The 72,089-nt window shown below is 39.3% G+C and overlaps 1 protein-coding gene and 1 pseudogene across 5 annotated transcripts; one reads left to right on the top strand and one right to left on the bottom strand.

The window, feature by feature from the left end:
- Nucleotides 1-9,132: 9,132 nt before the first annotated feature.
- On the bottom strand, nucleotides 9,133-9,775 carry LOC113621976 (DNA-directed RNA polymerases I, II, and III subunit RPABC4 pseudogene; annotated as a pseudogene). Its single transcript, XR_003433375.1, has one exon. The product of XR_003433375.1 is annotated as a DNA-directed RNA polymerases I, II, and III subunit RPABC4 pseudogene (transcript).
- Nucleotides 9,776-25,593: 15,818 nt separating this feature from the next.
- On the top strand, nucleotides 25,594-66,042 carry SENP2 (SUMO specific peptidase 2). 4 transcript variants are annotated; one of them, XM_027109689.1, is made up of 17 exons: nucleotides 25,594-25,930; nucleotides 27,897-27,952; nucleotides 31,431-31,564; nucleotides 32,219-32,285; nucleotides 34,166-34,256; nucleotides 37,501-37,669; nucleotides 39,779-39,882; nucleotides 41,568-41,662; nucleotides 42,241-42,292; nucleotides 44,788-44,851; nucleotides 46,624-46,800; nucleotides 48,566-48,697; nucleotides 50,137-50,340; nucleotides 51,336-51,415; nucleotides 53,491-53,575; nucleotides 63,153-63,248; nucleotides 64,750-66,042. In XM_027109689.1, exons 1-17 carry the CDS (start codon nucleotides 25,608-25,610, stop codon nucleotides 64,810-64,812), a joined length of 1,992 nt encoding a protein of 663 aa, XP_026965490.1. In that variant the 5' UTR covers nucleotides 25,594-25,607; the 3' UTR covers nucleotides 64,813-66,042. The 4 variants fall into 4 exon arrangements, with proteins under 4 accessions (XP_026965490.1, XP_026965499.1, XP_026965520.1 ...); XM_027109698.1 differs by having other exon boundaries at nucleotides 25,731-25,827; XM_027109709.1 differs by lacking the exon at nucleotides 25,594-25,930 and adding an exon at nucleotides 29,878-30,072.
- Nucleotides 66,043-72,089: the final 6,047 nt, after the last annotated feature.

The following is a 72,089-nucleotide window of genomic DNA, read 5'->3' as shown; positions in this document are numbered from 1 at the left end:
CATTACAATAAACTATGTGAAAAAGTACTGGATTCCTAAAAAGCTGAGAAGTGTTGAGCTTTTCTTTAAAAAAAAAAAAAAGCATTTCACTTTATTTTTATTACCTTGCTGTGTACATTACTGTTTTAATTTTTATTTCTCCATTATGATTAACAATTTTAAGTAATCAATATGCCAGGCACCATTCCAAGAGGTTTACACATATAAAATCATGTTTTTTTAAATAAAAATAATTTAAGTAAACACGATGCATGAAAGCTGTAAAAACCTGTCCTCTCTGTATTAGATATTATAGTAAAATAAAATTTAAAATTCTCAGAAAATAAATGATCTTATTTCATAGAAGTGGAAAGGCACAGAAAAATGAACTATGAAAGAAAAAATACTAGATTTTTCGGCATATTTAAGTTTTGTACATCAGAAGAACAAGCTAATTCAAAGGAATAATCGTTTCTTTTACTACTGAGGAAAAATAAAGTTTTTTCAGAATTCAAAACTTCACTTAATCCATATCTTCTTTCCTGAAAAATCACTGTGTGAAACTTAAAAAGTCCAGTGAAGGAACTGGGATGATAAAATGACAGTTATACTAAATATTTTTTAAATAATTAAGAAAACCATTCAATATATGACCAACCTGATCTCACCAAGCACATCAAACTGATGAGGAAGTATAATCTCAGCATATGGAAACTGGAGACAGTGTGTGTCGCATTCACAAGAAGAATGATTTCCTTCCCAGTCTTAGACTTTCCCCTCAGAGAGAGCTCAGATAACTAACCCAGAGGTGTGGTGACAACAGGAAGCTCCCAAGAGACTGCAGGCAGGTCCCAACCCTTTCAGGATATGTGACTCCTCCCCTTTTCAATAAAAGGTCAGGTACATTTCTGCTTACACAATTTTATGCACATCTTGATATTATGTATGTGCAGAATGATGAGTTCAAAATAGTTTCATTCTTTGTGGGCGTTTGGCTTGGTGTGTTGAAATCAAGTGTGATTTGAGACATTTTCCCCTCTTGTTTTTGTGAATGAAACAAATCCAGTTAGTCTTCTGTTGACCTGTGTATACAAAACTACTTTTTGTGTTTATTTACACACTTATTTCTCAGAGGGCAGTCTTCAGATTTTATTAAGAACATTTTAAGTCTAATCAAGTACCTATATTTGTAAAAATATGCTTTAGATTAAAGGCAACTTTTTTTTTTTTTTTTTTTTGCGGTACGCGGGCCTCTCACTGCTGTGGCCTCTCGCGCTGCGGAGCACAGGCTCCGGACGTGCAGACCCAGCGGCCATGGCTCACGGGCCCAGCCGCTCCACGGCATGTGGGATTCTCCTGGACCGGGGCACGAACCCGCATTCCCTGCATCGGCAGGCAGACTCTTAACCACTGTGCCACCAGGGAAGCCCTAAAGGCAACTTTTTTTTTTTTTTTTTTAAAAGGCAACTTTTAAAATGGTATTATATATCTTTATTTTTATTTTTTCCCATCTCTCTCTTAGTTCTTCTTCCTCCTCCCCCTCCCCTTTCTTCCCCTCCCCCTTCTCCCCTCCCCTCCCCCTCCCCCCCCCCCCCCCCCCCCTCCCCCCCCCCTCCCCTCCCCTCCCCTGCCCCTCCCCCTCCCCTCCCTTCTTCCTCCTCCCCTTCTTCTTCTCCTTCTTCTCCTTCTTCTTCAAGGAAAAATAGATGAAAAAGCTTTAAATAGAGAACTAGGCCTGAATCCATCCACCTCAAATTTGGAAGTAACTGAATTTGTGCTCCATAGCTACAAGGTAATTTAATTCTCTCTCTGGTAGAAGTACTTGCAACACTTACTCAGGCTTGTGATGGTGGTCCGAAGAACTGAAAAATAGATGAATAAACACAGAAACAACTTAAGAATACATTTTCATAGGCAAAACATAGGCAAAAAGCATAGGCAAAGCATAGGCAAAATTCACTAGTCATTTAGCATTGTTTATGAAGTGACAGCATCTCTCATATAAGTTTATCAGTTTTCTCATATAAGTTTGAGAAATTATATGAGAAATTATACTCATATAATTCTCTGCGCCTGCACCCCATTCCTTGTAGGAAGTGGATTCTAGCAATGCTCTCCAAGTAATCAGTACATCAGTATCACTGGGGGAACTTTTAAAAGTATTGTATATGGATTTCTGTGTCACACCTCAGACCTAATGAATGCCAAGACTCCCTACCAGTGGTCCACTGACCTGTGTTCAAATCCCATGTCTTCTACTCACTAGTTGAGTGGCCTTAACCAAAACATTTAAGTTCTCTAACTCTTCGTTTTCTCCACTGTAGAATGAAGATGATAAAACTACACATCTCACCACGTTGTTATATGGATTAAATGAGATATTGTAAGTCAAGTTCTTGGCACTGTGCCTACTACCAAGGGTAAGTGCACTCACCACTTGGTAACTATTGTTATTACCTAACTGGTCACACAGTCACCTTTCCCTCCCCTCAGAAGGCCACACAGTTCTAAGAAGGATTAGGTGGACAAGCTTTGTGGGAATGTAGGAAGGAAGAGGACCTTTTAGCAGTGATGTTTCAGGTGAATAATTTTAGCCACCGCTTGTCTGTTTTGGTATTTTGTCTCCTGCTTGGAGAAATAAATTAAGGATACATAAATAAGAAAACCAAATAGGTGGCCTGTTAGTTTTTCTTTTTCTCAATTTGCAGTAAGCTTTACTAATTTGAAAACAGCTGCCCTCTGGAACAAATGGAGAATTGTTTCACATTCTGTTAGGAACGTGTTATGGAATGCATTGCCCCTGTTGGCTCAGTGTACTTGCCTGATAAAATTTGTTGAATTCCTATCAGTTTTAGTACCATGCCAAATGTTTATCTAGACAGAGTCAATGTACATTTTTCTGGAAACTAGCCAATTATAGGAATAAGAATCATTTCCGTTGGGAGGCCTCTTTGTGTTACTATTAATGATTGTCCTGCTGGGGGCACAGAAAGTCCCCTAACTTCCTAGCTGTGTGCTCTCTTCTACTTCCAGCATTCAGGACAGCACAAGAATCAGTGGGAGAACTCATCCCCTCTTTTTTGGGTAGTGAAAAATATCAAATATAAAAAAACATAAAACATTCTAAAGGATTGGGGGAGGAGTGAGGAAGGGCTGAACAGAAAATGGGTGATAAAGGGTTAGCACAAGGAGTCTTTGAGAGGTGGATTACTTCCTTCTCTTGATTGTAGTGGTGATTACAGGAATCTACACATGTGATAAAGTTGCTTAGAACCCCTCCCCCCCAATACACACACACAAATGAGTGCATATAAAAGCGGTAAAATCTAAGTAAGGTCTATGAATTGTATCAAAGTCGATTTTCTGGCTTTGATAGTGCAATTTCTGATAGTTTTTTGATAGTTTGATTTTCTGGTTTTGTAACTTCTTATATAAGATGTTACAATTGTGGGAAACTGGGTGAGTGTACAAGGGACATGCCTGTACTATTTTTCAACTTCCTATGAACCGATAATTATTTCCAAATAAAAGGTTTTAAAAATTCCAAATGATCTGCCAACTCCTAACCATTTGAATGATAACATTTATTCAAAGGTATTCTAAGGAAAACCATTTCTTCATTTCTCATCAGCTAGATAAGAATGAATAATGGTCAGTTTTCTCAGTACTATGACCCTGATAAATGACAACTCAGGAACATTAGAATTTTCCTCATTTCCAGTTTAGTATTATGTACTGGCTTTTTTTTTTTAACCTAGAAATCACTTGCTACAGAGAGCACTGTAGAAAGAGGCAGGTAAGCTTCCAAACAGAGGGACAGGAAAAACAGGTATGGAAGTGTAATGGAACAGAGGGGAGGTGGTTTTATAACTCTCCTTGACTTCAACAGTCAGAAAAGTTGAACTGTGTCCCCTCCCGCCCTGGTGTAGGGCTCCAAGCTGGTATATGACTCACTATAATGGCCTTTTGTCTTTTCATCTGCATCAGTGGCCCTGCAGTTTCTCACTTGAGGTCCAGGTTTGGAAAGATAAGTCTGTTTCCTTGAGTCATATTCTATAAGGAGATCAGGGTAACTTTCTCCAAATCTATGTATTTGTTTAATTTCATTAAAAAATATACTTATTTGCTTATTTCTTTGGCTGCACTGAGTCTTAGTTACAGCATGCAGGATTTTCGTTGTGGATGTGGGATCTAGTTCCCTGACCAGGGATCAAACCTGGGCCCCCTGCATTGAGAGCATGGAGTCTTAAACGCTGGAACACCAGGGAAGTCCCTGTTTCATTTCTTCATTCCTTCATTTATTGAATATTTCTTGAGCTTCCATTAAAAATATAATAAGGAAAAAGTAGGAGATGGCTCCTTCCCTCAAGGAGACAGACACAGCACTACCACTACTACTACTTCTACTGCTATTACTACTACTGCTGCTGCTACCACTACTACAATGCAATATAATATAGAGATTTGGGTACACATTCCATAGGGGAACTGAGGAGAAAGCAGTGAGGTGCTAGGAATCCCAGGGAGGAGCCACTGGAAAAGTTTCACACAGGAAGAGTCTTTTTTTTTTTTTTTAACATCTTTATTGGGGTATAATTGCTTTACAATGGTGTGTTAGTTTCTGCTTTATAACAAAGTGAATCAGTTATACATATACATATGTTCCCATATCTCTTCCCTCTTGCATCTCCCTCCCTCCCACCCTCCCTATCCCACCCCTCCAGGCGGTCACAAAGCACCAAGCTGATCTCCCTGTGCTATGCGGCTGCTTCCCGCTAGCTATCCACCTTACGCTTGGTAGTGTATATATTGAGCTGGGTTTCAAAGACTAGGCAGCAGTTTACGAGGTGAAGAAGGAGGAAGCAAGGCATTCCAGGCAGAGGGAATGAACTTGGAGGCATAAAAGAAGTGTGGATTGAGAGTTCGGTGTGTATGAATAAGAAATGATAAAGTAATTTGAAGACAGGTTGTGAAGAACTTTATGTCATGCTTAGGATATTGGCTTTTTATCTTCAAGACAATGGGAACTAGATTTTTTTCTTGTTCACCTATTTATATGTTAATGTATTACTATTACTTAATAATACAAACAAATATAAATATATGATCATATATAATAAATGTAATAAATAATATAAATATAAAATAATATATTTATGCTAACTTACTAACATTATTATGTGAATAATTTTTTTGGTAGTTCATTACAAAAAAAGAAAGAAAATGTCTACATACTACTTTTCTGGCCTAAGAAGTATTTTTCATTGAATAGAGCTACTTTGTTTTAGAAAGCATGACTTCCTTACAAACAATGTATTGAACAAAATCAGTGCAAGTCCACTGCTCTCAGTAACCGCTTGTTTTTGGAGTGCTGCTCAGAACATTTCAAAGAGAGACTGCTCTAGCAAGGCCTTGCACAATGGCAAGACAGAGGCAAAATGCTTTTTACTTACTAAAATTTCATTAAGAAAAAAAGATCAACAAAAATTTCAGGGGAATGTTCAATACTTAAAGTCCATTGGTACCATGTTTTTTAGATTTACTTGGACCTTAAACTGTTGTTTTAAAATACTGATATTAGAGTCTGGTTTTTACTTTTTTTTTTTTTTTTTTTTGGTTTTTACTTTTATTTAGCTGGCTTCCCAAGCATTTGTCTTGAGAATTCTGCACCTTCATTGGACAGTTATTCCCTGGAGCATGCACACAAAGTTCTCTGTGCAAGACTCTATGGAAAAGTCTACTCCTGGCATTTGGAAGGTCTATCCTTGTGACTTATGGCTTGGGCATCCATTTGGAACCATTGTGAACAATTTGAGGGGCTCACGCTGTCTAAATTAAGAGAGTATTTCTTACCAGGTGGCTTCCTCCTCTTCTGCCTGCACCTCACTTTCAGCTGCTCCCAGAGATACCTGTCTCTCTTTTTGAGGTTCTCCCTAGGGCCATCCAAAGTAAATTTTAGCGTTGCCACATATTTTAAGTCAGACTTACTCCAAACAAACCTCCCAAATTTGGTGAAAGTCAACCAAACCATTTTTAGTGATTCAGTAACAGAAAACTAGAAATGTAACTTATAAATTACTTTCCTTAATAAATACGAACAACAGGGCTTCCCTGGTGGCACAGTAGTTAGGAATCCACCTGCCAATGCAGGGGACATGGGTTCGAGCCCTGGTCCGGGAAGATCCCACATGCCGCGGAGCAGCTAAGCCTGTGAGCCACAACTACTGAGCCTGCGTGCCACAACTACTGAAGCCCGCACGCCTAGAACCCATGCTCCACAACAAGAGAAGCCACTGCAGTGAGAAGCCCGCGCACCGCCAGCGAAGAGTAGCCCCTGCTCGCCAAAACTAGAGAAAGCCCGCGGGCAGCAACGAAGACCCAACGCAGCCAAAAATAAATAAATAAATAGACAAAAAAAAATTAAAAACAATAATATAAATTTACCTTCCTTAACAACAAAAACAAAAAGCAACAAAAGAACAACAATGACAACAAAAGACAGAAAAAGAGAGATCCTAAAAATACATAGAAGGACAGGGTAGGGCTTCCCTGGTGGCACAGTGGTTGAGAGTCCGCCTGCCGATGCAGGGGACACGGGTTCGTGCCCCGGTCCGGTAAGATCCCACATGCTGCGGAGCGGCTGGGCCCGTGAGCCGTGGCCGCTGAGCCTGCGCGTCCGGAGCCTGTGCTCCGCAACGGGAGAGGCCACAGCAGTGAGAGGCCTGTGTACCGCAAAAACAAAAAAAAAAGGACAGGGTAGAAGAAGAGGCAGCTATTGCAATGATGTGAGAAATGATCAGGCCCTGAAAGACAGTGATTTTGATGGGTTTGTGTTACTGAGTTGGTCTAATTGATCTCGGAGAGACAGCAGTGAGCAGTCCTGAAGAGAGATCTTAGTTCCCTGCCCAGGAATTGGACCTGGGTAGCCTGGATGAAAATCAGGAATCCTAGCCGCTAGACCACCAGGGACTAGAGGCTAGAAAGAAAGTGGCCCTGGCCCTTTCCCCCAGTTGAAAGCAAGAATGTTTCAAGGAGGCAAAAACTGTAAAAATAGGTACGAAGTTTATTATTAGAGACACAGTACAAGGTATGGGAGAGCACACAGAGCATAAAGTTTGTTTATTTAAGACAGAAACTAGGCAGAAATACATACCCAGAGAGAAAGCTTATGGCCATCCTGAACAAAGAGTGTAGTAACGAGGTGATTTAAATTAATATTTAAATAGGACAGTCCTTCCAGGTCTTTGTTTACCTTTGGCTAATTATCTTGTTTCTTTTTTCACACCTGACTGGTCCTAGGACCCTCCCCAACATGTGTGTGCAACTTTAAAAAAAAATTTTATTTATTTATTTTTTTGTATAGAAATGTTTTATTTTTTGAATTTTATTTTATTTTTATTTTTTTATACAGCAGGTTCTTATTAGTCATCCATTTTATACATATTAGTGTATACATGTCAATCCCAATCTCCCAATTCATCCCACCACCACCCCCCTGCCGTTTTCCCCCCTTGGTATCCATACATTTACATGGACACCTACATCTGTGTCTCAATTTTTGCCCTGCAAACCGGTTCATCTGTACCATTTTCTAGGTTCCACATATATGCATTAATATACGATATTTGTTTTTCTCTTTCTGACATACTTCACTCTGTAGGACAGTCTCTAGATGCATCCATGTCTCTACAAATGACCCAATTTCATTCCTTTTTATGGCTGAGTAATATTCTATTGTATATATGTACCACTTCTTCTTTATCCATTTGTCTGTCGATGGGCATTTGGGTTGCTTCCATGACCTGGCTATTGTAAATAGTGCTGCAATGAACATTGGGGTGCATGTGTCTCTCTGAATGGTGGTTTTCTCTGGGTATATGCCCAGTAGTGGGATTGCTGGGTCATATGGTAATTCTATTTTTATTTTTTAGGGAACCTCCACACTGTTCTCCATAGTGGCTGTATCAGTTTACATTCCCACCAACAGGGCAAGAGGGTTCCCTTTTCTCCACACCCTCTCCAGCATTTCTTGTTTATAGATTTTCTGATGATGCCCATTCTAACCAGTGTGAGGTGATACCTCATTGTAGTTTTGATTTGCATTTCTCTAATAATTAGTGATGTTGAGCAGCTTTTCATGTGCTTCTTGGGCATCTGTATGTCTTCTTTGGAGAAATGTCTATTTAGGTCTTCTGCCCATTTTTTGATTGGGTTGTTTGGTTTTTTTCATATTGAGCTGCATGAGCTGTTAGTATATTTTGGAGATTAATCCTTTGTCAGTTGCTTCGTTTGTAAATATTTTCTCCCCTTCTGAGGGTTGTCTTTTCGTCTTGTTTACTGTTTCCTTTGCTGTGCAAAAGCTTTTAAGTTTCATTAGGTCCCATTGGTTTATTTTTGTTTTTTATTTCCATTACTCTAGAAGATGGGTCAAAAAAGATCTTGCTGTGATTTATGTCAAAGAGTGTTCTTCCTATGTTTTCCTCTAAGAGTTTTGTTGTTGTTATGGTTGTAAAGAGATATTTACTGGGACTCTTGTATAGAAAGGACAAGCTCAAGAAGGAACATGGCAGAATTACAAGATTATGAAAGCCACGGTCCAGGAAAACCTGGACCAAGGAAGCACTCTTTAAAAATCTTGAGTATGGTAGTACTTTGTATAGCACATAATAAATTTATAGAACTTACTATTTGAGGATGGTAGTAGAAATACCTCTTTTTTTTTTAAATGGTACAGTTAATACTTTGAATGTGAGAGACACACAAAGCTATTAACAAAGTTGAAATATATCTAATCGAATCCTGGAACAGATGGAGTATCTGAGCATCCATATCCCTAAGATCAAGGCAAAAGCTTTAAACAGTCATCCAACAATTCAGTGTAAACCAACACATTTTTTTAATATCCTGAAAGCAGAGTTTTTTACCTTAATGGCTGATTACACCTGGGAAATTGTACCTGCCTTAATAGTCTGCTTCATCCACTTTACTTCGGGTTGACTTTGCCTTACAGAAAGCAACCATTAAAGTTTATTTTCCCTTGCCAAAGATTTTAAAAGTAGTCAAGCATTATATACAAATACAGAAAGGCCTATGCCAAGTTAACAAATGAAAATTTTAACTCAAAATGAGCTATGCACACTGACAGTAAGTGCATTGGTATACTCTATACAAAATGATGCTGGAGAGTTTACAAACAATTGGTGATGTAAAACAGTGGTTTCCTAGGAACTTACTTAATCAGACCTTTAGAGGGCCCTAGCAAACTTCATTTTTAACAAGGGTGCCAGATGATTCTAGAATTTGATTAAAGTGTAGTTTGGGGAAGCACTTTAACCTTCATTGTGTGTCAGATTACATATAAAATTAAATTACAAACCATGTAACAGAACAAAAAATAATATCCTTATATAAACTATTAGTAGATACCTAAATACAATATGGCTTTTAAAATGAAAACATGTGTGTATAGTTGTATTCATAAAGTACACTAATCAAAAGCTATACAATATTAACAGCAAATCCAAATGCAAATGAAGATATTCCTCTGAATTTCGTGTTTCATTGAGCATCAAAAAACATCAATCTTTTAGTCCTTTTCTTGTGCATTATTCTGTATCCACATTCTGTGCATCGGATTGGATCCCTTGATTTTATTTCATTTTCTGTGTGACATTCTCCACAGATATATATCATTGGCTGTTGATTTGGGAGTTGAACGTCCTTCTGGGTGTCCATTGTTGTACCCACATAACTTGGAGAAACTTCTCTGTGCTTGCAAACAGATTCTGACTCACCGCTGTGTCCCCTCTAAGAGTTTTATAGTGTCCGGTCTTACATTTAGGTCCTTCATCCATTTGGAGTTTATTTTTGTGTATGGTGTTAGGGAGTGTTCTAATTTCATTCTTTTACATGTAGCTGTCCAGTTTTCCCAGCACCACTTATTGAAGACTGTCTTTTCTCCATTGTATATCCTTGCCTCCTTTGTCATAGATTAGTTGACCATAGGTGTGTGGCTTTATCTCTGGGCTTTCTATCCTATTCCATTGATCTATATTTCAGTTTTTGTGCCAGTACCACATTGTCTTGATTACTGTAGCATTGTAGTATAGTCTGAAGTCAGGGAGTCTGATTCCTCCAGCTCCGTTTTTTTCCATCAAGATTGCTTTAGCGGGGCTTCCCTGGTGGCGCAGTGGTTAAGAATCTGCCTGCCTATGCAGGGGACATGGGTTCGCACCCTGGCCCAGGAAGATCACACATGCTGCGGAGCAACTAAGCCCATGCAACACAGCTACTAAGCCTGTGCTCTAGAGCTCACGTGACACAACTAGTGAGCCTAGATGCCACAACTACTGAGGCCCGTGTGCCTAGAGCCTCTGCTGTGCAACAAGAGAAGCCACTACAATGAGAAGCCCGCACACTGCAACAAAGAGTAGCCCCCACTCGCCACAACCAGAGAAAGCCCGCGCACAGCAATGAAGATCCAATGCAGCCAAAAATTTAAAAAAATAAAAAATATATTGCTTTGGCTATTCAGGGTCTTTTGTGTCTCCATACAAATTTTAAGACATTTTGTACTAGTTCTGCAGAAAATGCCATTGGTAATTTGATAAGGATTGCATTGAATCTGTAGATTGCTTTGGGTAGTGTATTCATTTTCACAATACTGATTCTTCCAATCCAAGAAAATCCTATATCTCTCCATCTGTGTCGTCTTGCATTTCTTTCATCAGTGTCTTCTACTTTTCTGAGTACAGTTCTTTTACCTCCTTAGGAAGGTTTATTCCTAGGTATTTTATTCTTTTTGTTGCAATGGTAAATGGAATTGTTTCCTTAATTTCTCTTTCAGATTTTTCATCATTAGTGTATAGGAATGCAAGAGATTTCTGTGCATTAATTTTGTATCCTTCAACTTTACCAAATTCATTGATTAGCTCTAGTAGTTTTCTGGTGGCACCTTTAGGATTATCTATGTAGAGTACCATGTCATCTGCAAACAGTGACAGTTTCACTTCTTCTTTCCAATTTGTATTCCTTTTATTTCTTTTTCTTCTCTGATTGCCATGGGGAGGAATTCCAAAACTATGTTGAATAATAGTGGTGAGAGTGAACATCATTATCTTGTTCCTGACCTTAGAGGAAATGTTTTCAGTTTTTCACCATTGAGAATGATGGTTGCTGTGGGTTTGTTTTATATGGCCTTTATTATGTTAAGGTAGGTTCTGTCTGTGCCCACTTTCTGGAAAGTTTTTTATCATATATGGGTGTTGAATTTTCTCAAAGCTTTTTCTGCATCTATTGAGATGATCATATATGGTTTTTATTCTTCAATTTGTTAATATGGTGTATCACATTGATTGATTTGCGTATATTGAAGAATCCTTGCATCCCTGGGATAAATCCCAATTGATCATGGTGTATGATCCCTTTTTATGTGTTGTTGGATTCTGTTTTCTAGTATTTTGTTGAGGATTTTTGCATCTGTATTCATCAGTGATATTGGTCTGTAATTTTCTTTTCTTGTGGTATCTTTGTCTGGTTTCGGTATCAGGGTGATGGTGGCCTCATAGAATGAGTTTGGGAGTGTTCCTTCCTCTGCAATTTTTTGGAAGAGTTTGAGAAGGATGGCTGTTAGCTCTTCTCTAAATGTCTAATAGAATTCACCTGTGAAGCCATCTGGTCCTGGACTTTTGTTTGTTGGAAGAATTTTAATCACAGTTTCAATTTCATTACTTGTGATTTCTCTGTTCATATTTTCCATTTCTTCCTGGTTCAGTATTGGAAATTTATACCTTTCTAAGAATTTGTCCATTTCTTCCAGGTAGTCCATTTTATTGGCATACAGTTGCTTGTAGTAGCCTCTTAGGATGCTTCGTATTTCTGCGGTGTCCACTGTAACTTCTCCTTTTTCATTTCTAATTTTATTGATTTGAGTCCTCTCCCTCTTTTTCTTGATGAGTCTGGCTAAAGGTTTATCAATTTTGTTTATCTTCTCAAATAACCAGCTTTCAGATTTATTGATCTTTGCTATTGTTTTTGTTGTTTCTATTTCATTTATTTCTGCTCTGATCTTTATGATTTCCTTCCTTCTACTAATTTTGGTTTTTGTTTGTTCTCCTTTCTCTAGTTCCTTTAGGTGTAAGGTTAGATTGTTTATTTGAGATTTTTCTTGTTTCGTGAGGTAAGATTATACTGCTATAAACTTCCCTCTTAGAACTGCTTTTGCTACATCCCATAGGTTTTGGATCATCATATTTTAGTTGTCATTTGTCTTTAGGTGTTTTTTGATTTCCTCTTTGATTTTTTCACTGATCTCTTGGTTATTTAGTAACATATTGTTCAGCCTCCAGGTGTTTGTGTTTTTTATGTTTTTTTCCCTGTAATTTACTTCTAATCTCACAGAGTTGTGGTCGGAAAAGATGCTTGATATGATTTCAATTTTCTTAAATTTACTGAGGCTTTATTTGTGACCCAAGATGTAATCTATCCTGGACAATGGTCCGTGTGCACTTGAGAAGAAAGTGTAATCTGCTGTTTTGCGATGTAATGTCCTATAAATATCAATTAAGTCTATCTGCTCTATTGTGTCATTTAAAGCTTGTGTTTCCTTATTAATTTTCTGACTGGATGATCTGTCCATTGGTGTAAGTGAGGTGTTAAAGTCCCCCACTATTATTGTGTTACTGTTGATTTCCTCTTTTATAGCTGTTAGCAGTTGCCTTATGTTTTGAGGTGCTCCTATGTTGGGTGCATATATATTTATAATTGTTATATCTTCTTCTTGGATTGATCCCTTGATCATTATGTAGTGTCCCTCCTTGTTTCTTGTAACATTCTTTATGTTAAAGTCTATTTTATCTGATATGAGCATTGCTACTCCAGCTTTCATTTGATTTCCATTTGCATGTAATATCTTTTGCCATCCCCTCACTTTCAGTCTGTATGTGTCCCTAAGTCTGAAGTGTGTCTCTTGTACACAGCATATATATGGTCTTGTTTTTGTATCCATTTAGCAAGCCTGTATCTTTTGGATGGAGCATTTAATCCATTCACATTAAAGGTAATTATTGATATGTATGTTCCTATTACCATTTTCTTAATTGTTTTGGGTTTGTTTTTGTAGGTCCTTTTCTTCTTTCGTGTTTCCCACTTAGAGAAGTTCCTTTAGCATTTGCTGTAGAGCTGAATTTTCTTAGCTTTTTCTTGATTTCTCCGTCGAATCTGAATGAGATCCTTGCTGGGTAGGGTAATCTTTGTTGCAGGTTCTTCACTTTCATCACTTTAAATATATCGTGCCACTCCCTTCTGGCTGGTAGAGTTTCTGCTGAGAAATCAGCTGTTAACCTTATGGGAGTTCTGTTGTATGTTATTTGTCGTTTTTCCCTTGTTGCTTTTAATAATTTTTCTTTGTCTTTAATTTTTGTCAATTTGATTACTATGTGGCTCAGTGTGTCTCTCCTTGGGTTTATCCTGCCTGGGACTGTCTGCACTTCCTGGACTTGGGTGACTATTTCCTTTCCCATGTTAGGGAAGTTTTCGACTATAATCTCTTCAAATATTTTCTTGGGTCCTTTCTCTCTCTCTTCTTCTGGGACCCCTATAATGCGAATGTTGCTGCGTTTAATGTTGTCCCAGAGGGCTCTTAGGCTCTCTTCATTTCTTTCTTTCTTTCTTTTTTTTTTTATAATTCTGTATTTTAATTTATTTTTTATTAATTTATTTTTGGCTACATTGGGTCTTCATTGCTGCATGCAAGCTTTCTCTAGTTGCGGCGAGCAGGGGCTACTCCTTGTTGCGGTGCGTGGGCTTCTCATTGCGGTGGCTTCTCTTGTTGCAGAGCACGGGCTCTAAGCACGCGGGCTTCAGTAGTTGTCACACGCGGGCTCAGTAGTTGTGGCTCACAGGCTCTAGAGCGCAGGCTCAGTAGTTGTGGTACATGGGCTTAGTTGCTCCGAGGCATGTGGGATCTTCCCAGACCAGAGCTCAAACCCATGTCCCCTGCATTGGCAGGCGGATTCTTAACCACTGAGCCACCAGGGAAGCCCTGTCTTCGTTTCTTTTCATTCTTTTTTCTTTATTCTGTTCCGTGGCAGTGAATTCCGCCATTCTGTCTTCCAGGTCACTTATCTGTTCTACTGCCTCAGTTATTCTGCTATTGATTCCTTGTAGTGTATTTTTCATTTCAGTTACTGTACTGTTCATCTCTGTGTGTTTGTTCTTTAATTCTTCTAGGTGTTTTTTATTTAATTCTTCCAGGACTTTGTTAAATATCTCTTGCATCTTCTTGATCTTTGCCTCCATTCTTTTTCCAAGGTCCTGTATCACCTTCGCTATCACTATTCTTAATTCTTTTTCTGGAAGGTTACCTATCTTCACTTCATTTAATTGTTTTTCTGAGGTTTTATCTGTTCCTTCATCTGGTACATAGCCCTCTGCCTTTTCATTTTGTCTCTCTTTCTGTGAATGTGGTTTTCCTTCCACAGGCTGCAGGATTGTCATTCTTCCTGCTTCTGCTGACTGGCCTCTGGTGGATGGGGCTATCTAAGAGGCTTGTGCAAGCTTCCTGATGGGAGGGACTGGTGGTGGGTAGAGCTGGGTATTGTTCTGGTGGGCAGAGCTCAGTAAAACTTTAATCCATTTGTCTGCTGATGGGTGGGGCTGAGTTCCCTCCCTTTGGTTGTATGGGCTGAGGCAACTCAGCACTGGAGGCTACAGGCTCTTTGGTGGGGCTATATGGCGGACTCCAGCAGGGCTCACGCCAATGAGTACTTCCCAGAATTTCTGCTGCCAGTATCCTTGTCCTCATGGTGAGAAACAGCTACCCCCCGCCTCTGCAGGAGACCCTCTAACACTAGCAGGTACATCTAGTTCAGTCTCCTGTGGGGTCATTGCTCCTTCCTCTGGGTCCTGATGTGCACATTACTTTGTGTATGCCCTCCAAGAGTGGAGACGCCAGTTTCTCCCAGTCCTGTCAGTCATGCAGTCAAATCCTGCTAGCCTTCAAAGTCTGATTCACTGGGAATTCCTCCTCCCATTGCCAGATCCCCAGGTTTGGAAGCCTAACGTGGGGCTCACAACCTTCACTCCAGTGGGTGGACTTCTGTGGTATAATTGTTATCCAGTTTGTGAGTCACCACCCAGTGGTTATGGGATTTGATTTTATTGTGATTGCACCCCTCCTCCCATCTCATTGTGGTTTCTCTTTTGTATTTGGATGTGGGGTATCTTTTTTGGTGAGTTCCAGCGTCTTCCTGCTGATGATTGTTCAGCAGTTAGTTATGATTCTGGTGCTCTCATAAGAGGGAGTGAGTGCAAGTCCTTCTACTCTGCCATCTTGAACCAATTTACACGTGTGCAATTTTTTGCTAAGATGGATCCCACTGCAGAGGTCTGTGGGTGCATGTCCACACTTATTATGGGGTGGCACCTCCTTCCTTTTTGACCCCCAAGTAGCCTTCCTGCACATGTGCAGACAGGGAAATTTTCTTTGACCTCAGCAGTGGTCATCTTATCTCTTTACTTCAGCAGAGCTCAGCTTCTGCCATTACCTTTGTCCTTGGAGTGTCTGGGTGAGAACAAAGCTTTAATTTTACTCCACTTGACAAACACAGCTGTTTGTCCCAGGGGCCCATCTATCTTCTACCTCACCCCCACTTGGGCCCTAGCCCAGACAAAGCCCCCTGCCTTAGCAGGGAGGGTTCTTTTTCCATTCAGATTTACACAGCCAATAACAAAATGGATGCTAAGACTGAAATAGCACAGGCTTTAATCAATGGCCAGAGAATGGAGAAGTAGGAACTTAGTTTGAAAATCAACTTCTCCTTGCAAGACCACCAGAATCACAACTAACTGCTGAACAACCATTGACAGGAAGACACCGGAACTAACCAAAAAAGATACCCCACATCCAAAGACAAAGGAGAGGCCAGAATGAGACGGTAGGAGTGGCACAATTACAATAAAATCAAATGCCATAACTCCTGGGTGGGTGACTCACAAACTGGAGAACATATACCACAGAAGACCACCCACTGGATTGAAGGTTCTGAGCCCACATCAGGCTTCTGAACTTGGGGGTCTGGCAATGGGAGGAGGAATTCCTAGAGAATCAGACTTTGAAGGCTAGTGGGATTTGATTGCAGGACAACGACAGGTTGGGGGAAACAGAGACTCCACTCTTGGAGGGCACACACAAAGTAATGTGTGCATTGGGACCCAGGGGAAGAAGCAGTGACCCCATAGAGACTGAACCAGACCTACCTCCTAGTGTTGGAGGGTCTCCTGAAGAGGTGGGGTGTGGCTGTGTCTCACAGAGAGGACAGGGACACTGGCAGCAGAAGTTATAGGAAGTACTCCTTGGTGTGAGCCCTCCCAGAGTCCTCAATTAGCCCCACCAAAGAGCCCGGGTAGGCTCCAGTGTTGGGTCACCTCAGGCCAAACAACCAACAGGGAGGGGACCCACCCAGCCCCACCCATCAGCAGACAAGCAGATTAAAGTTTTACTGAGCTCTGCCCACCAGAGCAACAGCCAGCTCTACCCACCACTGTTCCTCCCATCAGGACACTTTCATAAGTCTCTTAGATAGCCTCATCCACCAGAGGGCAGACAGCAGAAGCAAGAAGAACTACAATCCTGCAGCCTGTGGAACAAAAACCACATTCACAAAGAGATAGACAAGATGAAAAGGCAGAGGGCTATGTACCAGATGAAGGAACAAGATAAAACCCCAGAAAAACAACTAAATGAAGTGGAGATAGGCAAACTTCCAGAACAAGAATTCAGAATAGTGATAGTGAAGATGATCCAGGACCTCGGAAAAAGCATGGAGGCAAAGATCAAGAAGATGCAAGAAATGTTTAACAAAGATCTAGAAGAATTAAAGAACAACAAAACAGAGATGAACAATACAATAACAAATGAAAAATACACTAGAAGGAATCAATTGCAGAATAATTGTGGCAGAAGGACGGATAAGTGACCTGGAAGACAGAATGGTGGAATTCACTGCTGTGGAACAGAATAAAGAAAAAAGAATGAAAAGAACTGAAGACAGCCTAAGAGACCTCTGGGACAACATTAAATGCAACAACATTCACATAATAGGGGTCCCAGATGGAGAAGAGAGAGAGAAAGGACCTGAGAAATAATTGAAGAGATTATAGTTGAAAATTTCCCTAACATGGGAAAGGAAATAGCCACCCAATTCCAGGAAGCATAGAGAGTCCCATACAGGATAAACCCAAGAAGAAACACACCAAGACACATAGTAATCAAATTGATAAAAATTAAAGAGAAAGAAAAACTATTGAAAGCAGCAAGAGAAAAATGACAAATAACATAGAAGGGAACTCCCTTAAGGGTATCAGCTGATTTCTCAGCAGAAGCTCTACAACCCAGAAGGGAGTGGCATGATATACTTAAAGTGATGAAAGTGACGACCCTACAACCAAGATTACCCTACCCAGCAAGGATCTCATTCAGATTCGATGGAGAAAGCAAAAGCTTTACAGACAAGCAAAAGCTAAGAGAATTCAGCACCACCAAACAAGCTCTACGACAATGCTAAAGGAAATTCTCTAAGTGGGAAACACAAAAGAAGAAAAGGACCTACAAAAACAAACCCAAAACAATTAAGAAAATGGTAATAGGAACATATATATCGATAATTACCTTAAACGTGAATGGATTAAATGCTCCAACCAAAAGACACAGGCTCGCTGAATGGATACAAAAACAAGACCCATATATATGCTGTCTACAAGAGACCCACCTCAGACCTACGGACACATACAGACTGAAAGTGAGAGGATGGAAGAAGGTATTCCACACAAATGGAAATCAAAAGAAAACTGGAATAGCAGTACTCATATCCGATAAAATAGACTTTAAAATAGAGAATGTTACAAGAGACAAGGAAGGACACTACATAATGATCAAGGGATCAATCCAAGAAGAAGATATAACAATTATAAATATATATACACCCAACATAGGAGCACCTCAATACATAAGGCAACTGCTAACAACTCTAAAAGAGGAAATCGACAGTAACACAATAATAATGGGGGACATTGACACCTCACTTACACCAATGGACAGTTCATCCAAACAGAAAATTAATAAGGAAACACAAGCTTTAAATGACACAATAGAGCAGATAGACTTAATTGATATTTATAGGACATTCCATCCCAAAACAGCAGATTACACTTTCTTATCAACTACACATGGACCATTCTCCAGGATAGATCACATCTTGGGTCACAAATCTAGCCTCAGTAAATTTACGAAAATTGAAATCATATCCAGCATCTTTTCTGACCACAATGCTATGAAATTAGAAATCAATTACAGGGGAGAAAACGTAAAAAGCACAAACACATGGTGGCTAAACAATACGTTACTAAATAACCAAGAGATCAGTAAAAAAATCAAAGAGGGAATCAAAAAATACCTAGAGACAAATGACAATGAAAACATGATGATCAAAAACCTATGGGATGTAGCAAAAGCAATTCTAAGAGGGAAGGTTATCGCTATACAAGCCTACCTCAAGAAACAAGAAAAATCTCAAATAAACAATCTAACTTTACACCTAAAGGAACTAGAGAAAGGAGAACAAACAAAAACCAAAATTAGTAGAAGGAAGGAAATCATAAAGATCAGAGCAGAAATAAATGAAATAGAAACAACAAAAACAATAGCAAAGATCAATAAATCTGAAAGCTGGTTCTTTGAGAAGATAAACAAAATTGATAAACCTTTAGCCTGACTCATCAAGAAAAAGAGGGAGAGGACTCAAATCAATAAAATTAGAAATGAAAAAGGACAAGTTACAATGGACACCGCAGAAATACAAAGCATCCTAAGAGGCTACTACAAGCAACTCTATGCCAATGAAATGGACAACCTGGAAGAAATGGACAAATTCTTAGAAAGGTGTAAATTTCCAAGACTGAACCAGGAAGAAATGGAAAATATGAACAGAGAAATCACAAGTAATGAAATTGAAACTGTGATTAAAATTCTTCCAACAGGGGCTTCCCTGGTGGTGCAGTGGTTGAGAGTCCACCTGCCAATGCGGGGGACGCGGGTTCGTGCCCTAGTCCAGGAAGATCCCACATGCTGCGGAGTGGCAAGGCCCATGAGCCGTGGCCACGGGGCCTGCGCGTCCGGAGCCTGTGCTCCGCAGTGGGATAGGCCACAACAGTGAGAGACCCACGTACTGCAAAAAAAAGAAAATTCTTCCAACAAACAAAAGTCCAGGACCAGAAGGCTTCACAGGTGAATTCTATCAGACATTTAGAGATGAGCTAACACCATCCTTCTCAAACTCTTCCAAAAATTTGCAAAGAAGCAACATTCCCAATCTCATTCTATGAGGCCACCATCACCCTGATACCAAAACCAGACAAAGATACTACAAAAAAAGAAAATTACAGACCAATATCACTGATGAATATAGATTCAAAAATCCTCGACAAAATACTAGCAAACAGAATCCAACAACACATTAAAAGAGATCATACACCATCATCAAGTAGGATTTATCCCAGGGATGCAAGGATTCTTCAATATACGCAAATCAATCAATGTGATACAACATATTAACAAATTGAAGAATAAAAACCATATATGATCATCTCAGTAGATGCAGAAAAAGCTTTTGGCAAAATTCAACACCCATATATGATAAAAACTCTCCAGAAAGTGGGCATAGAAAGAACCCACCTCCACATAATAAAGGCCATATACAACAAACCCAAAGCAACCATCATTCTCAATGGTGAATAACTGAAAACATTTCCTCTAAGGTCAGGAACAAGACAAGGATGTTCACTCTCGCCACTATTATTCAACATAACTTTGGAATTCCTCCCCATGGCAATCAGGGAAGAAAAAGTAATAAAAGGAATACAAATTGGAAAAGAAGAAATGAAACTGTCACTGTTTGCACATGACATGATACTATACGTAGATAATCCTAAAGATGGCACCAGAAAACTACTAGAGCTAATCAATGAATTTGGTAAAGTTGCAGGATACAAAATTAATGCACAGAAATCTCTTGCATTCCTATACACTAATGATGAAAAATCTGAAAGAGAAATTAAGGAAACACTCCCATTTACCATTGCAACAAAATGAATAAAATACCTAGGAATAAACCTACCTAGGGAGACAAAAGACCTGTATGCAGAAAACTATAAGACACTGATGAAAGAAATTAAAGATGATACCAACAAATCAAAAGATATACCATGTTTTTGGATTGGAAGAATCAATATTATGAAAATGACTATACTATCCAAAGCAATCTACAGATTCAATGCAATCCCTATCAAATTACCAATGGCATTCTCTATGGAACTAGAACCAAAAATCTTAAAATTAGTGTGGAGACACAAAAGACCCCGAATAGCCAAAACAGTCTTGAGGAAAAAATACGGAGCTGGAGGAATCAGACTCCCTGACTTCAGACTATACTACAAAGCTACAGTAAGCAAGACAATATGGTACTGGCACAAAAACAGAAATATATATCAATGGAACAGGGTAGAAAGCCCAGAGATAAGCCCACGCACCTATGGTCAACTAATCTATGACAAAGGAGGCAAAGATATACAATGGAGAAAAGGCAGTCTCTTCAATAAGTGGTGCTGGGAAAACTGGACAGCTACATGGAAAAGAATGAAATTAGAACACTCCCTAACACCATACACAAAAATAAACTCAAAATGGATTAGACACCTAAATGTAAGACCGGACACTAAAACTCTCAGAGGAAAACATAGGAAGTACACCCTTTGACATAAATTACAGCAAGATCTTTTTTGATCTGCCTGCTAGAGTACTGGAAATAAAAACCAAAATAAACAAATAGGACCTAATGAAACTTAAAAGCTTTTGCACAGCAAAGGAAACCATAAACAAGATGAAAAGCCAACCCTCTGAATGGGAGAAAATATTTGCAAACAAATCAACAGACAAAGGATTAATCTCCAAAATATATAAACAGCTCATGCAGCTCAATATTAAAAAAACAAACAACCTAATCCAAAAATGGGCAGAAGACCTAAATAGACATTTCTCCAAAGAAGACATACAGATGCCCAAGAAGCACATGAAAAGCTGCTCACCATCATTAATTATTAGAGAAATGCAAATCAAAACTACAATGAGGTATCACCTCACACTGGTTAGAATGGGCATCATCAGAAAATCTACAAACAACAATGCTGGAGATGGTGTGGAGAAAAAGGAACCCTCTTGCACTGTTGGTGGGTATGTAAACTGATACAGCCACTATGGAGAACAGTATGGAGGTTCCTTAAAAAACTAAAAATAGAATTACCATATGACCCAGCAATCCCACTACTGGGCATATACCCAGAGAAAACCATAATTCAGAGAGACACATGCACCTCAGTGTTCATTGCAGCACTATTTACAATAGCCAGGTCATGGAAGCAACCCAAATGCCCATCGACAGACAAATGGATAAAGAAGAAGTGGTACATATATACAATAGAATATTACTCAGCCATAAAAAGGAATGAAACTGGGTTTCATTAATATATGAAACACATATATGTGGAACCTAGAAAAATGGTACAGATGAACAGGTTTGCAGGGCAGAAACTGAGACACAGATGTAGAGAACAAACGTATGGACACCAAGCGGGGAAGTCGGCGGGGGTTGGTGGTGGTGTTGTGATGAATTGGGCGATTGGGATTGACATGTGTACACCGATGTGTATAAAATGGATGACTAATGAAAACCTACTCTATAAAAAAATAAAATAAAATTCAAAAAAAAAAAGAAAAAAAAATAGTAATGTGCCAGTATTACTGTCTTACTTTGATAAATGTACCACAGTTATGTAGTAGAAGCAAATGGGTGAAGAGTATAAGGGAAGTCTGTATTCTCTGTAACTTTTCTGTAAATCTAAAATTACTCCAAAATAATATGTTTATTTAAAAAAAGAAAAGAAAAGAAAATCAAATTCTCAACCTGCTTGAGACACCATATATACAGGAGGGTCGAGGTAAAAGGAGGGAACTGAGTAAAGTGAGGGAGGAGGACTTCTCTGGAGGTCCAGTGCTTAAGACTCCATGCTTCCACTGCAGGGGGCATGGGTTCAATCCCTGTTCAGGGAAGTAAGATCTCGCATGCTGAGCAGCTCAGCAAAAAAAAAAAAAAAAAAAGGGAGAGAGGAATATTTATGACTTATCTGAGAACAGAGGTGCGGTATGCTAGGAACTGGGACAACAATAGTTTTACAACACCCGTTTTCAGTCCTTTTATGGGCTCTTCTGGCTCTTCCTGTGGCAATTGTCAACTATCAGGTGTGTTATTTACCATGCAAATGTATTACAATGAGCATATAATGAGGGTCTACTGAAGGTCAGGTTTTCTACCACCTTGGACGTAGTTGGTTCTAACTGGTTTGGTGGGCTCTTGTTTTTCTATTCTGGTGGTTTCCTGTAAGACTAGGACAACACCTCCCTGCAGCTGAAGGGGGAGGATTAAAGCTCAAGGCTAACAGTCTTGGTAACATTTGGAGAGGGGAACAGGCAGATCTGTAGAAAACATAGGATGCAGAACTAGCAAGTTAAATGACTCATTAGATATGAGAAGGAAAGAGAGGGAAGAGAAACATTAAGCACTTAGCTATGCTGGGCATTGAAGTAGACCCTTCATATACATCAACACATTTAATGTGCCCACAGATCTGAGAGACGGGTTTGGTGAATTATGTTTTGCAGATGAGGAAATAGGCTTAGGTAGGGCCAGATGCTATTATTTCTCTACATGAGGCAACTACAAGCCATTTGTAGTTGATGTGAGCAAATTTTGTAATAAAATCTAGGACATGGAAAGCTATACTTGCTTTTGGCATAATATGGCCAAAGTTATTGGACAGACTGAATAAGATCAAAGTCACATTATTAGAAGGGCTCGCTTTTCTTGAGTACCAGAGGAGTTGGTCCCCAGAAGGAAGTCAATTTTCATGGTGGTGAATTATGTTAGATTTTAGGCACATTAGGCCCAAACCAACAACACCTCATCTATGGGCTCATACCCCGCTTCAGTCGAATGGCCCAGATCTCTCTTCTGACAGGGGTCAGCAAAAACGAAATTGGTAGGAGATCTTTTAACACTTCAAGAATGCTGGCAAAGGGAAAATTTGCAAGACTAAAGAATGGATTGGAGGGCTGGGTCTTCATTGTTCTGTGTGGTAGGTTTTGAGGAAGATGGGGGAGGGGCCATGGAAAGGCTTGAAGGAGAGGATCTCTGAAGGAGGAGGAAGAAGAGGTCTTTTTAGAAAATTAGAGTAACTGGTTAGGATACCCTATGAAAACTAAAGCAATGAGGTTGTGCTCCTCTGGCGGTACATGGGTGCAAGTTATCCAAACCAAGGGCAGAAATCTCAGCATCCTTGTTACTACGTGTGATTTTGGGATTCTCCTCTGGGCCTCCAGTGAAGAGTTCCTGAGTCTGGGAATGGCTCCGTCAGTAGTGGATTTGGGGTTAAGGATAATCCCACTCCTTGGTCGGTGGATGGGCAGTGGTCCACGCCTCTACTGTGGACGACAGGACATCGAAGGCACCAACTGGCAGACAAGACGCAGGCAGAAGCGACTGTAAGGCTGAATCCCCTTTCTTTCTCCATTTCAGAGCGTGACTAGAGAACTAGGAGAACACAGAGGTGGTGTATGTGCGCAGAGGGGCTGGCAGAGTTAGTTTGCTGATGAGGTCCAGAGATTCGGACTGAGGTTTGTAATCCCAAAGCCCTCCCACTTTTCATGGTGGGTGACCTGTTTCAGTATTGGGTATGTGAGGGTGCTCTTAATGAGTCCGGAAAAGAAAAAAAAATTGTGTTGTGGTGTCGTAGTAGTCTGCTCTGAGACTTGATGCCAAAGTTTCTTAAATCTTGGTGGCCAGAACCTGGGAGAAGCTGCTCTTCTAACTAAAGCAGCTTGCAGTTTTCTGATTTATGTTTTAATGAAGACCACTCTTTTGTTTTGGAGAATTCCTTCCCAATACTTGAGTGGTCTTCTTGGTTTGGCAAAAGCAAAGACTTACTTCTATAGTGGAATGGGCAGTTGGGACACAGCTGAACTGCCCTGCATAATATCTTTTAAGTTAACTTGTGAGTCCAGCCTGAAACGGGTAGATGCAAATGTGGAAGGGAAATTATCTTCTGTTGGTGACATGTAGAAGTTGTTGAGAAGAGTGGAGAGATGACCTTGAGGGGCCCAGAATCCTTTTGGGAGGCAATGGGCTATAGATGCTGTACTTGTAATAGCCACTTCTGAATCTTCTCAGCTTTATATTAATAATTCTCCTATTATTCCCAAACTATCTGTAACAGCCAGGTGTTAGCTAAATTTTAGGGAATTGAGGGAGGAGCCCATGTTCACACTTAGGATTTGCTTCTACCCTCTAGGACCTGCCCGCATCCCCCCAGGCCAGTGCGGTGGTAGCCACAGGTGGGTAGCTGTTTCTTCTGGGGCTCTAGTGGGTGGCTTGCTGCAGAAAGAATCTAGGAAGAATGTCTATTGAGCAAATGATGAGGCTTACTGGGGAGTGCCTGTGTTGAAGTTCAAGCAAATCTAGAAGTCTGACCTTAATTGAATCACAGATTAAGGATCAAGTGCATTCAGGGATGGATTCGTGGGGCATAAAAACATTTCAGGATTCCCAGGAGTGTTGGGCCAGGGGAGTGGATTTTCCTTTAGTAAGAGGGAGGGTCCTTTTCTGTTGTTGATAATTAACCTGAAGTAGGACCTCTAGATAAGAGAGGGAGAATAATTAGCAGCACTCCCTGCCGGCTCGGGGTGGGGGTGGGGGGACTAGTAGCTACTAGTAGGCCACAGGTAGCTTTTCATCCTTAAGTTTCTGTGAAGCCTTCCTTTAGTTGTGCCCTTTCCTTAACTTCCCTAGCCGACGGTTTTCCTTTCTCTGGCTCCTACTGCACTTTCTACCCACCTTTATCACAGCAGCCAATTATCTTTTAAAAAATTTAATTGAAGTATAGTTTACTTACAGCCAATTATCTTGTAATTTGTAATCATGTTTCTGCCGACGGACTTCAAGGGCGAGGGACTGTGGCGCTGTTACAGGCTGTGGTTCAAATTCCAGCTGTGCCACTAGCTAGCTTTTTGACAATTACTTAACCGCTCTATGCCTGGATTTCCTTATTAAAAATGGGCACAAGGCTCCGCATCGCCTGCGGTTGCTGGGAGAAATGAAGGTGACTGCGTGTAAAATACCAGACATAAAGTATGTGAAAAGTAAAGGGCGCCTAGCAGGGTAAACGTTTGTTAATTAACCTGACTAACCTTTATTTGGTGCACTCAAACATTTACTGATCACCTACTGTGTTTCAGCGCTGGGAGGAGAACCGGGTGGAGAACCCTCTCCCGGGTGGAGAACCCTCACGTGCGGCCCGAGAGCCTTGTCCCGCGGGCAGTCTCAGGACTGGCTCCGCCGAAGAGAAAACCCCGCCCACAGCCCTTGCGATCTCGTTAGAGATTGGGCCGGGACCATCCCGCGGGCATTCTGGTTGCTAGGCTCGGGAGGTGGGGACCTAGGTTGCGCCTGCGCAGGTTGAGGGCGAAGATGCTTTCCGGTCGGGCGGGAGGAGCTGACGTGAGAAGCGGTGGCAAGCGGAGGCGTCCAGTAGCTCAGGTGACGTTGTATCTGTGGGCCCTAGGACTGCGTCACAAGTCGGCGACTGAGCTTTGGCGTTGGTGGCCGAGGCAGCGAAGGCGGCAGCGGCGGCGACAGCTCTGGGGTTTGCGTCTCGGGGTGTGTCGGCCGCCGCTGCTGCTTGGGCCTGGTATGTACAAATGGCTGGTTAGAATTCTCGGCACCATTTTCCGTTTCTGTGATCGGCCGGTGCCTCCTGCCCGGGCCCTCCTGAAGAGGCGGCGCTCGAACAGGTGAGAGGAGAGGGGCCCGAGCGCCGGCCTGGCTGTTCCCCTCCCCCACCCCGGGCTCGGCCGGCATAGCGCTGATCCGGGCCTGGCAGGCAGGCCCCGCTCGGCAGAAACAGGTAGCTGGGCGGAGGCGGTAGAGGTGCGTGTCGCGGATGCCCTGGTGACGTAGTAGCTCCTCCGCGCTGTGCAGATGCGAATCCTGATGGTGGAAGGAGCTACTGGTCGGTGATGGTTAGGATCTCTCTTGTCAGAGTCCAAGCTGGTTGCTGTCAACAAATGGGGCTGTATCATATTTTGCTGCTCTTAGGTTGAAAACTGAAAATTGAAGGAATACTGTCTTTGTGTGGCTCCTGTTTACAAGGCACACTCCCAAGTGTCATCTGTGCGCAATAAGTGCAGTTAAGTGAGACTCACAGCTTGCCCAGAGCCCTTTCGATTACACTTACTGTTCTCTTAGCACCAAGAGACAGCAGCTGTCTTGTTTTGAAACAACTGTCCAACTGTGTGTGTGTGTGTATGTGTGTGTGTGTGTTTTGCTGGGGAGGGAGAGTGATTCTGTGCTTTAGAATTAGTGTATGAGAAAAAAAAAGTAGGTACTTCATTCCTTTAAAAAGATCACTAGTCTGTACTCTAAAATTCAGTTAAAATTTTTGGGAAACTAAAAGTTGTTCTCAGCATTTACCTGTTGGTTTGTCCCATTTCATAGTGTCTACCCCCTTCCCTAAGAATTAATCTAGAGAATAAAGTACCATACCAATTCTATACATAACCTCCCAACTTTTAATGATCAAGTGTTAATTTCATTTTTTTATTAAGCCTCAAGATCATTGGAGGATGGTTTCTTGGAGCTTGAGAAAACAAGATGATTACTTAATGTATGAGTCTGAGAATTCAGATCATGGATGAATTGGCTGTGAGCTAAATTCCATCATGTGTTCCAGAGAGGGCAAGGTTTTAACGTATTCTTTCTACCTTTCTGTAGGGTTGATATAAGGATCATTTGACAACAAGTTGTAAAGTACCTAGAATGATGCTTAGGGTATATAAGGGTAGTGTTTGTATATTCTGACCCAAGGGCCTTGTGCAGAGGCTGGTGTGTGATAGGCACTTGGTACATATTTATTGAATAAGGAAATGTGAATTTCCTCTCCCCTGTCCTTTATTTTTACTGCGAATCTCTGCTGGTCAGGGAAATTGTGGCTTGTAGGTCAAACTCCTGGTCTTTACCACATCCTTTATCTAAAACAACTCTTTTAAATGTAAGCCATTTTTCAGTCCAGATGAAGATAGGAAGTCTTGTTGGGATGTTTAAAGTTATGAACTGAATGGTATTCTCCTGGGATTTATTCTGTTCATTTTTTTTGTAAATATGATCATTCATAATCATCTTTAGAAGGATGATTATACCATGAACTTTTAACATTCTTGAGGTATAGGTCCAAAAATTTCCTGAATTTCCAAATTCTTTGTTATCACTGTAATATAGTTTCCATGATAAAAATGAGGTTAAATATAACACCTTTTTCTGGCTGAGAACTATCTTTTGAGGCTTCTTGTATTGTCTACTTCTATCTGAAGTAGAAAGTGACTTTTTTTGGGGAGGGTGTCATCTTGCAAAAGGATATTATTTGTTCTTAAATCATTTCTGGCGAGAAAAGGAATAGCATGGTCCGAAGCTTTTACCTATATTCATTTACTAGTTAAGTGATTTCTGACCAGTTTCCTGTTTGTACTTTAGCCAGACTACAGATTATTATATAATAGGGAGTTTTGGATCTCATATAGTTGAAACCATAGTGTTACATCCTCAAATGATAAAGGCCTACTTATAGCATAAACGTTAGTTGGATCTCATTTTATGACAAAGTGAATGGAAGGAGGTGTGTTGCACGAACAGTAAGCCTACTTGTAGGAGTGCATATGTGTGTATATGAATATATGCATATATATCTCTTTTCTCTTTTTTCAGCACTCTGCTTTCTACAGTGGACACTGATGAAATACCAGCCAAAAGACCGAGATTAGGTATTAAATATTAATTTTAAAAGTTAGTTTTTTAAATAAGAAAAGTTTATGTGTGGACAAAATTCAAAAGATAAAAAGTACATACAGTGAAAAGTAAGTCTCTTTCCTGTCCCTCTTCTACTCAGTTATCTTCACTAGAGGTAACCAGTGTTAGCAGAGACGTAAGTATCTTTCCAGATAAATAAGCCTGTATGTTGAAGTGCATTTCACATTTTCAAATCTTCCTATAAAGAAAAGGTGCTTTTTAAATTTGGGGGAGAAAACACTGTAAAAACTACTTCAAACTGAGTCGTCTAGTTCAGATAGCTGAGTGAACCACTGTAATCTGTTGCCTCAAATTGTTTACTTCCCTGTATCTGAAGGGCTAGGCATTGCTTGGTAGAAGAGAATAAAACTAGATTAGAGTAAAGGGAAAAGGCACAGTGGAATACTATAGTAATATTTTCCTCTTTCTCAAAAATGCATGTGAATTTGAATCTACCTCCGGATGAGGTAGAGTGGACATGTCTGTGTTAAGACTTCATTTAAATCCAATGAGTGCTTATTGAGCCTGTCTTACTGTTGAGCAATGTGTTCTGTTCCACAGGAAATACAAAAATGAGTATGACAGGGTCTCTGTTTTTAAGGACCTTAAAGTTGTAGGGGGTGTATGATTATATAGTGGGGGGTTTTAAGACAAGTACTTAAATAATACTAATGTCTATGAGGATATGATAAGTGATATAAGAAAGGTAGTAACAAAATACTGTCCAATTTTCTTCTGGTTAAGAGTCTCAGTAGGGCTTCCCTGGTGGCGCAGTGGTTGGGGGTCTGCCTGCCGATGCAGGGGACACGGGTTCGCGACCCGGTCCGGGAGGATCCTGCATGCCGCGGAGTGGCTGGGCCCGTGAGCCGTGGCCGCTGAGCCTGCGCGTCTGGAGTCTGTGCTCCGCAACGGGAGAGGCTGCAGCAGTGAGAGGCCCGCGTACCACACACACAAAAAAAAGAGTCTCAGTAAATATTTGATGAAGGATCTAATATGTGAAATGAGTCTTGAAGGATAGATAGGGTATCGACAGAGAGCAATAGGAAGGAAAAGCATTCTAGGCAGAGGGAACAGTATGGGAAATTGTGTAATTCAGGAAATAGCAAATAGAACTTAGTGAAAAAGTTGACCAAAGAGAGAGTTCAAAATACAGAGGGACTTTGAATGCCAGGAATTTATACTGAATTCATTAGGACAGTATTTCCCAAAGCACAGGATAGATACCAATTCAAGAAATAAATGATTTTAGGAGATACAACATTCATAGCATTAAGTATCATCTGAATTATGTTATAAACTAAAAATGTTGTATCCTTTTCAGTTATTTTAAATTTCTGATTATTTTAAGCAGAAAACATGTTGATTTAATGCTAGTATGTATTTAAAACTTGTCTAATACATGCTAATCTTCCCTTTTTTAACAGGCCCAGCTAGAACTTAATATTGTTGTTTTCATTTCTTCATAAGGCAAATAAGGTTGCTTTACATCAACAGTAGTAATATAAAGTTACCTTTCACAAATACATTTGTTTAGCAAAAAAAAGTGAGTCAATTTTATAGAAAAATATAAATAAACAGCTGTATGTGGTTAAAAACAGAAAGCAAAAAACTTTGATGGTGGTATTAGAGAAGGTTCCTGAAATAATTCTGGTATGTTAAGGTTCTCTCCGTCCATGATTTCCATGAAATATATATTAAGATTTTCTGACTAGAAACTATAGAAGGGAACCTAAGCCAAGGGGGAAGCAGTGGGTAGCAGAGATAATACTTCTGGTAGAGTTTGTAGAGGTCTCTAGCAGTGCTGGCCAATAGAACTCTCTGAGATGATGGCTATTGAGCACCTGAAGTGGGGCTGTGCAACTGAGGAACTGAATTTAATTTTAATTAAATTTAAACTTAGGTAACTACCTGTGGATACTGGCTCCTATATTGGACAGTATGAGTCTGTTGGCTGCTTTGGAGACAAAAAAAGGAAGAGTGAAAAGAAGAAGCAGCTTAGAATTGCAGACTCATGATCTTACAGATGAAAGGGATCTGAAGCGATCTACTTAGTCTCAGCAAAATAAGATGGTCTTATCTTCATTTTACAGATGAGGTGGGCCTTCCTGCCTGCTTTTTTCTTTTAATCAATGAGCTCTTTTGACATAATTTTGGGGCATACTCAGATTTTGACAAAACTTATGGGAAAATAAATATCACAATACTTTTTGTGCGCACTTATGTTATTACGCATTTATGTTATTACGAGTACTTCCTGCCGTTTGGAGTCTGGATGCCAATCTGGATGATAAGCACCAATCCCTAAAGTTCTTTTTCTCCCATTTATAGCACAGTAGAATGTAAGTGATATCCCTCAACATTATTAGAGGGATAACCTGGAATTCTCTCCAGTTCCTAAAATGAGAAACAAGGCATTTGCAAATTTTGGTACTTCTAACTATAGTGACAGATTACTTCAAATTGGATTCTGCTTTACGCATCTTGCACATCTTTCTTGTTGTTTAAGTTATTCCCCTATCTTCCTGGAAAGTATTTTATATCTTATATGTTCTGGAGTACTTGATGTTTAAAAGCCACCATTGCACTTTCAGGGTATTTTTCTCTAAAGCAGAATATGGTTAAGATGATGACCCTTTTATCTCAAACTAGTGCTTTAGAAAACCTTAATTAGGAAATAGAAAGGAAATTGTAGAAAACAAATCAGCAGTGTAGGAAGTGAGAAGTGCGTAGTGTGATAAAAGGAGGAAGTGGGGAAAGCATTGAAATCTACCCCTCCCCCTTATTTATTTGCTTACTTATTTTGTAATCTTTATTTTTGGTGGCAGGGAGGGGTGAGTCTGAGATCTTCCAACACATCTTCTCTAGTAGAGGCATAGCTTTGTTTCCTCCTTAGACGTTTAGGAGCCACATATCTTATACTTCACTAACTTCCATCCTGGATATAGCCAAGGTAGTAAGTAGTTGTTTAGGACAGCTATATTGTTAACCTGCCTGAGAAGTAAGGACAAACCAGTGAGTAAATGGTAATGCTTCCTAGAATTCTGCCATACCTAGTAACTATATGTTCCAGGTTGTCTAAGTTATGCCCTTATGTCTCTGGAAAAGATTTATTTTACAGTATATATTTTGGGGAACTCATTGCTTAAAAGCTGTCATTTCAGGACTTTTTTTTGTGAATCAGTATGTGATTTGCTAAAATGATGGTTTCATGCTTTTGTAACCTCCTAGATATTTTACTTAAAAAAACCCCTAAAATGCTAATGCTGGAGTTACAGTTATTCAGATATGAGAAAAATTATTTTTACAGGTACCTTTTTCTCTCAATGGTTGAAGATAGGACTTCTAATAAAAATTGAGAGAGGCCTTTTCTAAGATAATAATTTTTTTTTTTTTTTTTTGCTAAAAGTTTAAGTACTCTATATATGTATATGTAATCTATATTACACTTTCTAGGTTGCTTTATTCACCAAGTGAAAAACAGTCTCTACAATGCTGCCAGCTTATTTGGATTCCCATTCCAGCTGACCACAAAGCCCATGGTGACTTCTGCTTGTAATGGAACACGGAATGTTGTCCCTTCAGGAGAGGTCAGTGGGGATAAGGCTTCACTGGGGCTACTGGTCTTTGTACTTAACCATTAAAGTTAAATTTTAGAAATATTCTCTTTTTAGGAATTAATATGTAGAATGACTTCTTTCCGAAATGTTCATGTCTTAATTAGCCTTGATATAGAGACCAAAAAAATGAAAGATTAAGAAATTGCACATTTAAAAAATATTTATAAGGAGCCTAATTACTAATACAGTTGACCTCTGAACAATGCTTGGGTTATGGGCCCCAACTCTCCACACAGTCAAAAACTCACGTAGTTGGCCCTCCAGATCCTTGGTTCTGCATATCTGAGGTTCTGCATCCGTGGATTCCCAACCAGTAATCATGTAGTACACTAGTATTTACTGTTGAAAAAAATCCGCATTTAATTGGATCCACAGAGGTCAGACCCTTGTTGTTCAAGAGTCAACTCTACATCTGGTTTTCTTGTTTAAGTATGTGTGAAGAATCTGGAATTGTTACTTTTTACATCATTTTGTGAGTTTTCACAAATTAAACCTTTGGTCTTATTGATGAAGTTTCTTCTGTGAGGTAACTAAATCATCACCAATAGAGTGATTTTTTTTTTCATATTAAGACTTATTTAAATTCTAAGAGTGAATACAGAGATGATTCTTTTTGATTTTAAGGTATTTTCGAACTCTTCATCTTCTGAACTGACAGATTCCGGATCCTGGAACAACATGCTGAAACTGGGTGAGGTGGTCAAGAACATTTCTGCTTCCCTACCTCCTCCTGCCTGTGTTCTCTGAGTTTTGGGAATGTGAAAGGAAAACACTGATTTGGCTTCAGATGAGAACACAGATATATTCTCCCTACCATTCTAAAAAGCAAATAGCTTTCCTTTAGTATTGTCTTTGAATTTACTGTTATGTTTCCTGTTTGCTTTATCAGTGTCTTTAATGTGACTTAGATCAGGGTTTATTTATTAAAAAGAAAAAAAAAAAGTGTTACCTGAGAGCTTACTCTGTCAGACACTGTGCTAAGTTATCAGGAATAACAAAATAATAAAACCTTTAGTAGCAAAATAACAAAACAAAATAATAGAATAATAAAACCTTTAATAACAAAATAGCAAAATAACAACATAATAAAATAACAAACTCATAAAACCCTGCCTTTGAGGGACATCATCTGATGGGGGAGCAACCTTAGGTTCCCAGTTCTCATGGTTTTGTGGATTAGGAACCTCTATATCATCCTTAGACCCCGAAATTGAATTGTAATTATTATATATACTATATAAAATGCTCTGGTGGGGAAAAATAGGAAGAAGCCAGAGTCCTGAAAATGATTGTGATCTCTGCCACACAGATAAGCTTGTAAAGTTTGAGAGGAAGGGGGAAAAAGAGCTTTTAGAGAAGTTGTGGGTTCAGAAAATTGACATATAGAGAGGATGGTAGATTTATCTTGTGCCTGAAGTACCAGCACTATATTTCTGTGGGTTTGTGTAGCCTAGTCAGAGAAGCATGGGTATTCCTAGGGCAGATTTCTTATATAAAGAAATCCACAATCTCAAATCGGAAATGCTTGGAGATATGTTTGGGAATTCCACATTTTTTAGTTGTTTATTGAATATTATTTAAAAAACCCCAACAGGATTGAACATTGATTCAAGTCAGGTTTTACAAACAAATGAATGCAGGTCAGTTCATGTTTTGCTGCTACTGACTTAAGAAAAAACTTTGAGCTTTAGACCTCTTTGCATTTTGGAGTCCTCAGGGACTCCAAACCCCTGTAGTAGCTCCAGCAGATAATGTGGCTGACGAAAATTTTGTTACCCTTTTTTGAGGTATAGTAACCATCTCACAGGTAGGTATTAGAAGCTTCCAGGGAAATGTAGTAACAAAGCAGATTTTCATTTAAAAATACTTCTGTTTTCTTGAGAAGAAGAAACAGTTTGAAAAATTTACTCAATTTGATTAGATTACAGAGTTTATAATCATTGAGTTCTTCATGCCTTTTGTTGGCCCCAGCAAGCAAAACTAGTAAAGCTTTCCTGTGAATTGTTACTACTTACCTGAGAGCAAAGACAGACTAAGCTTTTCCTTTAACTTTTACAAAATGTGTGCTAGAAAGTAATAGAATTTGAAAAAATAAGATATTTAGTTCTACAGTATAGACTGCTCACAGATTTTCTTTTTTTTTAATTTAATTTATTTGTGGCTGCGTTGGGTCTTTGTTGCTGCAAGCAGGCTTTCTCTAGTTGCGGCGAGTGGGGGCTATTCTTTGTTGTGCTGTGTGGGCTTCTCATTTTGGTGGCTGTTCTTGTTGCAGAGCATGGGCTCTAGGTGCGTGGGCTTCAGTAGTTGTGGCATGAGGCCTCAGTAGTTGTGGCTCACGGGCTCTAGAGCGTAGGCTCTGTAGTTGTGGCACACGGGCTTAGCTGCTCCACAGCATGTGGGATCTTCCCGGACCAGGGCTCCAACCTGTGTCCCCTCCATTGGCAGATGGATTCTTAACCACTGTGCCACCAGGGAAGTCCAGATTTTCTTTTCTAATGCAGACTGTTCACAGGTTTTTTTGTGTGTGTTTTTTGTTTTTCTTTTACAATTACAAATGGTTTTCAAAAATAGGTAATAAATCTCCTAATGGAATAAGTGACTATCCAAAGATCAGAGTGACAGTAACTCGAGATCAGCCACGCAGAGTCCTGCCTTCCTTTGGGTAAGTGTTAAGTTCTGCCTTTCTGTAAATGGAAACTTAGTAATTTTTAGGTCCTCACTCTTGCTAGGCATTCTTACTTTTATTCTATTATGTAATCTTGTTAAGTAACTACTCTGAGGTTAGTAACTTGCCAAATATCATACAGCTGGTGAGAGACGTACTCAAGTGTGTGTTACTTTTTCTATCATATGCCTATATATCATATGCCTATATAATCTGATTTTGAAAACCTTTAATTTTTAAAATTATTTTTAATTTTTATTTTTTTGGCCTCACCATGTGGCTTGCGGGATCTTAGTTCCCCGACCAGGGGTTGAACCCAGGCCCTCGACAGTGAAAGCACTGGACTGCCAGGGAATGCCCTTTAAAACCTTTTAAAAAAGAATTGTCACTCACTTCTAAACTTTTTTTTGAAGTATAATATGCATTCAGAACAGTGCAGGAATCATGTATACAATGAACTGTTATTATTTTATTAGTAATTTTCTTCTCTCTGTGTTCCCACTTTCTGGAACTTCTGTTGCTTGGATATTGGACCCTATGGATTGATCTAATTTAATTTTTGTATATATTCTCTTTTGTTTTTGTCCTTACCCTTTTTTTAAAAAATTCTTCTACCACTGAGATAAACATATATGTATACTTTTGTGGGTTTTTTTGGCTTCATAGTTTTTAAGTTGTAAGCATCCTCCCATTTCCTATTCCCCATGGCTTTTTCTTTCTCCAACCATCGAATTCTTATTATAGAGATACAATATCTTTTCTTATCTCTCTAAAGCTGTTAATTATTTTAAAATTTCTTCTCCTCCTTGCTTTGTCTGCTTCCTTTGAGTTACTCTTCCCCCTTTGGTTTATTTTGGTTTTATCTTTCTTATGAGTTCTTATTCAAATACCTGGTAATCCTTGGCTGTCCACTCATGTTTGAAAATGAGACACTAACTATAAAAAGTAAGGCTCCCTGGAGGTGGCTAAATGGCTGATTGTAGGATTAGGAGAGATAAAGTAAAAAATGATTGTGGAACGTCCTGTGCCAGCAATTAAAGGAGCCCTAAAAACCTGGGGACATTATCAACATGACACAGGAGGAAACTTGAAGGGGCTTTCACTGGCCAGTTGGGGACAATTTAAGCATCAGATGAATAAAGACAAGAATACACATGTTAATAAATAAATACATAGTGTGGGAGGAAAAGGTCTTTATAGTAGAATGCCAGCTAGTAAGTGTAGAAGGAATGATGGAATTAGAAAATCACCATCTTTTAACTGTCCCAGTAATAACTGATATATACAGGAATTGTCAGTTGAGCTAAAACTAGTAAGTAAAAGTTTGATGAAGTATGGAATATTTACATAAACTCAGAATTTTTCCCCACAAATGACTTACTAATTATAAAGGGAAAAATAGTAACTTCAGAGTGGAGAAACCTGCCTGACGCCACCTTAACCAAAGGATCAAAGTTTAAATCACCCAGAGTGGGCAAACTCACATCCTGGCCTCCAGATACATTGCACTGAACAGGACATCATCACCTAATGTAGTATTTCTGAAAAGATCAATAATCTGAATGTAATTATGAGAAAACTGGTTAAGCTGAAACTAAGGTTAATTCTACAATCAGGCTTATACTCTTCATTTTACTCTTCATTCATACTCCTCTTTAACCTGTGATTATTTAGAAGGGTAGAATTATATTGTTTAATTTCCAGATACTTGGGGGTTTCCAGATATCTTTCTGTTACTGATTTCTAGTTTAATTTCATTATGGTCAGAGAATATACTTAGTACGATTTCAGTCCTTTTAAATTTGTTAACATTTGTTTATGTCCTAGAATATATTCAGTCTGGATATTCCATGTTCGTTGAAAAGAATGTGTATTCTGCTATTGTTGGGTAGAGTGTTCTGTAAATATCTTATTAATAGTTTGCTGATAATGTTTTACAGATCTTATTGATTTTCTGTCTACTTTTTTATTGATTGATGAGTATAGAGTGTTGATGTTTCCTACTGTAATTGTGGACTTGACTATTTCTCTCATCCAGTTATGTCAGTTTTTGCTTCATGTACAGTATTTTGAAACTCTGTAGGTGAATACATTTGACCTAGATTCACCAGTTGTTATCATTTTTCCAGTTTGCTTTATCATTCTCTGTTATATGTACATAATATTTTTTTCTGAATCATTTGAGAGTAAGTCTTAGACTCATGCCCCTTTAATCATAAGTACTTGAGTGTGTTTATTTCTCAGAATGAGGACATTCACTTACATAATCACAGATTACCAAAATCAGAAAATTTAACATTGATATAGTACTATTATATACTCTTATTTAAATTTCTCTATTATAGAGATTCTTTTTTTCTGGCCCACAATTCAGGGCAGGATCATGTATTACATTTAATTTTCATGTCTCTTTGATCTCCTTTAATCTGGAACAACGCCTCAGCCTCTCTTTGTCTGTAATAGCATGAATATTTTTAAAGAGTACAAAGCATTGCTTTTGTAGAATCCCTTAATTTTGTCTGATGTTTACTCATGATTTATTTTAGATTATGCAAATTTTTTGGTAAAAATACTGCATATGTGATGTGTCCTTTCTTAAACCTCACATCAAGAGAGGTATGATATCAGTTTGTTCCATTATCGGTAATGGCAAGAGAGGCAGGCTCTATCAACCAGCAACAGTGACTAGGTGAGGGCTTCATGGCTTCGCATTCTTTAGCATTTATTAATTTAGTATTCATTAATTTAGTATTCAGCAGATACTGATTGAGTGCCTTTTGGCTTAGATCATGTACCAGGATACGGTGGTGGAAGGATGAAATCTCTGTTTTCATGGACTTTAAAGTGTAGTGTGGGATGCAGTCCCACAGTGGCACCAATAATTAATCAATCACACCAATAGTTAATTTCAATGGTGCCAAACGACTAAAGGAAAAGTGTAGTACCAGAGGAGGGTATGTTGTGTAATAGCGAGCTAAGCCAGGGTTGGAGTTGGAAAATTGGGCATGAGGAAAAAGGCAAAGGCTTTCATGTGGAAGCCCTGGTGACTGGGAATAGACATTCCATAGCAGAATTCTGGGGTGCCCTCTGCTCTAGAGATCTAATTTTTGTGAATGGTGGTTGTCTGATTTGCCATGAGCAAGCTTAACCTGAGACAGCTTAATCACAGGATTGTCTGGAACTTAAATTCCAGCAATTTAAGCCGTTTGGGAATAACTTTTTCTTTTTTTTTTCCTCTCAGTTTTACTTTGAGCTCAGAAGCCTATAATAGAAGACCAGGTGGCCGTCGCCATAGCAAAGGCAATCTGGAGAGTTCCTTAACGTGGAAGCCTCAGGAACAGGTTGTAACAGAGATGATTTCTGAAGAGGGTGGCAAGGGTCTGAGGCGTCCCCGTTGTACTGTGGAGGAGGTAAGCCCTTTTAGCCTGATCTCTTTTAAAAGCAATTTTAGGAATTTGGGTGGGGTGGGGATAAATAGTATATGTTCTGTGGTACAAAATACAAAAGGTATAAATGGGTGTACAGGGACTGTAAATTTCCCAGTCTCCCTTCTATATCTGGCCCCTATTTGACTCCAATGCTTATATGTATTCTTCTGTATATATGTAGTCAATTTTCAGGTAAAGGAAAGAAAAAGGAATCATATTAGGAAAAGGTACAATTATAGATTCTTTCTCTTTGGGTGCCTGAATTATTCTAACTTGTTTCTTGTATAAGCTGTAATAACTGTGACTAAGTAAGGGAAGTAAATGGTGTACATGTCTGCTTTTTCCTTCCATTTTTAGGGCACCTAGCATGATGTCTTCATCAACAATCTTCCCTTCCCTCTTGAAGTCTTCACTTATTCCAGGAGAATTTAGAACTATTCCTGTCTCTGGCATTTCCCCCGGACCATCACCTATTGCAATTTGCTAGATGGTTTTCTGAGCCACTTGGCTTAGTTCATCAAAGAAATGTTTATTTGGGTCCCAGGTGCTCTGCCAGTTTTCAGCAATTCAGAATTGAATAAAATATGGTCCCTGTTCTCTAGGAGCTTATACATTAATTGTTGTAATCAGCAAGCAAGTAGGCAGAGAAAGGAATGGACTGCAGCCCTGGAGGGGATTTTAAGCAGAGGTATTAAAGTAGGCTTCAGTACCTCCTAGATAAGAAATAAGGGATGGGACTGAGGAGATATGTATGGGGTATACACAGGCCATATTCTAGAAACCTTAGAAGGTAGTATTAGCAAGGACATACTTACTGGTTAAGTGTGATATAAGGTTAGATGGAAGAGCCTGAGTCCCAGATTTCAATCTTGGATAAATATGTGTCACTGACCAGGATACCCTATGTGTTTAGGGGAAGGTGATGACTTCAGTTATGTACATTGTTTAAAGTGCCTGTGAAACACGCAAGAAGACCTGTCCCGTAGACTTTTGGATATATGGGAGTTTTGAGAAGAAGGCAAGCTTAGGGACACATTGCTGAATCTTCTGCATATTGGTGTTAGATAAGTCAAGGGAGCTGAAGAGATTATTCAGGGAGAGTATGTACTGTGAGAAAAGATAATGGGCAGAACCATCGACATTTACAGGGAGGCAGAAGAAATAATCTTCAGTGGAGACTGAGAAGATAAGAAGAAGTTAGGAGAGGGGCTTCCCTGGTGGTCCAGTAGTAAAGAATCCGCCTTCCAATGCAGGGGATGCAGGTTCGATCCCTGGTTGGGGAACTAAGAACCCACATCCTGCGGGGCAACTAAACCCATGCACCACAACTACTGAGCTTTTGCGCCTCAATGGGAGCACCTGTGTGCTACAAACTACAGAGTCCACGCGCCCTGGAGCCCACACGCCAGGGCTAGAGAGAAGCTTGCGTGCCGCAACAAAAGATCCCATGTGCCTCATCAAAGATCTCGCGTGCCACAACTAAGATCCGACACAGCTAAAAAAATAAAGAAAATAAATAAATACTAAAAAAAAAAAAAGAAATCAGGAAAGTGTATTGTCCAGGAAGGCAAGACGAGGTTAGCAGGGTGAGATGCTGGAGAGAGAGGTCAATTGACAGAAGAGCTGAAAATGTGTCCATTGGATCTGGCCATAGAGGGTCGTTAGTGACTTTGGTAAGACCAGTTCTGTTTCGGAAGCTGAATGTTCTGAATATGCAAGTGGATTATTTCTGCTGAGTTTTTTGTGGTTTACCCAGTTTCACTGTCAAAAACTCAGATGCTATCAAGGTCTAGCAGATAATGTAAATGAGTGAAATGGGCTGGAGTGAATAGGTGACCAAAGGGAATAAATAGTCTTACATAGCTCCAGATTGTTGGTACAGTGTTTCAAAAGAGACCAGATGTTACTGGATTTTTCTTTTTAATTTATAAAGTTGGTAATTAAAGGAATTAAAAGAACACTAAAATACAAAAACACTGTGCTGGCGAATGAAACACATCTATGAGCTGCATTTGACCTCTTAGTCTTTGTTTATGATTTAATTATAGGTTTGATGTGCTGGTAGTTATCTAAATGCTTTCTTTTATTTAGGGTGTTCAAAAAGAGGAGAGAGAGAAATACCGAAGGTTATTGGAGCGACTTAAAGAAGGTGGTCATGGAAACACTGTTCCTCCTGTTACTTCAACTCATCATAGGTAAAGATGCATTACCAAGATCAATGCTTTGCCAGACATCTTTTTCCTTATTTTTGGAGAAGGGATTGGTGGGAAGGGCTTTGTTGAAAAAAGAGATTAATATTGAGAGAGTGAGCCCTGTAATTTGTCTGTACTGATGGATTATATAGAACAGTGGTTTTACAAAATAGAATTTTCTGTTAGCTTTTGTTCAAGTGAATTCTTACATAAAACTCTGACACAGAAAAGTGGATTCACTGGTTGAAGTCAGGTTCCCAGGGAGCAGAGAGTTTTTTCAACCTCCCCAACATAAGTTTCTCATGACCTCTGTCTTCCTCTTTTTCCCCCTCATCTCCCCCGCTCTTCCCTCCCTTCATCTCCTCCCACCCAGCCCCCACCCCCACCCCTGCCACGTACACATAGTCTCTGAGGCATCCTAGTGGATGCATCTTAGCACAGTCGGAAATCTTCCACTCTAGAGACAAGATTAAACTCATCCCAGGTCATAAGAAGTTTTCCTTACAAGACTGCTTGTTAATTAACTGTGCTGAGTTGACCAAACAGATGAGAATGGCAGAAGGAATTGATGTCTGGGCTTTTATTTCCCTGTAAACAAGGGGACAAAAAATATGTGAGCTCAGGTTTGAGGTCTACTTGATAATTCTAACAAGCGGTGTGAGAATACACAGAGGGGAGTCCCAGAAATTATGTAACAGTAAGTTGAAGGTGAAGAAGTCACGAGACTATCTAGCTTGTTGAATGCAGAAATAACAAGAATTTTAACTTTGGGAATTTTCACTTTGGTTGTGAACTTTAAAAAGAAATTCAGGGACTTCCCTGGTGGCGTAGTGGTTAAGAATCTGCCTGCCAATGCAGGGAACATGGGTTCAAGCCCTGGTCCGGGAAGATCCCACATGCCGTGGAGCAACTAAGCCCGTGCGCCACAACTACTGAGCCTGTGCTCTAGAGTCCGTGAGCCACAACTACTGAGCCCTTGTGCCACAACTACTGAAGCCCGCGTGCCTAGAGCCTGTGCTCCGCAACAAGAGAAGCCACCGCAATGAGAAGCCCGTGCACTGCATTGAAGAGTAGCCCCTGCTCACTGCAACTAGAGAAAGCCCACGCCCAGCAACGAAAACCAAACACAGCCAAAAAATAGATAAAGAAATTTATTTAAAAAGAAATTCAGTTTAGTCAATCAGAATGTTCATATTTTTTTCCATTTTGGCTAGCCACTGTTGGAAGCAGCAGTATACTTCATGAACTATTGGTTTTGTCATGTCAGCAAAATCCTCAAACTATTTTGCTTATTATGTTTTTTTGGTTGTTGTTCTTTTTCTTCTTATGTTCTTTTAATGTGTTGTTTTGGGATCCATTTCAGTATATCGTTTAAAATTTTTCATCTTTTAACTTGGGTGTTATCATGCTGAGATTTTTTCAGTCAAGGTGGTGCTGGGGATCGAGAACATCCACTTTTATAATGGAGAAACTGGAGGTTAGGTAACTTGGCTGGAATATTAGAATCAGGATTAGACTCCTTTTATCCTAGTCCCAGATGATGCTATGTTGCACCCTTTCTCTTGTAATTTGACGTTTCTGGGTTATCAATAACTCCTGTTTGGAGAAGCTTACCAGAAAGAGATAATGAATACTTATAATAGATTTTCCTTTTGTATCTGATCTTCTTCACTTTTTGTGTTTCTAAGTTCTCAAAGAAGTCAGATGGACACATTAAAGACCAAAGGCTGGGGGCAAGAGCAAAGTCATGGAGTCAAAACAACTCAGTTTGTTCCAAAACAATGTGAGTTCCCAGATTTAGCTCTATCTTAATAGTCTTAATATATTGAACTTAGTTCAAGTGCATATAAAATTGAAAAATGACATACTAGTAAAAGATGGTGTACCAAACTTTAAAACATTATCAGACCCCAGGGCATTGATGGGATACTACCAGTACCAGTAGTTTATTAAAAATGCTATTTCAAAATAAAGCCAATTTATAAAATACCTCTTGATTATTATTCCTAGCTTCTATATCGTAGTGTATATTTTGTGAGCCTAAAATTAATTTCTTTGTATTCCTTATATTAATTTCCTTGTATTTCTCCACTTGCTGTTCACTAAATGACACTAAATGATAGCTTACCAGATGAGCAGATATTAGTCAGTTTACACTAAAGATAATACTTAAAGGAGAAAGAGATTTATGCGTTTTTAAGCAAATTAATTTGTATGGAGGCTAATGTCTTTGGAACCCATTTTAGCATTTCAGTGTAAATTAATATCTTGATACTTTGGAAACCGTAAATTGAAATTCCAGCTATATGATTGATTAATAAAGGAAATGCTTTTTTTTCTTTTTTTTTATCATCCTCACAGATAGAGTTGTTGAAACAAGGGGACCTCTATGTTCAGTGAGAAGTGAAAAGAGGTACATGGTTCAGTTTATTCTAAGTTTTCTTTGACATATTATTTTCTTTCTTTTTTTTAACATCTTTATTGGGGTATAATTGCTTTACTATGGCGTGTTAGTTTCTGCTTTATAACAAAGTGAATCAGTTATACATATACATATGTTCCCATATCTCTTCCCTCTTGCATCTCCCTCCCTCCCACCCTCCCTATCCCACCCCTCCAGGTGGTCACAAAGCACCGAGCTGATCTCCGTGTGCTATGCGGCTGCTTCCCACTAGCTATCTACCTTACATTTCGTAGTGTATATATGTCCATGCCTCTCTCTCGCTTTGTCACAGCTCACCCTTCCCCCTCCCCATATCCTCAAGTCCGTTCTCTAGTAGGTCTGTGTCTTTATTCCTGTCTTACCCCTAGGTTCTTCATGACATTTCTTTTTTCTTAAATTACATATATATGTGTTAGCATACGGTATTTGTCTCTCTCTTTCTGACTTACTTCACTCTGTATGACAGACTCTAGGTCTATCCACCTCATTACAAATAGCTCAATTTCATTTCTTTTTATGGCTGAGTAATATTCCATTGTATATATGTGCCACATCTTTATCCATTCATCTGATGATGGACACTTAGGTTGTTTCCACCTCCGGGCTATTGTAAATAGAGCTGCAATGAACATTTTGGTACATGACTCTTTTTGAATTTTGGTTTTCTCGGTATATGCCCAGTAGTGGGTTTGCTGGGTCATATGGTAGTTCTATTTGTAGTTTTTTAAGGAACCTCCATACTGTTCTCCACAGTGGCTGTATCAATTTACATTCCCACCAGCAGTGCAAGAGTGTTCCCTTTTCTCCACACCCTCTCCAGCATTGTTTCTAGATTTTTTGATGATGGCCATTCCGACTGGTGTGAGATGATATCTCATTGTAGTTTTGATTTGCATTTCTCTAATGATTAATGATGTTGAGCATTCTTTCATGTGTTTGTTGGCAGTCTGTATATCTTCTTTGGAGAAATGTCTATTTAGGTCTTCTGCCCATTTTTGGATTGGGTTGTTTGTTTTTTTGTTATTGAGCTGCATGAGCTGCTTGTAAATTTTGGAAATAAATCCTTTGTCAGTTGCTTCATTTGCAAATATTTTCTCCCATTCTCAGGGTTGTCTTTTGGTCTTGTTTATGGTTTCCTTTGCTGTGCAAAAGCTTTTAAGTTTCATTAGGTCCCATTTGTTTATTTTTATTTTTATTTCTATTTCTCTAGGAGGTGGGTCAAAAAGGATCTTGCTGTGATTTATGTCATAGAGTGTTCTGCCTATGTTTTCCTCTAAGAGTTTGATAGTGTCTGGCCTTACATTTAGGTCTTTAATCCATTTTGAGCTTATTTTTGTGTACGGTGTTAGGGAGTGATCTAATCTCATACTTTTATATGTACCTGTCCAGTTTTCCCAGCACCACTTATTGAAGAGGCTGTCCTTTCTCCACCGTACATTCCTGCCTCCTTTATCAAAGATGAGGTGACCATATGTGCGTGGGTTTATCTCTGGGCTTTCTATCCTGTTCCATTGATCTTTCTGTTTTTGTGCCAGTACCATACTGTCTTGATTACTGTCGCTTTGTAGTATAGTCTGAAGTCAGGGAGCCTGATTCCTCCAGCTCCATTTTTTGTACTCAGGATTGCTTTGGCTATTCGGGGTCTTTTGTGTTTCCATACAAATTGTGAAATTTTTTGTTCTAGTTCTGTGAAAAATGCCAGTGGTAGTTTGATAGGGATTGCATTGAATCTGTAGATTGCTTTGGGTAGTAGAGTCATTTTCACAATGTTGATTATTCCAATCCAAGAACATGGTATATCTCTCCATATATTGACATATTATTTTCTTACTTTATAAACTATATTTATGAGTAACCATGTCTGAGGAATTGTGAACTCTTCTCAGCTCTGGTAGCTGGTCAGCATATGTGGGTACATAGGTAGCTCTTGTGTCAGATGTCCACCCTAGCTTGGGAGGGTGCCCTTCTCCCCTAGGCATTAGAGGTTGGGAGGCATAGGTACTGCTTAGATAAGAGCGTGGGTGTAGTGGGCATCTCTGGTGGTCAGCATCTCTAGTATATGAACAGTGAAGGCAGTTCTGTGTGCCTTAGGATTTTGGATGTTGGTTCATTTATAGTAGAGTTTGGTAAACTATGGCCCATGGACCAAATCTGGTCCACCTGCCTGTTTTTGTAAGTAAAGTTTTATTGGACACAGTCATACTCATTCATTTACATACTACTTTTGGCCACTTTTAAACTACAATGCAAGTTGAGAAGATGTGACAAAAACCATAAGACCTGCAAAGCTAAGATATTTACTATCTGATCCTTTTTAGAAAAATTTTGCTAACCTTTGGTTTAGAGGACTATATAAACTCAAGGCAATATTTGTTTACAATTATTAAATCTTCTTTCTGAAACTAGTTTAATATGTATCAGATTACAGTCATCCAGTCTGTAATTCTCTCACTTTTTTTCCTCAGGTGTTCAAAGGGGAAACTTTCTGATACAGAGAAGACACTTGGAATCAGACTAGAAAATGAAGGTGTAAGTAGAAACCCTAGTTAAATTTTATGTCTTTTACTCTTTCACCTGACTTACGTTAAAATTTTGGGCCCATGAAAAATAAGATACGATATACGTTACTTTGATTTCTAATTCCGTTGTTTTCTTTGAAGAAGCAGCAGGCATTGAGGATACACACCTTTGGCTTTCTTCTGAGTTGCAAGATTTTTATCTCTGTGCTAGGGCGACCTTTGTAAGAGAGACTAACTTGCCTCCATCCCAACCCTTATCTGTGTTGCCTGGCTTCTTTTGGAGAATTTTTTAAAACCATACATCTTTAGGGAAAATGGTTGTTCGGCACTTTTCAGATTCAAGATTTCATATTTATTTGAAAATATTACCAATCTTCTGCTTAATTGGATTTTACATTTTCTATATAAGTATCAGAATAAGAAGTGTCCCAATGATCTCCATAGCAATACCAACATTTTAAGTAATAGTGGCAAAGTGTTTACTAAGCACTCCACATCCAAAAGAATTATATTCCTAAACTAAATGCAAACTTGAAGTTTTAGATTATTTCATATTTTAGGTAATAGAAATACCAAAGTTTAGGGAACTGCTTTGTGTTAAGTATCAGTCTGATCAAGATTCTCTTTTCCCATTTGATATCTTCATAAGAACTAGTCTTAAGGCTAAGTCATAGTCTTAAGTCATGATCTTAAGTCCTAAGTCTTAGATTGTTCCCTTCTCTAATGTATTTGTTACCTGGCTAAAGACTACATCCTGCTTCTATCCTTGCTGAACCTGAAGGCATTGCGATCTGGGACCATGTGGAAGGGCCAGCAGCTACTGGTTTCCTAGGACCAGTATACCTGGCAGTTAGCTAGAGTAAAGAGCACTGGCTACGTGTGTTGAGAGTGTAGCTCTAGTCCAATGCTCTATTTCTTTTTTTTTTTTTTTGGTACGCGGGCCTCTCATTGTTGTGGCCTCTCCCGTTGCGGAGCACAGGCTCCGGACACGCAGGCTCAGCAGCCATGGCTCATGGGCCCAGCCGCTCCGCGGCATGTGGGATCTTCCCGGACCGGGGCACGAACCCATGTCCCCTGCATCGGCAGGTGGACTCTCAACCACTGCTCCACCAGGGAAGCCCCCAATGCTCTATTTCTAAATAAATTTCCTAATTTCAGATAAATTTGCCTACCAGATGACTTAAGTTCAGTATTAACAGTTATGTAGAGTCATGATAAGGAAAGATTCTTATCAGAGTTTCTGGGATGCTGGCAAAATTCTGTTTATTGACCTGAATGGTGGTTACATAGGTGTTAATATTACAAAAATTAAGTGGCACATTAATGTTTTGTGCATTTTTCTATAATATATAATTACTTTTTTAAAAGGATGAAGTAGAACAAGTTTACTTGGTATAAGGATAGAAGTGGTTTATTTTGAGTGGTGGGATTATGGGTCATATTTTTTGCTTTTTTAAAGCTTTTCAAAATGTCTTTTAACTATATTATTTTTAATTGAAATAAGAAAACTGAAAATACTTTTCTTGCTACCTCCAGGGAAAACAAATGTTCTGCTTCATGGTTTATAACTGAGGTGTCCTGTTGTGAGCCTTAGGTCTTGAACCATTTTTGTTCCTTCTTCCAAGGACAGGCAGATATGCTTAATCTACTTTACTCATTTGGGGATTTACTAATTCTCTTTTCTTTCAAGATAATGGTGCTGTTTTATATTTCATGTGTTACGTATGTTTATACGTGCAAGTATCAAACATGTCAGTAGAATATGGGAACTTTTTTGATCAGAGGAGGGGACTCCAGCTGGAACCTGACTTATCTGAAGAAGTGTCAGCCCGACTGCGCCTGGGCAGTGGAAGCAATGGCTTACTCAGGAGGAAGATGTCAATACTTGAGACAAAAGAAAAAAATTGCTCAAGCAAAGAGAGGGATAAAAGGACAGATGATCTTCTTGAACTTACAGAGGTATTGTTTCTTGTTTCTTGTGTTGATCAGAGTAAGGGGCATGTTTTTAAATAACCTCAGTTATTTAAGACTTGAGTGAATGTTTTGTTTTGAAGAGTTTCTCCAGGCTAGGGAATGTATGTATGAAGGAAATCATGCCCAAGGGCTGGTCAGTCACTGGCTACACTGATCATTAGTGATCTGTGAAAGTGGCCTAAGGAATTAGATTAATTTCAGCAAATGTGAGTAGACAGGATTGTCACATATCTTGGAATATAATGGGTTCTTTGTAGATTCTTTTTCTAAACTTAAAATATTTTGAGTTACACTGTATGGGTTTGACATTAGGAAGGAGTTCATTGCAGTTCTTTTTTTTTTTTTTTAAACATTTAATTTTATTTGTTTATTTTTGGCCAAGATGCATGGCCTGTGGGATCCCAGTTCCCCAACCAGGGATCGAACCCAGGCCCAGGCAGTGAAAGCACCAAGTCCCAACCACTGGACTGCCAGGGAACTCCCCTTCATTGAGGTTTTTGTTAAGCGATTATGGTTCACTAAAATGTCCCTTTCAATGATTACTGTATTTGAAATGTTTCTGTAAGTAAAAACTTATAGAAAACAAGGAAATGAAGGTAGTTAAAAATTCTCATTTTAAAGGTGAGCCCACATCTTGACTCCTCCATTGTTGTGGTAGTCAGTCCTATTCAGTGAATATTTATTGAGCACTTACTATATGTTGGACATGCAGGTGGAGAGAGAGAGATCCATAAAATTACAAAATTGTGTTTAGTGGGGGGGAGCAGTATTGAAAATATTTGGATGAAATAACTTCTATTTGGTTTATAGATTCAGGCTTATAGCTTAAATATGCATTTCTCTTTGTAATTCTTTAGAATGATGCCATCTATTCAATAAGGTCTCAGTTGCTAGACTGCTGCCTAGTTTTCTAGTTTCTGCTTACTCTGTTCATGTCAAAAGTAGATAGAATGATCTCTTTGATTCCTAATTTTATTACTTTGATGTTTTAAAATAAAAGTTCAGGAGGTAGATAAGGAAAGTATGAAAATGCTTTTATAGTATTGTGAAAGGAGCAAAGGCTAAGGAGTGAGACACTCCGGTGTTCAAATCTTGGCTCTGCCTTTTAATCATTATATGACTTTGACCATGTAACCAAAATTCTCTGAGCTTTACCTCTTCTATAAAATGGTGATAATACTTTCCCCACAAGCAGGGATTAATGGTGTGCTTCAAGCATCTGGTACATGTTTGGCTCATGTATCCCACATGGTAGTGGGATAATTGAGAGTATACTTTAAATATTATTATCAGATTATTGTTTTCAGAAGTTAATAATTGAACTAGCATTTTTTATAACCATTAGTAGTAAGATTGCTTTGTGCTCCTAAATTGAAATTCTTTCCTACTTCAATTTAGTAGGTCTTTGATGATCTGTTTTTCTTAAGGGTCAGGTATTACAGAGATGAAAAGCTTTTTTTTTTTTTTTTTTTTTGCGGTACGTGGGCCTCTCACTGTTGCGGCCCCTCCTGTCGCGGAGCACAGGCCCCGGACGCGCAGGTGCAGTGGCCATGGCCCACGGGCCCAGCTGCTCCACGGCATGTGGGATCTTCCCGGACCGGGGCACGAACCCGTGTCCCCTGAATCGGCAGGCGGACTCCCAACCACTGCACCACCAGGGAAGCCCTGAAAAGCTTTTTTCCATCTCAGACTTTCAGTATCTGATAGTGGTTCCATATTAAAGTAGCAACCTCTGGACTTTGTAATTCAGGACATGGAAAAGGAAATCAGTAATGCTCTAGGCCATGGCCCACAGGATGAGATCCTAAGTAGTGCTTTCAAATTACGAATCACTCGAGGAGATATCCAGACCTTGAAGAACTATCACTGGCTCAATGATGAAGTAAGTTGTCTTTTTTTCCCCCTTTGACTATCATTATGCTTAGTCATTTTCTGTCTGTAACCATAGTGGTTTCTACACAATTAAAAGAGGCTGGTAAAGCAGCTTTAGTTTTTCTAAAACAAAAACATCTTAAACCTTAAAAACATGATTAATTCTGATTGTTTGCTGTCTTTAATTAGCAATGTTTCCCTCTTCTGCATTTGTGCTTTGTTTCATCCACCACTTACTAGTCTTAAGTGAGATTTTTATAAATCCTGGGTGCAAGTGATAAATGGAAGGAAGCAAGCGATACTTTATTTTAGATGAATTCTTATAGGAGCCAGTTTATTTTTTCAATAATAAAGGAATACATTGATCACTGTATGTACACTATGTGATTTTTTTTCTTTATTTCATTTGAGTGATAACTGTAAAATTTGCCCAATTGTCATCTTGTATCCTTATGTATTTAGCTAAAGGTAGCTCTTGGTTCTTGCCAATTTCCCAGTTGGTTCTTTACCCAGCTGCTCAGCCCCTGCATTTTCTCCCTTTGCCTTCCTTCCTCCCCGCTATAACTAGTGACATATAAACACATTCTTGTAAAATTAGCATGTTTCTGTTTCACATTATAAATGTAATATGTTTATTATAGAAAATTTAGAAAATACAGGAAAAGTGAAGGAAAAACATCGTTTGAAAGTGGCACAACTCAAAAGTAAACAAAATACTAATGTTTTGGTGTATTTCCTTCCATTTAATTTTTTTTAATTGAGGTGTAATTTATATATAGTAAAATTCACTTCCAGTTAATATTTTTGCATATTTTGTGTGTGATATAGTTACATATACATTTTCATTGTTGCAGACTTTCTCCTTGAGTTCTTTCTCTTGTCTCTCTTACTCACATGCCTCAAAAGTACAGTCTCATTCCTTCTTAATCCCTCCCATTTTGCACTGATCATTTTTTTTTTAATACATTTATTTTATTTATTTTATTTTTGGCTGCTTTGGGTCTTTGTTGCTGCGTGCGGGCTTTCTCTAGTTGCGGTGAGCGGGGGCTACTCTTTGTTGCGGTGCACTGGCTTCTCACTGCGGTGGCTTCTCTTGTTGCGGAGCACGGGCTCTAGGTTCGTGGGCTTCAGTAGTTGTGGCGTGCAGGCTCAGTAGTTGTGGCACACAGGCTTATTTGCTCTGCGGCTTATGGGATCTTCCCGGACCAGGGATCGAACCGTGTCCCCTGCATTGGCAGGTGGATTCTTAACCACTGCACCACCAGGGAAGTCCCTGCACTGATCATTTTTTGTTTTCCATCTTCTGTCATAGACAGCCCTTTTATCCCCTTCCTTAGTGCCTTCCCTTCCCTCAGCTTATTTTCTAATTCATCCTAATTGAGTTAGGTAGAAATCTAGTTTTGATAATATACTTGCCATATTCTAACATTTACTCTCTTGATATTACAGGTCATTAATTTTTACATGAATCTCCTGGTGGAAAGAAATAAAAAACAAGGGTATCCAGCACTTTATGCATTCAGTACTTTCTTCTATCCAAAATTAAAGTCTGGGGGTTACCAAGCAGTGAAAAGATGGACCAAAGGGGTCAATCTCTTTGAACAGGAACTTATTCTGGTGCCTATTCATCGGAAGGTACATTGGAGCCTGGTGGTAAGTCGAGAGGTTTAATTGTTGGAGTTTGGATAATGACTGTTTTGTTAAATGCAGGCATAGTAACCACCGCTGTAAAGCAAATATCGCAATAAAGAGAGTGACATCAATTTCTTGGTTTCCCAGTGCATATAAAAGTTATGTTTACACTACACTGTAGTCTGTTAAGTCTGCAATAACACTATATCTGAAAAACAATCTACATACCTTAATTAAAAAATACTTATTGCTAAATACTTTTTATGCTAATCATCATCTGAGCCTTCAGTGAGCTGTAATCTTTTCACAATAGCATCAACGGTCACTGATCACAGATCACCATAACAAGTATATTAATAATGAAAAAGTTTGAAATGTTGTGAAGAATTACCAAGATATGACACACAGACATGAAGTGAGCAAACACTGTTAGAAAAATGACGCTGATAGACTTGCTTAATGCAGGGTTGCCACAGACCTTCAATTTGTGAAAAATGCAGTGTCTGCAAAGCACAATGAAATGAAGTGTGCTGGTAATGAAGGCGACTCTTCTGTCTAGTGAGAGTCCTGTAGTATATGTTAAGGGCATACTCTGCAGAGTCCCTTCTTAGTTCTTGAGTTGAACAACTTAGAAAGCTACAAGACAGTCTGTAGTGGAGGACCTTTGATTTTTAATAGGAATTTTAATACACGTGGGTTATTTTATTACTTTTGTTTACGAGATGATAACGGGTTTATTGTAGTAAAGGTATAAAGAAAAAGGCAAAAAAAAAGTCTCATCACTCTGAGAGGACCACTAATGTTTTAAGGAATAAGTTTCTATGCCTTTCTCTAGGAATAGAAAAATATAATTTTATAGACATGGAGCTCATATCATCTGTGATGTTTTATGAAAAATGTGTCTTAGAAATCCATTCATGTTGGTACATATATTTTTTTAAATGCTTATCTTTTTAGAAATAAAATTCTCATTTTTTGTGATGGTTGTTTCTGGATGTTGCATTTTTCCATTATAGGTGATAGACCTAAGAAAAAAGTGTCTTAAATATCTGGATTCTATGGGACAAAAGGGCCACAGGATCTGTGAGATTCTCCTGTAAGTAAAGGCTTAAAAACTTCAGTGTTGCCTCAGTGTGCCCTTTGTTAAGTGGTCTTTCTTTCCATCCTCTGGTGGATGGTAGTCTAATGTGTAGTGAGAGCTGTCTTCCTAGTTGTTCACAACTTGACCTGAATCCATCTTTTTGTCTAAAAATAACCCCAAAATCTGATCTTAACTGAGAAATCTTATTTAATAGCATCACTGAAAACAAGTTTGTCATATGTCATAATGTAAAATATATTTGATGAGAATCCCGTGATTTGAATTAGATTTCTCTGGGATTGATACATTAGTTCTCTGAATTCTTAAGCCCACTCACTGATGTCTCTGTGCTTTCCATGATGGTTTGGTTCATCTCATAGAACCTGGAGGTGATTTTTAAGTTAAAACATGGTTTGTAGGTAACTGTTTTAATAGTAATTGCTAGAAACCTGCCTTTAAAGCATAGCCATCTATTAGCTATGTAAAGTGATGACAAGAATTTCACAGAGAGGAAGCAAATCAGTGAAATAAGTCTATTTTGAAACACTTATGACCACTGGAAGCAATTGCAGGTTCCAGTTTTTAATTTTAGTAAGGATACTTGGATAATTTTAATAAGGATACTTTAGTAAGGAACTCTTGTTGAATGATGTGAAGAAAAGTTAACAATAATTCAGTTCTTTCTTTTTTGATGTTGTTTTAGTGTAAAAGATCCTTTTTATTTATGGGTGTTTATCTTGAATAAAAAATGTAGAGAAGAAATTTTTTTAAATCATAAGATACACCAAATTGTTTATAAAGCAGTTATTTCCTTCTAGTCTTTTCTGCTTAAGATGTATGTAAAATGTGCATACATACATACGTGTGCACATACACATACATATAATCACATACTTACGAATGTTTTCGTTGGAATCATACAGCAAAATTTTGTCTGTTGCTTATAATAGGATACCAAAAAACCATACTTTTATAACATTCATACTTTTCTTTCCCCCCTCTCTCTCTCTTTTTTAATATATGAAGAGTTCAGCTTCTTTGGGTATCTGAGGCCCCCTCCCTTTCCTGATGCCCCTAGTCCAACTTTTCTCAATTTTTTTCATTATCACCTCCCCACTCCAAATTTTTTTTTAATTTAATTTCTCCATGACAAGAGAAAATAGTATTAAGGAAGAGACTTTGTTTGTTGGGTTGAGCTTTACAGGGCTACAAACCATTGAAATATCTAAGATTTTTGCCTTCTAAGAACCAGTTTTCACCTCTCTGGGGGTGATATTGCTGCTCCCGTTGTGAGCGCATGCCCTAGCATATGTAGGTCCCTTTTATGTAGGTTAGGATGAGAACTGAGATGCCTGTGTTAAATTTGATAACCCTCTGGAGATTTGGATAAAATTAAATCACTCTCAATACTTAAGTATATATCACCTAGCAATGAGGAAATTCTCTTACATAACCACAATGCCATTATCACACTTAAGAAAGTTGACAACCACTAATGTGTAATAATATATGATTCATGTTCTGATATCGTCAGGTATCTTTTATAGCTTTTTTTCCTAATCCAGGAAGTCAGTCAGGGTTCATGCATGTAAGTAATGTCTCTTTAGTCTCCCTTAGTTTAGAATAGTCTCCTACATTTTTTTTTGTTTTCCATGGCAGTGCCTTTTCTTTTTAAGACTCCAGGCCAGATGTCTTGTTTTATATCTATTTTTAAGTGAGAAAAAGCAAGTTATAGAATGAAGTACTTTTTTTAATAGAATAAAATGTGTGTTTTAAAATGGGGTGGAGTAGAGAACTAGAAGAACAAACAGCAAACCATTAATAGTAAATATTTCCATAGTGGTTATTATGGGGTCTTTTGCATTTTACATATTATGTTTTAATTTTTAAAATATAACCCTATATAATTTTTGTAATCAGAAAAAACACAAAATAAAATGTAAAAAGCCAAAAACAATCATATTTAAAAAAATCTAACAGAGATGGCTTTGAGAATGGCAGGTCTATTAAACATCACGATGTCTTTGTAGTCATAATGCTAAGTCTCCACAGGGATTCATCAGTATATTCCTTCTTTGCTGTTTTTTCAGTCAGTATTTACAGGATGAAAGTAAGACCAAAAGAAATATTGACCTGAATGTTTTAGAGTGGACCCACTACAGCATGAAGCCACATGTAAGTGGTGATCATCTGTATTTCAAATACTTTGTTGCATTTCCTGTCAGTAGCGTATTATTTAGACTTGGCTTCCTTCCTCCCCTTACTCACTCATCCTTAGGCATGCATTCCCCTGAGGTGTACATCGTTAGAATGATCACTTCTAAATCTTCAGAAATTCATTTAACCAAGTTGTTTGCTTTTAAGCCTTTATCTTGTTTCTTAAACTATAAATGTTAAATATCTGCATGTCTCAAAAAATTGAGAAAAAAACACAACACAATAAATGCAAGCCAGCTACTTTTCTTGGTTGGCATTAATGGAAATTTTAAAGCTCCTGTTCAAAACTTATCTGAGAAATTTGTATATTTAGATCTTAAGCGTCCAATGCTGTGAGTCCTCAACAGTCAGGTGTGCTATTTGTGAATGTGCTTTGGATCTTGCCAGATTTGAATCTCATTCAGGGTCTAAAAATGCATATATCTGGGACTTCCCTAGTGGCGCAGTGGTTAAGAATCCTCCTGCCAATGCAGGGAACACGGGTTCGAGCCTTGGTCCGGGAAGATCCCACATGCCGCGGAGCAACTAAGCCCATGCACCACAACTACTGAAGCCTGAGCACTTAGAGCATATACTCCACAACAAGAGAAGGCACCACAGTGAAAAGGCTGCGCACTGCAACGAAGAGTAGCACCCGCTCGTTGCAACTAGAGAAAGCCTGCTTGCAGAAACAAAGACCCAATGCAGCCAAAAAATAATTAATTAAAAAACGCAGGGCTTCCCTGGTGGCGTGGTGGTTGAGAGTCTGCCTGCCGATACAGGGGACACGGGTTCGTGCCCCGGTCCGGGAGGATCCCACCTGCCGCGGAGCGGCTGGGCCCGTGAACCATGGCCGCTGAGCCTGCGCCTCCGGAGCCTGTGCTCCGCAGCGGGAGAGGCCACAACAGTGAGAGGCCCACGTACCGGGAAAAAAAATAAAATAAAATAAAAGCTTACATCTTTTAGCCCTAATGGCTCCTTTTCTTTAAAAAAAAAAAAAAAAAATTTATTTATTTATTGAGCAGTGTTGGGTCTTAGTTGCGTCACGTGGGATCTTTATTGCCGCGTGCTGGATCTTTTTTTTTTTTTTTTCCCCACAGTTTACCCTTCCCCCTCCCCATATCCTCAAGTCCATTCTCTAGTAAGTCTGTGTCTTTATTCCTGTTTCACCCCTAGGTTCTTCATGACATTTCTTTTCCTTAAATTCCATATATATGTGTTAGCATACGGTATTTGTCTCTCTCTTTCTGACTTACTTCACTCTGTATGACAGACTCTAGGTCTATCCACCTCATTACAAATAGCTCAATTTCGTTTCTTTTTATGGCTGAGTAATATTCCATTGTATATATGTGCCACATCTTTATCCATTCATCTGATGATGGACACTTAGGTTGTTTCCACCTCCGGGCTATTGTAAATAGAGCTGCAGTGAACATTTTGGTACATGACTCTTTTTGAATTATGGTTTTCTCAGGGTATATGCCCAATAGTGGGATTGCTGGGTCATATGGTAGTTCTATTTGTAGTTTTTTAAGGAACCTCCATACTGTTCTCCACAGTGGCTGTATCAATTTACATTCCCACCAAGAGGGTTCCCTTTTCTCCACACCCTCTCCAGCATTTATTGTTTTTAGGTTTTTTGATGATGGCCATTCTGACTGGTGTGAGATGATATCTCGTTGTAGTTTTGATTTGCATTTCTCTAATGATTAGTGATGTTGAGCATTCTTTCATGTGTTTGTTGGCAGTCTGTATATCTTCTTTGGAGAAATGTCTATTTAGGTCTTCTGCCCATTTTTGGATTGGGTTGTTTGTTTTTTTGTTATTAAGCTGCATGAGCTGCTTATAAATTTTGGAGATTAATCCTTTGTCAGTTGCTTCATTTGCAAATATTTTCTCCCATTCTGAGGGTTGTCTTTTGGTGTTGTTTATGGTTTCCTTTGCTGTGCAAAAGCTTTTAAGTTTCATTAGGTCCCATTTATTTTTGTTTTTATTTCCATTTCTCTAGGAGGTGGGTCAAAAAGGACCTTGCTGTGATTTATGTCATAGAGTGTCCTGCCTATGTTTTCCTCTAAGAGTTTGATAGTTTCTGGCCTTACATTTAGGTCTTTAATCCATTTTGAGTTTATTTTTGTGTATGGTGTTAGGGAGTGATCTAACCTCATACTTTTACATGTAGCTGTCCAGTTTTCCCAGCACCACTTATTGAAGAGGCTGTCCTTTCTCCACTGTACATTCCTGCCTCCTTTATCAAAGATAAGGTGACCATATGTGCGTGGGTTTATCTCTGGGCTTTCTATCCTGTTCCATTGATCTATATTTCTGTTTTTGTGCCAGTACCATACTGTCTTGATTACTGTAGCTTTGTAGTATAGTCTGAAGTCAGGAAGCCTGATTCCTCCAGCTCCGTTTTTCGTTCTCAAGATTGCTTTGGCTATTCGGGGTCTTTTGTGTTTCCATACAAATTGTGAAATTTTTTGTTCTAGTTCTGTGAAAAATGCCAGTGGTAGTTTGATAGGGATTGCATTGAATCTGTAGATTGCTTTGGGTAGTAGAGTCATTTTCACAATGTTGATTCTTCCAATCCAAAAACATGGTATATCTCTCCATCTATTTGTATCATCTTTAATTTCTTTCATCAGTGTCTTATAATTTTCTGCATGCAGGTCTTTTGTCTCCTTAGGTAGGTTTATTCCTAGATATTTTATTCTTTTTGTTGCAATGGTAAATGGGAGTGTTTTCTTGATTTCACTTTCAGATTTTTCATCCTTAGTGTATAGGAATGCCAGAGATATCTGTGCATTAATTTTGTATCCTGTTACTTTACCAAATTCATTGATTAGCTCTAGTAGTTTTCTGGTAGCATCTTTAGGATTCTCTATGTATAGTATCATGTCATCTGCAAGTAGTGACATCTTTACTTCTTCTTTTCCGATTTGGATTCCTTTTATTTCCTTTTCTTCTCTGATTGCTGTGGCTAAAACTTCCAAAACTATGTTGAATAAGAGTGGTGAGAGTGGGCAACCTTGTCTTGTTCCTGATCTTAGTGGAAATGCTTTCAGTTTTTCACCATTGAGGATGATGCTGGCTGTGGGTTTGTCATATATGGCCTTTATTATGTTGAGGAAAGTTCCCTCTATGCCTACTTTCTGCAGGGTTTTTATCATAAATGGGTGTTGAATTTTGTCAAAAGCTTTCTCTGCATCTATAGAGATGATCATATGGTTTTTCTTCTTCAATTTGTTAATATGGTGTATCACGTTGATTGATTTGCGTATACTGAAGAATCCTTGCATTCCTGGAATAAACCCCACTTGATCATGGTGTATGATCCGTTTAATGTGCTGTTGGATTCTGTTTGCTAGTATTTTGTTGAGAATTTTTGCATCTATGTTCATCAGTGATATTGGCCTGTAGTTTTCTTTCTTTGTGACATCCTTGTCTGATTTTGGTATCAGGGTGATGGTGGCCTCGTAGAATGAGTTGGGGAGTGTTCCTCCCTCTGCTATATTTTGGAAGAGTTTGATAGCTTGATAGTTTGATAGCTCTTCTCTAAATGTTTGGTAGAATTCGCCTGTGAAGCCATCTGGTCCTGGGCTTTTGTTTGTTGGAAGATTTTTAATCACAGTTTCAATTTCAGTGTTTGTGATTGGTCTGTTCATATTTTCTATTTCTTCCTGATTCAGTCTTGGCAGGTTGTGCCTTTCTAAGAATTTGTCCATTTCTTCCAGGTTGTCCATTTTATTGGCATAGAGTTGTTTGTAGTACTCTCTCATGATCTTTTGTTTCTGCAGTGTCAGTTGTTACTTCTCCTTTTTCATTTCTAATTCTATTGGTTTGAGTCTTCCCCCTTTTTTTCTTGATGAGTCTGGCTAATGGTTTATCAATTTTGTTTATCCTTTCAAAGAACCAGCTTTTAGTTTTATTGATCTTTGCTATTGTTTCCTTCATTTCTTTTTCATATATTTCTGATCTGATTTTTATGATTTCTTTCCTTCTGCTAACTTTGGGGTTTTTTTGTTGTTCTTTCTCTAATTGCTTTAGGTGCAAGGTTAGGTTGTTTATTCGAGATGTTTCCTGTTTCTTAAGGTAGGATTGTATTGCTATAAACTTCCCTCTTAGAACTGCTTTTGCTGCATCCCATAGATTTTGAGTCGTTGTGTCTCCATTGTCATTTGTTTCTAGGTATTTTTTGATTTCCTCTTTGATTTCTTCAGTGATCACTTTGTTATTAAGTAGTGTATTGTTTAGCCTCCATGTGTTTGTATTTTTTACAGATCTTTTCCTGTAATTGATATCTAGTCTCATAGCATTGTGGTCCAAAAAGATACTTGATACAATTTCAATTTTCTTAAATTTACCAAGGCTTGATTTGTGACCCAAGATATGATCTATCCTGGAGAATGTTCCATGAGCACTTCAGAAAAATGTGTATTCTGTTGTTTTTGGATGGAATGTCCTATAAATATCAATTAAGTCCATCTTGTTTAATGTATCATTTAAAGCTTGTGTTTCCTTATTTATTTTCATTTTGGATGATCTGTCCATGGGTGAAAGTGGGGTGTTAAAGTCCCCTACTATGAATGTGTTACTATCGATTTCCCCTTTTATGGCTGTTAGTATTTGCCTTATGTATTGAGGTGCTCCTATGTTGGGTGCATAAATATTTACAATTGTTATGTCTTCTTGGATCGATCCCTTGATCATTATGTAGTGTTCTTCTTTGTCTCTTCTAATAGTCTTTATTTTAAAGTCTATTTTGTCTGATATGAGAATTGCTACTCCAGCTTTTTTTGGTTTCCATTTGCATGAAATACCTTTTTCCATCCCCTTACTTTCAGTCTGTATGTGTCTCTAGGTCTGAAGTGGGTCTCTTGTAGACAGCAGATACATGTGTCTTGTTTTTGTATCCATTCAGCCATTCTGTGTCTTTTGGTGGGAGCATTTAGTCCATTTACATTTAAGGTAATTATCGATATGTATGTTCCCTTTCCCATTTTCGTAATTGTTTTGGGTTTGTTATTGTAGGTCTTTTCCTTCTCTTGTGTTTCTTGCCTAGAGAAGTTTCTTTAGCAGTTGTTGTAGAGCTGGTTTGGTGGTGCTGAACTCTCTCAGCTTTTGCTTGTCTGTAAAGGTTTTAATTTCTCCATCAAATCTGAATGAGATCCTTGCTGGGTAGAGTAATCTTGGTTGCAGGTTTTTCTCCTTCATCACTTTCAATATGTCCTGCCACTCCCTTCTGGCTTGCAGAGTTTCTGCTGAAAGATCAGCTGTTAACCTTATGGGGATTCCCTTGTGTGTTATTTGTTGTTTTTCCCTTGCTGCTTTTAATATGTTTTCTTTGTATTTAATTTTTGACAGTTTGATTAATATGTGTCTTGGCGTATTTCTCCTTGGATTTATCCTGTATGGGACTCTCTGTGCTTCCTGGACTTGATTAACTATTTCCTTTCCCATATTAGGGAAGTTTTCAACTATAATCTCTTCAAATATTTTCTCAGTCCCTTTCTTTTTTTCTTCTTCTTCTGGAACCCCTATAATTCGCATGTTGGTGCGTTTAATGTTGTCCCAGAGGTCTCTGAGACTGTCCTCAGTTCTTTTCATTCTTTTTTCTTTATTCTGCTCTGCATTAGTTATTTCCACTATTTTATCTTCCAGGTCACTTATCCGTTCTTCTGTCTCAGTTATTCTGCTATTGATCCCATCTAGAGTATTTTTCATTTCATTTATTGTGTTGTTCATCATTGATTGTTTCGTCTTTAGTTCTTCTAGGTCCTTGTTAAATGTTTCTTGCATTTTGTCTATTCTGTTTCCAAGATTTTGGACCATCTTTACTATCATTATTCTGAATTCTTTTTCAGGTAGACTGCCTATTTCCTCTTCATTTGTTAGGTCTGGTGGGTTTTTATCTTGCTCCTTCATCTGCTGTGTGTTTTTCTGTCTTTTCATTTTGCTTATCTTACTGTGTTTGGGGTCTCCTTTTTGCAGGCTGCAGGTTCGTAGTTCCTGTTGTTTTTGGTGTCTGTCCCCAGTGGCTAAGGTTGGTTCAGTGGGTTGTGTAGGCTTCCTGGTGGAGGGTACTAGTGCCTGTGTTCTGGTGGATGAGGCTGGATCTTGTCTTTCTGGTGGGCAGGTCCACGTCTGGTGGTTTGTTTTGGGGTGTCTGTAGACTTATTATGATTTTGGGAAGCCTCTCTGCTAATGGGTGGGGTTATGTTCCTGTCTTCCTAGTTGTTTGGCATAGGATGTCCAGCACTGTAGCTTGCTGGTCGTTGAGTGAAGCTGTGTGTTGGTGTTGAGATGGAGATCTTTGGGAGATTTTCGCCGTTTGATATTATGTGCAGCTGGGAGGCGTCTTGTGGACCAGTGTCCTGAAGTTGGCTCTCCCACTTCAGAGGCACAGCACTAACTCCTGGCTGCACCATGAAGAGCCTTTCATCCACACGGCTCAGAAGAAAAGGGAGAAAAAGTAGAAAGAAAGAATTAGTAGAAGTAGAAAGAAAGAAAGAAAGGAGGGAGGGAGGGAGGGAGGGAGCAAGGAAGGAAGGAGGGAAGGCAGGAAAAAAAGAAGACAAAGTAAAATAAAGTAAGATAAAATATAATGAAGTTATTAAAATAAAAAAATAATTATTAAGAGGAAAAAAAACCAAAAAAATGGATGGGTAGAACCCAGAACAAATGGTGGAAGCAAAGCTATACAGACAAAATCTTCCACACAAGCATACACATACACACTCAGAAAAAGAGGAAAAGAGGAAAAAATCATAAATCTTGCTCTCAAAGTCCACCTCCTCAATTTGGGATGATTCGTTGTCTATTCATGTATTCCACTGATGCAGGGTACATCAAGTTGATTGTGGAGCTTTAATCCACTGCTCCTGAGGCGGCTGGGAGAGATTTCCCTTTCTCTACTTTGTTCTCACAGCTCCCGGGGCTCAGCTTTGGATTTGGCCCTGCCTCTGTGCGTAGGTCGCCGGAGGGCGTCTGTTCTTTGCTCAAACAGGACGGGGTTAAAGGAGCCGCTGATTCGGAGGCTCTGTCTCACTCAGGCCGGGGGTGGGGGGTACGGAGGGGCACGGAGTGCAGGGCGAGCCTGCAGCGGCAGAGGCCGGAGTGACGTTGCGCCAGCCTGAGGCGTGCTGTGCGTTCTCCTGGGGGAGTTGTCCCTGGATCCCGGGACCCTGGCAGTGGCGGGCTGCACAGGCTCCCCGGAAGGGGGGTGTGGATAGTGACCTGTGTTTGCACACACGCTTCTTGGTGGCGGCAGCAGCAGTCTTAGCGTCTCATGTCTGTCTCGGGGGTCCGCACCTTTAGCCGTGGCTCGCGCCTGTCTCTGGAGCTCCTTTAAGCAGCGTTCTTAATCTCCTCTCCTTGCGCACCAGGAAATAAAGAGGGAAGAAAAAGTCTCTTGCCTCTTCGGCAGGTCCAGACTTTTGCCTGGACTCCCTCCCGGCTAGCCGCGGTGCACTAACGCTCTGCAGGCTGTGTTCACGCCGCCAACCCCAGTCCTCTCCCGGCGCTCCGACCGAAACCGAAACCCAAACCCAAGCCTCAGCTCGCAGCCCCGCCCGCCCCGGCGGGTGAGCAGACAAGCCTCTCGGGTTGGTGAGTGCTGGTCGGCAGCGATCCTCTGTGCTGGAATCTCCTCGCTTTGCCCTCCGCACCCCTGTGGCTGCGCTCTCCTCCGCAGCTCCGAAACTCCCCCCCCCCCGCCACCCGCAGTCTCCGCCCGCGAAGGGGCTTCCTAGTGTGTGGTCACTTTTCCTCCTTCACAGCTCCCTCCCGCTGGTGCAGGACCCATCCCTATCCTTTTGTCTCTGTTTATTCTTTTTTCTTTTGCCCTACCCAGGTACGTGGGGGGGTTTCTTGCCTTTAGGGAGGTCTGAGGTCTTCTGCCAGCGTTCAGTAGGTGTTCTGTAGGAGTTGTTCCACGTGTAGATAGATGTATTTCTGGTGTATCTGTGGGGAGGAAGGTGATCTCCACGTCTTACTCTTCCGCCATCTTCCCGGAAGTCTCCTGCTGGATCTTTAGTTGCGGCAAGTGGGATCTTTTGTTGCAGCATGTGAACTCTTTTTTTTTTTTTTTTTTTTTTTGCGGTACGCGGGCCTCTCACTGTTGTGACCTCTCCCGTTGCGGACAGGCTCCGGACGCGCAGGCTCAGCGGCCACGGCTCACGGGCCCAGCCGCTCCGTGGCATGTGGGATCTTCCCGGACCGGGGCACGAACCCGTGTCCCCTGCATCGGCAGGCGGACTCTCAACCACTGCGCCACCAGGGAAGCCCGTGTGAACTCTTAGTTGCGGCATGTGGGATCTAGTTCCCGGACCAGGGTTTGAACCCATGCCCCCTGCATTGGGAGCATGGAGTCTTTGCCACTGGACCGCCAGGGAAGTCCCCTAATGGCTCCTTTTTAAAGTAAGCTACATGAGTTCAATTTTAGCCCTCACCTCTATATAATGGCTTGACTATCTTTATCCAAAAGCATTTTCATTTCTAAGCTGAATAATTAGAAGAGTAAGTGTTGAGATTTCCTGAGGAAAGCACAGATAAAAGAAGAGTTTGTTAGGATGAGTAACTGTGTTCTGGAATGGGAAATGTAATAAAGAAGACAAATTCTCTTCATCTGTGTGGTGGAGTCTAAAGTTCTTTCCACTCTGTGATAGATGCTGGGCTCAGGAGAGAAGTTCGAGGTACCTACCATATGTATGGGTGGTGTGCATTTTCAATCTTTTCCTTTTTACAATAATCATGTGTATTTTTTTGAATAAAAATTGAGTTAATAAAAATAAATAAAAATTGTCATCTAGTATGTTTTCCAGCAGTGGAATTAGACTCTCTTACTCCCCTTATAACTGACAGCCAAAGTGTGTAAGGGACTGGCCAAGATTAGTGCAACACGGGCTTGGGGAATGTGTGAGTTTACTTCACCTGGGCTTGGAATCCACCACCTTTGGTTTATGGTGCCTTTAAGTGCTGCTTGCAAGCAGTAGTGGTTTTTTTTTTCAGGACAGAACTGAACATCATGGCAAGATTTCCTAACTGGTTAAACCCTATAAAGAGTCTTTTTTCTCTCTCCTGCTTGCAGCTGTGGGGGTCCAAAGCAGTAGTCTTAGTTTTCCGGCTAGGGAAGACAAGTCAGACTCTGCAGTATGGAAATAGGTTAGTTGTATTGTAAGCATATCTCTGGTTGAACCACACTTAGCCATTTTCAAAATTTATGAATGCCTTTGAAACAATTCTGACTAGAATTCCTGTTCCTGGTAATAAACCTTCTTTCAGTTTGCTTTATATGAGAGCTGAGAGATTGAACTCTCACTTTGCTTTTCTCTTTCCTTCTAAAAATTTTCCATGAGGCTCACATACTCCATGTCATGGGTTGCGTTTTTATGCCACATAAAGACTAATTGTGTTTGTGTTTGTGTGTTCGTGTAATACCAGATTTAACATTTACCTTTATAATATTGTTTGTCCACAGTAATATTTAGAAAAAGTCAAAGGAGTTTGTATTTGATGAAATTTCACCCCTTCCTCTCTTCTTCTTTTGTAATTTTAGGAGATTCCTCAACAGTTGAATGGGAGTGATTGTGGAATGTTTACTTGTAAATATGCAGATTATATCTCTAGGGACAAACCTATCACATTTACTCAGGTGAGTGGAGACCCCTCCTCATCCTTTTACTTGTTATTAAACAAGATAAACTCAGAGCATGTTACCAGTGCCTGGCACACATTAAGCTGTTAATAATGGTAGTTGTGCTACTATTATTGCTGTAAACCTTGGCCATAGCCCTACTCTTGGTAGTATCAGGGTTTGTCACTGTATCTGCTCTCACGTTTATCCTAGTCTTTGGTGACCAGTGGGGCAATTTGCATCTCTCTGAACTCCAGTGTTCACTGGTTCTTGAGTGTTACTAATATTTTTAGCCAAAGAAGGAGGCACATCAGAATATGTAACAGCATGGGGAAATCAGGCCTTGTGAGAACTTAAGCTGCAGGTCTAAGATGTAACTATGAATGCTGATTTTCCCTTCTGTTCTGATTATTTTTGGTTCTCCATAGCTCTGCATTTGAGTGGAAATTCAAATATGTTGAGAACTCTTGAGTATTTATGTTTGTAATAGTGGATTCTCAGTCTTTTTACAACCAAGGACAACCTCCTTTAAAAAATAGTTTGCTTTAACAGACCTCATTTTGATAGCTACCAAATTGTACATATTGAATAGTAGGACTAATAATAACCCCATTCTAAGCTTTTGAACAACATGAACTAACTAGGGCTCCCATGCTGAATTAATAAAATTGGTTAGCTTCAGCAGTTTTACTAAGAATAAATATGTAATTTTTTACTACAAGTTTTGAGCTATTTAAAATAATTTATGAATCCATGTGTTAAGACTTTTTAGGCCTCTTCACACTAGTTTATAGTAAAATGGTATATCCAACTATTTATAAGGAAACTCCAGGAGTACCTCAAGGGTATCTGATTTCATCGAAAAGAGTTACAGGTGATTTTGGATTTGTCTTGCATGTTGTTGCTTTGAAAATTGGACCATGTAGTGATTATCATCAGTTAAAGCAGAATAATATATTAAGAAAAGCCTCTAATTCTTTGATGCTTCTAAAGAAGGAGTTATTTATTCTCTGAACCTAATCACATGAGATTTGAAGGGGGGATGTTGCTATTTGAACAGAATTGGCCATGGACAACATTTGGTATAGCACAGAGTAATTTGCGGGTTTGTTTTTTTCTTTATTTAAATAGACTTCATGTTTTTCTCATAAGAGAGCAGAATATGTTAATTTTAGAATGTTTTGAAATACAGGTAAGTAGAAAAGTTACTTTTTGTGCCGCCACTTAGCTATTTCCCTTTTTGGTACACGTTTTTGTTATGAAGTTGTTGTTGGACTCTATTGTATAATTCTGCATCCTGCTTTGATTTTCCTTAACACGTAAAAATGCTTATGATACATATAATAATACAAATAACCTCCTTTTTTTATGGCTTTGTAAGTCTGTACCATGATGTGGAAAAGTCAAGGCTTACACAATGGACATTGACATCCTACTTTATTTACATGCTACAACTAAAGGTTGTTGACGCTGGGCACTTTCACGTGTGATGTATGTGTTACTTGTGGATTCTCTGCAGCACCAGATGCCTCTGTTCCGGAAGAAGATGGTGTGGGAAATCCTTCATCAGCAGTTGCTGTGAGAACACCCTGCCGCAGTCCCTCCCGCTGCTGGTGGTTCTTTCACAGATGGACGTTTCCATATACCTCATGCATTGTGGGTTAAAAAGTCCCTGCATCACCTCTGTTCTCTCACAGGTACTGAGCTGTTAGAAGTGCATGAAGGCCCCTCTCTGCACCCTAGTCCTGACTTGGTGTGTGGAGGGCTGCTTGCAACCCTGTTTATAAGGCCATGCCTGCTCAGAGCCCTGGACTATCAACCCACACAAGAACAAACGCTAATTAATACTTTTTTAAGATTTTTTTTTTTCCCTGTGAATGTGGGAAATGCAGGATTTATTCTATGATTTTTCTGTGTGTTTGTTCATGTGTATTCATTCACTCACTCATTTGCAAACATAATGGGCAGTGGCTGTTTTCTGCTGCTCTTTTGAAGTTAACTCTAAATTTCTCATTTGAACTATTTATTTCTGAAAGGAATGTTAAGCTGCCCCTGCTGAAGATCAGGAGGGAAATCAGTGGGGGGCGGAAGGGTTAATTAACTTCTCTAGCTGGAGCAGTAACTGCCAACTTGAAGCAGGAGGTCTTCTTTCTTTTGAGGCTTGAAAATGCCAGGAGAAGCGCTGTGGTGTAGGGCTTTGGTTGCCTTTCAGAGGAAGTTCCACACTACAGCATTGGCACGGTGTCGTGGAAAAGTGGAACTGTGGCCAAGGAACTCTGGCTATCCAAGTGTCTTCAGAAGAGTGTCATGGTCATCCTAAAGAGACTTCCCTTTCTGGAAATGAGGTGACTTAGCTACTCTTAAAACTGGATTTGAAGTCACTGTAAACCCTAAATCTTCATTTTCATCCCAGATCTGGTTGAGTATAAGCCTCAGATATGTAAGGGCTGGCCTGAGCTGTTTATTTCAAAAGATACTATTCAGTTTAAAGCTATTTTCCTCAAAGTTTTTTTTTCTATATATAAAGCCAAAATTAAGTTTTGTACTCATTAGTATTTACATCTCCCCATTCCACCGCCACTGAAACCTGTGCAAGAAAATTTAGTACTTGGCTCTGAGGTTGCCAGTTATACAGTAGTCTATTTTGCCTATGAAAGTTTGTATTTAACTGTTTTGTTCATTAAAAACCTTACAGTGGTTATGCATATTTAATTTCAGAAAGTTTAGAGTTGGTCAGAACATATTTTGCAAGATCTAGTGCCTAGTGTTGCTTTTCTGATGTAATAAAAGGTTGTCTGGCAGAACCTGAAAAGTATACGCTGATTTCTAACCCTTTCCCTACTTAAACCTCCCACACTTCTCCTCGTTCACAAAAGTAAGAGGTCAAACCAGAAAAACTGGGCATCTGTTAGCTATGAATCAACATGTCTGCCATCTGGAGGCCCTGGCTTCTGGTCGCAGAGGCATACTCTTTTTTTTTTTTTTTTTTTTTTAATTTATTTAATTTTAGCTGCATTGGGTCTTCGTTGCTGTGTGTGGGCTTTGTTGCGGTGAGCAGGGGCTGTTCTTCGTTGAAGTGCGTGGGCTCTAGGTGGGCAGGCTTCAGTAATTGTGGCACATGGGCTTAGTAGTTGTGGCTCACAGGCTCTAGAGCGCAGGCTCAGTAGTTGTGGCGCACGGGCTTAGTTGCTCCACAGCATGTGGGATTTTCCCGGACCAGGGCTCGAACCCGTGTCCCCTGCATTGGCAGGCGGATTCTTAACCACTGCGCCACCAGGGAAGCCCTACAGAGGCATACTCTTGCAGGCAGTTTTCCCTGAGATGTGTAAAAGTCTTGGTATAAGACCTGGGGCCTCTGGTGAGGATTGAAACTGCTGGGCCTACTTGATGGTCAAACCAGAGGACGTGTGCTTAGGTGATGATTAAAGAGTGAGCCAGTTGGGCTGAGTCTCCCTCAAGCTTAGGCTGTACAGAGAACCCTGCCTGCAGCCTCCGTTCCTTTCTTGAGGCTTCTGGAGCTGTGCCAGTGAGTACTGGGTTCTGGCAGCGGGCACAGCCAAGAAAGGCCAGAGATTTACTGGGTCAGCAATGCACTGAATGCCTGGTTCCCACTTGGCACTAGTAGGTTTCACCTGAGAATTTAGAACCTTGGTTAAGATTTGTTCCATGTGGGGTAAATCCTTTTAGGAATGGCAGCCCAAATGAGTGATGCTGGGGGTTAATGTATTTGTATTACAAGTATTTGGAGGGGCTTCTTAGAGCAGCATTCACTGAGCTTTCCACTAATGTGATTCTTCAGGATAGCTCTTAATAATCTTCTAGGACATAATGAATTGATGAGAACAGAGAGTCAAGTTGGAGAATGCCATTCTACTTAACCCTGAGTTTCTGAATTTAATAGGAGATAACACAGCCATGCTTCTGTAGGCACTGACATTTCTCTGTACAGATACTTGTTGGTAATAGAATTTTAATACCTAAACAGTTTATGAGAAAAGCCGCCAGCTACTGATAATTTGCTAATTATCAGTAGCAAATTATTAACATTAAAGCCAGTGAGAAAGATATCTGTATCTCTATTGCAGTAGTTTGGGGGTCTGAAAAAAAGGTGGAGTGAACCATTGTTCTTTTTTTAGTAGGCAGTCTCTCCTAAAGATTGATGAAGAAGAAAAAAAAAAACCCACAACTGTTGGTGAGCAAATGACTTTCTCATTTTTGACCTTTGAGCCAGGAGGAGGGTGGGAGGGAAACAGACTTGGGGCATATGGAAGATGTCTGGAGAGCCCCTTATTCTACCTCAGTTACCTAAGGCTGTTAGAACTTCTGATCTTTTCCTCCTAAGCACAGCTTGGGGAATGCCATGTTGAATGGTGGATGTTTGCCTGCACTGTGAGGCGTTGCTTGGTGCTGGGACCAAGGTGTGGGTGCAGGGAGAATGTGTCCTTGAAGATACATTGAACTTCAGATATAAATAAATAAATATGGTGGAGAAATTTAAGTTTGTAACAACCTTAGTACTGTAGTTAAGCTACACAGTTTAAATTGGCTTTTGTGAGGGAATTCCCTGGTGGTCCAGTGGTTAGGACTCTGCGCTTTCACTGCCGAGGGCATGGGTTCAATCCCTGGCTGGGGAACTAAGATCCCACAAGCTGAGCAGCACAGCCAAAAAAATAAATAAAATTTTTTTTAAAAAATTGGCTTTCGTGAACTAATTGGGAACCTAATCTCTTTATGATAGTTTCTTTAAGAAAAGCTCTAGGTACCCATATTCAAACAAATTTTTGGTAATTGTTTGTAAGTTGGGGATCTAGGTGTCTATTGCTTTGGTGATTTTTTTTTTTAATTTAATATATACAAGGAAGGGTTTGGGTGTTTGAAATAGGTGTTGATTTTATCTATTTATCAATAAATTGATCTCTTTAATTCAGTGGCTTTCAAATATTTTTGATTGCAACTCATAGTAATAAATGTATTGCGACCAATACACACATGCATATATTATGTGATTATATATGGACACAAAAGTTTTACAAAAAATATTACTTATCCTTACTACACTGATAGTTTTCTTTAAACAAAAATTTTTTTAAGGTGAGTTGTGACCACCACATTGATTTCTCAACCCACTAATGGATAGAAATCCAGTTTGAAAAACACTGCTCTAAATGAACTGACAGCAAAATGCAAATTATGTTCAAAACTATAATCCTTGAGACCACAAAAATACAACAAATGTGGGGGTGTTTTGAAATGAATCAATCTAAATCTAGGAAAACGGGCCAGAAGTTTTCAGACCCTCAATGGAAATACGTGGTTAAACAATCCTTGTTCTTCAGGTTTTACATTGGAATTTCATGAAAAATGTTCAGTAGAAGTCCTATTACTTCTATGTAGGATGTAAAACAAAGGGTTCTATGGCCCAGTGAATGTGTGTACCATGTCTTTTCCTCCTGGGGAGGCATGGCAAATGTAATAAATTACTGTCTTAACCTAGTGTGTCTAAAAACTTGGACGTTGAGCCCTCTGTGTTGACACCTGTGGAACTGTTTTGTGAAATACAGTTTGGCACGTGCCAGGAGAAGCAACATAGAGCTCTTGGAAGCATATGCTTCAAATATACATTGGGGAAGTATCCCCTCTCCCCATCTCAGCCCCCCCCGCCAAGCACACACACTGCCTCCTTAAGGGCATGTGGTGATCATAGTCTGTGGTGCCACTTATATTTTTCTTTAATTGTATCAGTAATAGGTGTTCATAGTAGAAAAATAAAATACTGATAGAAGTTAAAGATAAGAGTTCTGTAAACTCACCACCCAGAGTTAATAACTCTTAGCATTAACATTCTGGTATATATCCTAGCCTTTGGTATATACTCTGTCACGTGTGTATTAATAAGTGTGTGTGTTGTGCACGCTTGTGCAAGTATATATATTTTTTTGTTATTAACAAATATGGAATCACACTATGTGACTATATAACCCCCTTTCCACTTAATTTATGTTGAACATATTTTCACGGCAATAAATATTGACATCTTAATTGCCGTGTAGTGTTCCAGCATATGGTTATAACATAATTTATTTAATCAGTATTGTTAGACATACTGTCTTGCAGTGTTTTCAGTTATTCTCTTAGGAGAAGTTCTTAGAATTAAAATTTCTAAATTAGAGTTACATGTATTTTTTTAAAAATCAGAGATAAAAATCCACCCATTAGTATTTTGACTGGCACAGGCTGATGACTTCTACCTCTATTGATTTAAGTTTTATAATATTTTTCATGTGTAGGTCTTCTGGATAAGTTCATTCTGAAGGACTTAATGTCTCATTTTAGTGGACAATTTTATCTTTATTCAACTACTTTACAAAAAACTTTTTATTATGGAAATTTTAAGACATAAACAATCATCACCACCTTTCAGCAGTTATACTAAAATGTGGCTAATCTTTTTTTTTTTTTTTTTGCGGTATGCGGGCTTCTCACTGTTGTGACCTCTCCCGTTGCGGAGCGCAGGCTCAGTGGCCAAGGCTCACGGGCCCAGCCGCTCTGCCGCATGTGGGATCTTCCCGGACCGGGGCACGAACCCGTGTCCCCTGCACCGGCAGGCGGACTCTCAACCACTGCGCCACCAGGGAAGCCCTATGTGGCTAATCTTGATTCACCTTTTTTTCATGGGAGGGGGAGAGTCTGGAGTATATTAAAGCAAAATCCAGACATGTCTTTCTACCTAAATACTTAAGAATGTCTCCCTAACATATAATAACTTAAAGCCTTTGTCATTTTTACACATAACAAAATTAGTAAGAATTTGCCAGTACCATCTAATAGTTCACATTCAAGTTTCCCTGATGATTAAAACGTTTTATTACATTCTTCTAATCAGAATATATAGTGGGTTGAATGGTGGCCCCCCAAAACATATGTCCGCATCCTTATCCTTGGAACCTGTATTACTTTCTTTGGCAAAAGATGTGATTAAAGATCTTGAGAAAAGGAATTTATCCTGGATTGTCTGGGTGCGCCGTAAATGCAATCACATGACATATAAGAAAGAAGCAGACAGTTTTGAGATGGATAAGGCGGAGGCGTTGAAATGGGCCTAGGCAGTATTTATTTTTATACCCAGTTTTAGGTATAAACAAAATCTGGAAAAAGACACCCAAGTGTTAATGATTGGCTGGACAGGCTCTGTTGCTTTCTAGTTTTTTTTTTTTTTTTTTGCGGTACGCGGGCCTCTCACTGTTATGGCCTCTCCCGTTGCGGAGCACAGGCTCTGGACGCGCAGGCTCTGGACGCGCAGGCTCAGCGGCCATGGCTCATGGGCCTAGCCGCTCCGCGGCATGTGGGATCTTCCCAGACCGGGGCACGAACCCGTGTCCCCTGCATCGGCAGGTGGACTCTCAACCACTGCACCACCAGGGAAGCCCTGTTGCTTTCTAATTTATAAATTTGTGTTTGGAGTTAAAAAAAAAAGGAAGAGGCAATGATACTACAGAAGCAAGACTGGAGTGATGCTACCACAAGCCAAGGAAGCCTGGAGCCACCAGAGCTGGAAGAGCCTTCAGAGGGAACCTGGCCCTGATGACACCTTGAGTTCAGGCTTCTGGCTCCAAAACTGTGAGAGAATAAATTTCTACTGTTTAAGTCCATCAAATCTGTGGTAGTTACAGCAGTCTCAGAACAGTAATATGGGATCCAGTAAAATGTACACGTTGCCATTGGTTATTATATCTCTTGAGTCTCTTTTATTCAACAGTAGTCTCCTTCCTTGTACTATTATTTATTAGAGAAACCGGGTGTTCCTGCGGAAAATCCCACTTCTAAATTTGGCTTACAACTCCTTGGTGGTTTTTAACTACTTCCTCTATCCCTTGTATTTCATGTAAACTGGTAAGCTTGATCTAGAGGCTTGATCAGATTCAGGTTGAATTTATTAGGCAAGGATACTTCATTAGTGGTCATACTGTATTGTATCACATGACGCGTAATGTCTACTTGTTCCACTTACTGGTGCTAAGATTGATCTGTAATTCAGGCTGTCAGAGTTCCTATTCATCTTTCTCTTCTTGGTTTTAAATTTAATTGATGATCCATTATTAAGAGGTACAAAATGGTGATTTTCTAATTCTATCATTTCTCTATGTTAATTACCTTGAATAATTCTATAAAAGAAAAACTTCTTTTCAACTAATTTGGTTACCCTGAAATGCACTGCAACTAGGAAAAAATATGACTTTTAAAAATTTATTTTATTGAAATATAGTTGATTTACAATATTATATTAGTTTCAAGTGTATAACACAGTGATTTAAAATTTGTATAGATTATACTCCATTTAAAATTATTATATAAAATATTGGCTATTCCCTGTGCTGTACAATATATCCTTGTAGCTTATTTATTTTATACATAGTAATTTGTAAGTCTTAATCCCCTACCCCTATCTTGTCCCTCTCCCCCCCTTCCCTCTCCCCACTGGTTTGTTCTTTATATCTCAGTCTGTATCTGTTATATTCATTTGTTTTATTTTTTAGATTCCACGTATGAGTGATAACATGTAGTATTTGTCTTTCTCTGACTTACTTCACTAAGCATGATACCCTCCAGGTCCATCCATGTTGTTGCAAATGGCAAAATTTCATTCTTTTTTTAAATGGCTGAGTAATATTCCTCTGTGTGTGTGTGTGTGTGTGTGTGTGTGTGTGTGTGTGTGTGTGTCTTCGTGTCTTCTTTATCCCTTTATCTGTTGATGGACTTAGGTTGCTTCCATGTCTTGGCTATTGTAAATAATGCCGTGAACATTGTGGTGTATGTATCTTTTTGAATTAGTGTTCTCTTTTATTCCAGAGTGGAGTTCCT

The sequence above is a fragment of the Aethalodelphis obliquidens genome, unplaced genomic scaffold, assembly GCF_003676395.1.
Source record: "Aethalodelphis obliquidens isolate GAN/ISIS:26980383/991018 unplaced genomic scaffold, ASM367639v1 scaffold1, whole genome shotgun sequence".
NCBI classification, from domain to species: Eukaryota; Metazoa; Chordata; class Mammalia; order Artiodactyla; family Delphinidae; genus Aethalodelphis; species Aethalodelphis obliquidens.
Note: the sequence above shows the minus strand (reverse complement) of the source record. Positions and strands in the feature narration are given on the sequence as shown.

Coding starts and splice junctions, on each gene's coding strand:
- SENP2 (XM_027109689.1), top strand. CDS start 25,608: ATGCTTTCCGGTCGGGCGGGAGGAGCTGACGTGAGAAGCGGTGGCAAG. Junction 37,670..39,778: donor CCCGTTGTACTGTGGAGGAG/GTAAGCCCTTTT, acceptor TCTTTTATTTAG/GGTGTTCAAAAAGAGGAGAG. Junction 46,801..48,565: donor ATCTTCTTGAACTTACAGAG/GTATTGTTTCTT, acceptor TTTGTAATTCAG/GACATGGAAAAGGAAATCAG.